We start from the raw sequence: 72,089 nt of genomic DNA on the forward strand, positions 1-72,089 counted from the left end.
ATGGTCCTGTGGGACGAGAAAGACTGGTGTAGGCTTGAGGAGTCGTCCCTATGTAAATGTGATGGTTTTTCCACCTAGGATAATGCGCACTCCTTGTTTTTTGTTCTTTTTATTGTGAACCTCGGATTCAATACCTAAAACCAATTCTAAAGGAGATGGGTTTTACGCAGTACAAGCCCGCACTGTTATATTTACAGATGATGGATTCTCCTGTAATTATATATTGTACTGCTAGTTTCCTGGCTGCATCTGTAAGAAGTAAGAGACTAAGGTCAAGATTGGATTCCCAATGATGAAAGATAATTAATTCCTGTCTACTGTACTGATGAGCGCAAACTGAAATGAATTTTGTGTAATTACTCTTTTTTAAACCGTTTTTTAAATCTACGTCATGTTTAATACTGTATTAATTGATTTTAATATGTTTTAATTGTCTCAAATATGTCTAGAATACTTTTATGATTTTAACTAATCGAATAAAGTGGTTTTGACTTGACTTGACTTGACTTACTTATTGTGACATGTAGACTGCATACTAGAGCACGACAGTAAAGATAAATATTTTAAACTTTTCTCGTGTCTCTGTCAGATCTTATTGTGGAAAAGTACGAGTGTGAGAGCAAAAGGGTGTGTCCTGTGACCGCTATTTCTGGGAGGGTCTGGAGTATTTTGTTCTGTGGTGTCTAATCACTTGTTCCTCTGTGAGTGAGTAGGGGGCAAGTGAGACACTATGTCTAGTCCGTCCAGGGCACATGGGCACTAAGGTGGGTGGATAACTCATTCCTTGCCTATTAATGTTCTAATGTCCCAAGCATAGTTCTTTGATTTTGCAGAAGCCTTGCAACACACTGTGCCTATAGACTCAAGCTGCATCCCAGTCACAAGGCCCAGGACATTTTCCTAGGACATTTTACCTTCTGGAGATGATCAAAACATACAGGTACGGTGAATATGTTAAGTAGGAAAGATAATTCCCTGTCCCTAGTCACTTGCTCCGTAGGTAGTAAACCTCTTATAGGTCTTGATATATTTAGATGAGATGGCCTCACCCACGTTATGTGGCATGGCTCACCACTGGCCACCCCATTCCAACCAGATTAAAGGGTACTACATGGGTGAGGCAACCCCAATCAATGAGAGAGAACTTGAGATGTATTAATCACCTGGATATGGCAGGGATCCAGACAGATTTAAAAATCACTTAAGATAGAGCACAGAGATATCCTTTATTTGGTGGTGCCTTAGAAATAGTAAAACATTGATCAAAGGATCAATCACTGGATGTTTCGGGATACAGTTTCCCCACCATCCTGAAAATGTGGTGACATATTTCTGCTCATGCAAATGCCAGGTACACAGTCTGGACATCTCTCAGGGTTAGCAGGGGATCCTTATCTCTATTATTGAGGGTGTGCTATTTCAGGGCAGACAGATATTTCCTAGCTTCCCTCATATTGTATTTTTACCCTATTTAGGGTTATAAATGTACTGTTACTAATGGGGGTCTCTAGTTGGAAGTGGCTAGCACCTGGACCAAGTAGGAACTCTTCCTACTAGTTATGGGGTGGGGGTTGCACAGCTAAAATAATCCCTGTTCACCCCCTTGGTAACACTGCACAAGCAATGAAATTTATCTCAGAGGAAATGTGTTGAGTATTTGTGCATAAACACACACAGTAACACAGTAAAAACACCACAAAATGACACCACACCGGGTTAGAAAAATAGAAAATATTTATTTTATCAAAGCAAGACCAAAATGACAAACATCCAACCTTCATACATCAACATTTCAATCTTAGCAAGATTGCTGTATAAATACAGATCCCATAAAACAATAGCTCCAACCAGGGCTATCTTGACTTTGTGACAGTTACAAATCCAACGTACGGTGCTGACCACGAGGTATACGGGCTGGCCACGGAGTCACTCACACCCCCGTAAAAAACAGCACTTTTTGTGATTATACAAACCGCATTGTTGCACGGTATCAGGGAGGGGATGCAGTTCCTGTGTTGTGGGGAATCGGTTTCTTACTGCCACATGGGAGGTGAGGTCTTGGTTCCTTACTGTTGCATGGAAGGTGAGGCGTCAGTTCCTTACTGTGCAGGGGAGGGGATGCAGCACCAGCAGCAGTGCGTTCCTTATGACGGTGTGGCATCAGGCAGCCATCCTCATCGGTTATTGACTCCCAAATGGGATGATGGAGGTGCTGCCTTGGGTCGGTATAGGGGCAGCACTTTGTGTGCTCCACGAGTGGTGTCCTCAACCCATGTGCAAGCTGCAGGATCAGTGGTGAAGTCAGTGTTGATGAGGAGATGGAGTTGGCCATCGTCAGGGCTATGGTGTCATCCTGGTCAGTGCTGTGCTCACCCAGTGAGCGGTGATCAGAGCATGGTGCACATAGCGGCATTGGAGAAGGCGTCAGCAATCTTTTTCTTGAGGGTTACAGCCCAGCAAACACTTTCTGTGGGCCAGAACTGGAGTCGGCACCACTTGGCAGGTCATAACTCCCGGTAGTAGAGGTCGGGGATGTTGCAGGTGAATTATTTGTGTCCCTGAGACCTTGGAACAGGAGGTAGTAGCACGCAAGACCTTGGAGAGACTTGGAAATCAGGATCAAACAGTAAAGTCCAGTTCCTTCACTGCCCATAGACAGAAGCAGCAATTGCAAATCAACCCAGCAAAGCAACACATAGCAAAGGGGCAATACTCCAGCTCTTCATGGCAGAGTCATCAGTCCAGAAGTGTTCTAAAAGTCAAGCGTTAGAGCCCCCCCCGTCCCCCCACTATTTATACTGCTTTCAGCCCTTGAAGTATGTAGGCTTCAAAGAAAGTATCTCTTGCCTAGTAGAACCTGTTCTGTCCTCCCTGGTCTAGTCACACTACAGTGGGGGAGACAGCATTGTGAATGGCAGACATATCCACATTCAGTTGTATGACACAACTCCTCCCATCACTCAAGCCTTCAAAGGCTCATCAGCTTGGAGATGGGCAATCAGGATATGCAGGGCACACCTCAACTCCCTTTGTGTGACTGTCTAGAGTGAATGCACAAACAATCCCGCTGTCAGTCTAAACCAGACATTTATTCCACAGGGAGGCAGAGGCACCAAATGGTAAAGCCAGAAAATGCCCACTTTCTAAAAGTCACAATTTAAAAGCCAACATCACTAAAACATGTATGTTTAAATGCTGGGCTCAGGGAACACAAACTCCAAATATCTAGTTGTTCCCAATTGAAATTTACACATGTAATCGGTTACCAGGCAGCTCCAATAATAACCTATGGGAGAGCGTGTCCTTATTATAGTGAAAATTTAAATTGGCAGTATTTCTCTATCACAACATGCAAAACATCCTAATACATGTCCTACCAGTCACATAAATTGCATCCTGCCCATGGGGTACCTTGGGCCTAGCGTAGGAGTGCCTTACATATAGTAAAAGGGAAAGTTAGGGCCTGTCAAGTGGGTTAGGGGCTGACAAGTGGGTGCCCTTGCCAGGTCAACATGGCAGTTTAAAACTGCTCTCACAGACACTACATTGGCAGGCTTGAGAAACGTTTACAGGGCTACTCATGTGGGTGGCACAACCAGTGCTGGAGGCCCACTAGTACATTTGATTTACAGGCCCTGGGCACCGACAGTGCACTTTATCAGGACTTACTAGTAATTTAAATGGGACAATCATGGAAAACCAATCATAATCACAATTTACACAGAGAGCATATGTACTTTAGCATTGATAAGCAGTGGTAAAGTACCCAGAGTACTTCATGCCAACAAAAACAGGTCAGAGAAAATTATAGGCAAAAGGAAAAATGTTTGGGAATAAACCTGCAACAAAGGCCAGGTCCAACATTACCCCTCGCCAGCCTAAAGCCAGGGGAGACCAATCAATATCTTGATGGACTTCCCTGATTGGGGCAATAGAACATGGACCCTAGGACGCTTCAGCAGGGGGATATTCAGTTCTACACCTTTCTGAACCCAGTTGGATCCCTCTGTCCATACTCTTAGGGCCCACTAAGCTTACTCATTTGGAAACCTTTTCCTCACCCGTGGATCCCATCTGTGTAGCACCTAACCTTACTTTGCTCACAGTGGACAGACAGTACCACCATGACCAACACAGTCCACCCTTGGGGTGTGACTCCTGTCCCGCCAATGGACAACGCTGTCCTCCAGGACAGCAAGTTACAGTGGCCACTGACAGCTGTCAGTGATGAGAGCCAGGCCTCAGACCTCTCAGGGCTCTCTAACCTCTGTGGCATCTGAGAGTGGGGGGCGGTAGCCCCTGGTGCTTGCCACCCTTTGACCACTCTCCCTCCCGCCAGTTCAGGGTTGGTCTCCAGAGACTGGCCCTCCAGCCCACGGTTGGTCTCCAGAAACTGGCCCTCCAGCCCAGGGTCCGTACACTGAGGTTGAACAAGAGACTGGGGTGGGCTCTCCCAGACCCTGTCCTCTTCCCTCGGGGCTGGTACCCTCCACTGTGTGTAGAGGTAATCCCAGACTCTGTAACTGCCAGGGCACCTGTGGCAGGTGTCCTGCACAAGTCTCCCACCAGTTCAGGGGTGCTATCCTGCCACTGGTCTCCCAGCCCGGGGTCTGTACCCTTGGGCTGGACAGGAGTCAGGAGTGAGGCTTCTATTCCCTGCCCCCTTCCTGGGACTCTGCACCCTCCCACCTGGAACGGTACCCTCAGAACGTAACACAGTAGGGGCACTGTTAGCAGTCGTCCCTCCCTCCAGGTCAGGAGGAACACCCTGAACCTGGTCCTCCAAACCAGGGTTCAATCCCTTAGGATGGACCTGTGACTGACAAGCCAGGACTACTGGGGGAGTAACCCTACCCACCCAAGGGAAACACATTCCTCATGTGTTGTGTGGGAGTCTGCCTGACTCAGGTCTCCAGCCTCTTGTCCATCTGACAGTGCATGAAGACCCCCCCAGGTCAGAAGTGGCCTCACCAGAGTCAGTCCTGGGTTGCTTTGATCTCAGAGCTTCAAACAAATAAGGGTTTGGCTTGAGCGCAGTAAGGCTACGCCTGTATGAGTATCTAAACAAAAACACTGCCAGTACTGCTCTTGGCGATTTATAAACGGTAAGAGAAGTCGAGTGGACCTTTCTCAACCTCTTAGACCAATTATTCAGTCAACAACTAATGTATATCAAAAGAGAAATATTTATTTTCTACTTCCAACAATTCAAAATTGATTCTAAGTGTTCTTGGGAAGTTTTTTTGCTTTTTATATACATGAAAACACATCAAAGAAACATCAAAAATGTATTTAACACAAAACTTTTCAAAATAGAAGGAGAGTGTGGGTGATGCGGAGTATTTACAGGACAAAACAAATATCAACTAATACTCTTTCACCATGAACAATCTCACCATTCATACTCCCAATCGTACTACAAGAAAACATTCAGACAAGTGAAGGGATATAGTGGGGTTATGTACAAGGGAAAAGAGTTTTTTTGTTATATACAATGTACACCAACAGAGAAAATCAGGAAAAACCTCATAAACATAAAAGATTCAAATACAGTGACAATGAATACGTGGTCGAATCACTTAACGGGCAAAACAATGCACAATCTAGATAAGTATCAATAAACCGGGTGACACGGAGTCACCGTGGGGAGAAGGGTAAATTTATCTAGAGGGGTCGACGCGTTTCGAATCCCATTAATTCTTGGGATTCTCCTCAGGACCAAGAGCAGAAAGGAATCTGTAAAACACAAAACAAAAACGAAAAACACTCAGTCAGCTATCTACATACTAAGGGAAACTCAACAAAGCGTCCGACCTTGCACACACACTAATAGTACCTGTTGCTTGATGGCGTCTTTGAAGGAGACTGTTGGAAGGAAAAAGGTACACCGTGAATGGCTAAGGTTTAAGGGCTGATGATTAAATGCATTCCGTGGGAGGAGAGCGTTGTTCAACTTACTAGGGCATATTTTGAAGTCTTCACCAGAGGTTCTTTTTCTTTGTTTTAGGGTCTGAATTCAATCAGGAATCGGCCGCGGAACCAGCAGTTAAGGGTCCATCTGTCGACAAAGAAAACCATATGGGTGAGCTTACAACATTTCGTCCTAGTTGTCGAGCTCTGTTGGTAAAGTTTGTTTGTTTCAGCGGTGTTCTTACCATCCGCCGTCTCTGTCCGTGAGCCTCGTTTGGCATTCAGATTTGGCGCCGTGCTGACTCGTCATGTCTCAGGCCTTTTACTATGGCGTCATCTAAGTGACTACGGATTCTGGGAGTTGTAGTCCATGTCATGTCGGTCTGGAAGATTGAACATTTCCGACATTTGTTGTATTTTGTCCGTTCATTCCGTTTGACAATTAGATGTTGCGTCGTGTTGACTCGTCCTGGCTTGGCCTTTACAAATGTATCAGTCCGGTGTCCACGGATTCTGGGATTTGTAGTCAGAATAATGTCGGTCTACAGATGATACAATTCTGACATTTCGTTTAATCCTTTTGTTGTGCTATTGAATTTAAGGATGAGCATTGCCTCCCGTTGTCTCAGTTTAACTTCAATATCTCCTCCTCTCTTGTCTGGGTCTATTTTTGAGATGACCGTCCATTTGAGATCGGTTTCAAGGTGTCCTTCTTCTAACCAGTGTTGGACTAGTGGGGCAGTTAGGGTTTTCGTCTTTATTCTCGATCTATGTTGTGAGATCCTTTGCCTTATCTCCTGGTTTGTCTTGCCAATATATAATTTTCCACAGGGGCACACGATTCCATAGACCACATTGCGGGTTTTACAATTCGAAAAATTCTCGTGTTTCCAGAAAATGTTATCATGTTCAAACAACGATCCTTCCAATGTCAAGGGACAATTGACACAAGTACCACATCTGTGGTGGCCTTTTACCGGTGGCAAACCTACATAGTCTCTTAGTGTAGGAGTGGGGATTTTTGGTACCATGGCCCGTACGAGGTGATTGGCGATGCTTTTATCTTTTTTAAAAGCAAACAGCGGTTTGTTCTTGAACTGAGGATCCAATTCTTCAAGGAGGTGCCAATTTTGGTGGATGGTTTTTTTCAACCAATTTGATGAGGGGCAGTAGGTAGAGACACAAACTACTCTGGACTGTTTTTCCCGTTTACTTCTTTTTAATAGTTCTTCCCGTGGTGCCCACCACGCTCTTTTCTGTGCTTGTCTTAACAATTTTGACGGGTAGCCTCTTTGTAGAAGTCTCACTCTTAGGGCATTTGCATGTTCCGTATATTCTTCCTTGAATGTGCAATTCCTCCTGATGCGGAGGAATTGACCCACTGGCAGATTCTGTTTTAGGCTTCGGGGATGATTACTTTTGAAGTCCAGGGCTTTGTTCCTATCTGATTTTTTTCGGTACAAAGTTGTAACTAGTTTGTTTTCTACACAGTACACCTCTACGTCTAGGAAGGAGATTTTGGTCCTAGAGAATTGAATGCTGAATTGAATGTCTTTTGTTCGGTTATTGAGCCAACCGTGGAAGTTGTTTAATTCTGTTTCATTCCCTGTCCATATGAGGAAGATGTCGTCTATAAATCGCGCCCATCCTCTGATTTGATCATTATAAGGGTTGTTGTTGTATATGTAGTACTCCTCATATTGGCTCATGTAGAGCACGGCTAGCTCTGGGGCAAAGGGGCACCCCATTGCTACTCCCTTGATTTGGAAATAAAAATCATCCTTGAACTTAAAATAGTTTCTGGTCAAAGCTATTTTGGCTAGCTCCAAGATGAACCTTGTCGGAATTTTCATTGGTCTTTCTCTTTTGTCCAAGTATATTTCAAGGACCTCTAAGGCTTGTTCTTGTGGAATCTGTGTGTACAATGACACTATATCCATACTGACGAGTAGATCTTGGTGCTCGGTGAATGGTATGGTATCCAATTTGGAGATAAAATCCGTAGTGTCCTGTAAATAGGACTTCACCTGTGTCATGAATGGTTTTAGGAAAAAATCTATAAATTTCGAAATTGGCTCCAATAGCGATTCGCAACCTGAAATGATCGGTCGTCCTGGCGGTGTCCTTTCATCCTTATGTACTTTTGGAAGCACGTAGAATAATGGTATTCGTGGGTGTTTGTTCTGCAAATACTCATATTCTTTCTTCCCTAGGAAACCTTCTGAGAATCCCTTGTCCAAGATTGAAAACAGTTCTTTTTGTAGTTCTTTTGTTGGGTCATGGTCGATTTTGCGGTAACATTCTTGATCTGACAGTTGGCGGGTGGCTTCTGCGATGTATTCATTAGTGCCCCACACAACTATAGATCCGCCTTTGTCGGCTTGTTTTATTATGATGTTATTGTCATTTTTTAGAGTGGTTAGTGCTTCTTTTTGGGCTTTTGTGATGTTCGGTTTGATGTAATTGCGTTTCCTTTTTTCTTCGAAAGAGATTGCCGAGAGAACAGTTTTTTCAAAAGTCACGACCTCCTTTGGTATTTTAAATGCTGGAGGGCAAAAGGTTGATTTCTTTCGTAATCCAGTTGTTTCACCACTTGATATTAATTCTTGACCTGAGAAGAAGGTAGTCAATCTGATCTTTCTACAAAATTCAATGAATTCTGTTTTTAATCTTACAAAATCCATAGCTCTGGTTGGGACAAAAGTGAGACATTATTCTGACTACAAATCCCAGAATCCGTGGACACCGGACTGATACATTTGTAAAGGCCCAGCCAGGACGAGTCAACACGACGCAACATCTAATTGTCAAACGGAATGAACGGACAAAATACAACAAATGTCGGAAATGTTCAATCTTCCAGACCGACATGACATGGACTACAACTCCCAGAATCCGTAGTCACTTAGATGACGCCATAGTAAAAGGCCTGAGACATGACGAGTCAGCACGGCGCCAAATCTGAATGCCAAACGAGGCTCACGGACAGAGACGGCGGATGGTAAGAACACCGCTGAAACAAACAAACTTTACCAACAGAGCTCGACAACTAGGACGAAATGTTGTAAGCTCACCCATATGGTTTTCTTTGTCGACAGATGGACCCTTAACTGCTGGTTCCGCGGCCGATTCCTGATTGAATTCAGACCCTAAAACAAAGAAAAAGAACCTCTGGTGAAGACTTCAAAATACGCCCTAGTAAGTTGAACAACGCTCTCCTCCCACGGAATGCATTTAATCATCAGCCCTTAAACCTTAGCCATTCACGGTGTACCTTTTTCCTTCCAACAGTCTCCTTCAAAGACGCCATCAAGCAACAGGTACTATTAGTGTGTGTGCAAGGTCGGACGCTTTGTTGAGTTTCCCTTAGTATGTAGATAGCTGACTGAGTGTTTTTCGTTTTTGTTTTGTGTTTTACAGATTCCTTTCTGCTCTTGGTCCTGAGGAGAATCCCAAGAATTAATGGGATTCGAAACGCGTCGACCCCTCTAGATAAATTTACCCTTCTCCCCACGGTGACTCCGTGTCACCCGGTTTATTGATACTTATCTAGATTGTGCATTGTTTTGCCCGTTAAGTGATTCGACCACGTATTCATTGTCACTGTATTTGAATCTTTTATGTTTATGAGGTTTTTCCTGATTTTCTCTGTTGGTGTACATTGTATATAACAAAAAAACTCTTTTCCCTTGTACATAACCCCACTATATCCCTTCACTTGTCTGAATGTTTTCTTGTAGTACGATTGGGAGTATGAATGGTGAGATTGTTCATGGTGAAAGAGTATTAGTTGATATTTGTTTTGTCCTGTAAATACTCCGCATCACCCACACTCTCCTTCTATTTTGAAAAGTTTTGTGTTAAATACATTTTTGATGTTTCTTTGATGTGTTTTCATGTATATAAAAAGCAAAAAAACTTCCCAAGAACACTTAGAATCAATTTTGAATTGTTGGAAGTAGAAAATAAATATTTCTCTTTTGATATACATTAGTTGTTGACTGAATAATTGGTCTAAGAGGTTGAGAAAGGTCCACTCGACTTCTCTTACCGTTTATAAATCGCCAAGAGCAGTACTGGCAGTGTTTTTGTTTAGATATTGATCTCAGAGCTGGCAACTCCTGACCCATTGGGAGCTGTCTCCCCCTCACCTCTTTCTCCGTACTTCTGCATCCTCCCACCCGAAGTGGTGCTGCCAAACAGCAAACTGATGGGACTCTCATCACAGCGCCCCCCCCCCCCCCTAGCTCGCCTGACACTATGGGGTTAACCTCAGGGGATGGCCTCCTGGTACAGACTAGGCCCCTCTCCTGGCGCTGACTTGTGCAACCAACCAGGCTCTGGGACTGAGTTTTTGGCACCCTGGTACTCAGCCGACCACCACTGCCTCCTCTCTGAGACAGAACATTGGACCCCTCATCCATTCCACTAGACTGGGACCTTTCTGGGTCACTACGACTCTCGCTCTCACTCTGATGGGGAAAACCTCAGGCACTCCCTTCAGGAGAACCCACAAATGCCTTTTCAGACTTTCTAGTACTCACCCAGAAGTTTGCCTTCAGTGCAATGTCCCTGCGGTCAGAGAACATACACTACACTGGGTTTTGACATAGCTCTGGAAAACAGGGCCTGGACATATGCTCTCCAGCAAACAAATTGTCTAACCCCTCACAAGCGTTAACCATATTAACAGAACCATCAGTGCCTTGAGAAAATAATCTACCATATACTCCCTGTACTGGTCAGACAGTTCCTCACTGTCCCTGAAAATCAGCCCACACTCTTCTGGGGTGTCTACATACTTCCCACACCAGGGCTTTCGTACAATGGGGGAACCTCTCCCCCGTCATTCTCTTCCAGAGCCAGTAGAGTATCCTCCCCACTACTAGGAATATGATTCCCCATGTCAGTTCTCCAACCCACCTCAGGGACCCGGTGCACCTCTGGAGTTACCTCAAAAACCTGAACCCCCAGGTGTGTCATCCTTCTCCTTCAGGTTGAGCACCAAGCCTCTGGGTATGTGCACTTCTCCCTCAGCACTAGACATTACACTTTTGCTGCCACCATACTAGCTGGACTCAGCTCTCATGGCTTCCAAGTCCAGCTCTCTCACGCTCAGTTCATGAGCCAAAAGCAATTTCTTCTCTTCCAAAGCAAGGGACCTTTCCTCTAAAGCAAGGGCCTTCTCCTTCTCTTTCTCTGCTGTTTGTGCTTCATTTCAAGCTTTTTGTGCTCAAATTTTAGCTTCGCAAGCTCTCTCACAGGCTCACTCTCCTGTTGCCTGTCCTCCATCTCCTCTGGGGACAGATTCTGGGATGACACACTGCTGCCAACCATGGAAAATGCTCCTGTAGGCGGATCCAGAGCTCCAAAATCCCCTTGATGGCTCTGAATCTCCAGATCCACATTCCTATCCTCAGCCCTTCAAGCTTTTGTTTTAGCAGTGAGTGGTAACAGTGTAAATGATCACACTTTTTTTCCCAAAGATAAGCCACAGAAGAAAATGTATGTTTATCAAGAGAGACAGCTCAGGAGAGAAGTTGCTGTCTTCCATTGTAATACAAGGACTATGTTTCTATGTTTTATCAAAGATGTTTTTTCATTTCTGACTATGCACGTTTTTTTTGTATCTTCATTAATATGTTATTGTTTTCTTGTTTCACTTTATTTTGGGGGTTCTTCGGGATGGAAGAAGATGCGCTATGTCTGGCGCACCCTCTTGTGTCTTGAGCATTCGAGAACCTGATGGTGTGGAGGGGTTCTGTAATGCCCATCGTGAGAGTGGCAGTTGGTGTGAGGATTTTGGCTGTGGTGGCTGTTACTGTTTGCTGTTGTTGCCCCTTACCCAGCTAATATAAAATAGACTTGTTCACAGCACTTACCACTGCTTTCAACATCGTTATTTCTCCCTTGCGACAGTTATAAATTTGTCAAGGATACATGCCTGGTCTGATACCTACTTATACCCTCATGTTAACTGACCTCGCTTCTGGAGATGCACTGGTCTCTTCTGATTAAAAAAGAACCAAAACCGTTTGCATATGGCTGGTCTCTGTATAGAGTTGCCCAGAGGGCAAAAAAGAATCAAGTGGAATACAAGCCAAGTGGCTGGGATTAATTCAAGATTCTCACTTATCACCATTTTGTTTTTCTCACTGTGGCTTCCACATGCTGGTATTATAAGCAATGTTGTTCACTTAATCAGACTGATGTGTTAAAAAAATCTAAAAAACAAAGATAGAGTTTTCAATTGCCCAAATGCAAATATTTGAGGGTAGTAGAAGGACGCTGAATTGACTAGTCTACCCTACTTGTCCGTGGTCAGCAACCTTAATTGGCACTAATAAACTTTTTCTTGTTTATGGTTGCTTTTTGTTGAGTTTTAAGTTGGCCAGTTCATCTATTAGAGTTTGTGTCACCTCATCAGCAAAGGAAAGGCCACATTTCAGATTGGCAAGATTTCTAGTTCCAAGCTAATACATTCCTTTTTGTCTCAGATGATGCTGCTGAGCTTTTTTATCCTTGGTAAACACTGGATGTAACCAAGGCCCATCCAGTAAGGAGTCATCTCCCACTGGGCTCCCTCGGAGCGACTAAGCAGCAAATTGTCTTCAGATTACAACATTGTAATATTAGTGTTGGTGATATTAATATTATGATGGTTTGACTATGTCCCATTTCTCATAGAGGCTCTACAATGCCCCAGAAGGTCATTCTGCCTCTTTGTCTTGCTACATAGCAAGATATCAGTGTTGGTTAGTCTTTGAGGACCATGAGTCCAAGCAAGCACGCTTGATGCCAAGCTCGCCACCCAGTCTCAAAAATGATGAATCTTGTAAGATTCACAGACAAAAAGCAGTTGATGTAGTGAACATAGATTCACAGGAAAGGTGTACGCAGATAAAGAGCTGGCTTCCCTGTGGATAGGGCTAGTTAATAATCATAGATCCAGGAGGGCACAAAACAGACAACTGCAAAGGGAAACAAACGGTCCAATGATCCTGGTTCTGGATATGAATTCCTTAACTTCTGGAGGAACTTAGCTTGAAGCTCTGGGCCTTTCCAGCCTCGTACTAACAAGTGGTGGTAAGGGTGTAAGCCGATCTGTTTTAGCCAATAGGATGATTCCTTTTTTTGACACAGCACAGTAGTCCAGTAGACAGTAGCCTCGTATTAACAAGTGGTGGAAAGGGTGTAAGCCGATCTGTTTTAGCTAATAGGATGATTCCTTTTTTTGACACAGCACAGTAGTCCAGTAGACAGTAGCCTCGTATTAACAAGTGGTGGAAAGGGTGTAAGCCGATCTGTTTTAGCCAATAGGATGATTCCTTTTTTTGACACAGCACAGAAGTCCAAGTTGGTTTGAAATAATATTTACCTACATCTGGCCCCAAGTCTCTGGGTATGTGCACTTCTTCCTCAGCACTAGACATTACACTTTTGCTGCCACCTACTAGCTGGACTCAGCTCTCATAGCTTCCAAGTCCAGCTCTCTCACGCTCAATTCATGAGCCAAAAGCAATTCCTTCTCTTCCAAAGCAAGGGACCTTTCCTCTAAAGCAAGGGCCTTCTCCTTCTCTTTCTCTTGCTGTTTGTGCTTCATTTCAAACTTTTTGCGCTCAAATTTGAGCTTCTCAAGCTCTATCACAGGCTCACTCTCCTGTCGCCTGTCCCCCATCTCCTCTGGAGACAGACTCTGGGATAACACACTGCTGCCAACCATGGAAAATGCTCCTGTAGGCTTATCCAGAGCTTCAAAATCCCCTTGATGGCTCTGAATCTCCAGATCCACATTCCTATCCTCAGCCCTTCAAGCTTTTGTTTTGGCAGCGAGTGGTAACATATTTTAGCCAATAGGATGATTCCTTTTTTTGACACAGCACAGTAGTCCAGTAGCCAGTAGACTCGTATTAACAAGTGGTGGAAAGGGTGTAAGCCGATCTGTTTTAGCCAATAGGATGATTCCTTTTTTTGACACAGCACAGTGGTCCAAGTTGGTTTGAATAAAGATAGTAATTTTATTTTCATACACCGTTTTATGAATATGTTTCACTCTTTTTAGCTTGTTTTGTGAAAAGGTTTTTGAGAAAAGGGAACAGCCGACACATGTTTTGCCCGAAGTGGCTAATTGAGCTAGGGCTTTCTCAAGGCTTGTCATTATGTTCAAGAATCATACAGTCTGGGGAAAGTTGTATACATTTCAATTAGCTTCAAGGTCATGTAATAACAGCCAAAATTCAAGGTATGCTGGTTAGGTCCCTGAATGAATCCGTTCTGTAGAGCGCTTCTGGGTTGTGGTTAATAATCATAGATCCAGTAGGGCACAAAACAGACAAGTGTCACAGCGAAGTTGGTGGATTCACTCTATTCTACTGACAGAAAAATATCTAGTGAACATTTTCTTACACCTGCATTAGTCTCGGAGGGGCATGTGTAGATTTTGCCTTTTTAATGGGGTGTTTCTGAATTAGTCTCTCATTTTTTCACTTATCCTGACTCATGATAGACGTTGGGAGGAAGCGAAGCTAAGCATCTAACACTGATACTGATAAAAATATAGCACAAGAGCCTTGTTCTGGGAATCTAAAGGTAGTCGCCTACTGTACACATTCAGAACAAAGGGGCTGATTAGGATGGCGGAGAGACCGCCATCAACGGGCTGTCGGTGGCGGTCTCCCCGCCATCCTAAGCAGGTTTTCAGCCCACCAGATTTTGATGGCGGGCGGTGTGCAAGCAGACGGAAAGCCTGACCGCCACACATCCGACGGGCTCCTTCAGCCCGCCGGTGCGGCGGAGGGCCTCACTATACCTAAAATGGTGACGGTGCCTACCAGGCACCGTAATTGGGTTTGGAATGCTCTGTCCCCACCAGCCTTTCCATGCTGGTTCACCCGCCATGAAAAGGCTGGCGGGGGACTTTGGGGGCCTGTAGCAGGCAGGTCCCCCTTCAATCCTGGCCCTTTTCTTTGGGTGTGGGGGGCATCATAGTATCCACGTACAAAGTGACAGGCTCCGTATAGTGGCTATCACGTAGGACAGGGATATGTAAACCATCCCTTTTTAACATTGCAGCGGGTGATGCAGCCAGCAGCACCTGCCGCAATGTTAAAGGTGGTTGATGCGACCGCCACGGTTGCAGTCGCATCCTAATTCCTATTGTGAGACTGCCACCTTGTTGACGGGCGGTCCCAAAAATTGGAGACTTCAGTCTAGACGCCATCGTAATCGGGCCCAAAAGTTGGATTCTGGGATTGTTACAGCAAATGTGCACATGCAGTACATTCGCAGGTGGCATTTGAGAAGCAATAAGAGACACAAATCTAAAAGAAAGCCAAGTGTTTCTGGAACTCGTATTAACCACTTATTTAAGCAGATCTCTTCCACTGAGAGAAATGTTCTTTGAAATGTATATTTAAATGTGTATTTTTAGCATTTCCTTGTAGGTAGGTGGAAATGCTGATTTATTTGCTAAATTATTTCCTTGCGGTAAATGGCGCTGAACAAGCAGTGACTAATTAAACCGTGGCTGGCATTGCTGTGCTGACTAACCTAATGGAGGATTCTGTCCTGGAAGTGAGTGCCCGTGCGTCGGTGCCTCTGCCAGTGAGATGGCACATCCGATGATTCGCAACCAGGACATGTGCTCTTGAGACGTTCTATAAACAGAGAGGTAGGCAGAGCAGATACCTTGTGTATCATGGTGACTGTGCCTCTGTTGCCACTGACAACTATATACAAAACGTGAAATACGTGAGCCCTGGAAGCCCTTAACGTCACTTCCCACCCATATCTTCGAATCCCACGTCAGTCTCGAACTCTGGCCTTCTCTGTCAGACTCTCCGGACACTCAAAACCGCTGCTTTGCCCCCCCCCCCCCCTCTTCCCCTCGCCCCTGCCGCGGGTTCAAATATCTTTCATTTAAGCTTTTTATAATCGGAGGTCGGACAGACGGTTTTATAATTGTGCTATATTTTGTCATTTCTCGGGTTTGGCAGGCTATTGCTTTATTGTGTTGGCAAAACATGTTTTGTTTATTTCCTATTTCTATTTCAGTTGAATTCTTTTGGCAGTGTTCACACAGACAAAGGTGTCATAGCACAGCTCATGCTCGGATGTCTTGGCACAGAAAATGGTATGATTTCACAAATTTCACCAAAAGCACAAACGGTAGACTCTATGATGTTCAGTGAAACACACATAAGACACTCCTACCTATAGTAGATGAAGTTCATTTGCCCCCTTATAATCTGCTGTCGACAAGGTTAAAGGTTGATAGCACCTGATTAGAGCTCAGAGTCCTTTTTACTGGCATTTTACTTCTCCCATAAATGAAATCCTTACTTTTCCAGTGTATGTGTGCTGTGAGCTTTGTGTCACCTTAAGCATTTTTGTGAATGGGATGCTGCTATTTCTTCCCATCTGGCTCTCTTCCCCTCATCCTACTTCCTCTCCACCTTATCTACCTGTCTCACTGATGTGCCCATCTATCTCCTCGTCACTCTAATATTTCTCTAACCTCCCCCTTCTCTCTTTCCACCTTATCCTACTTTCACTCTCTTCTGACCTTGCCATCCTCGCCCTGTGTGTTAACTGACTCTCATTCCACTTCGTCCTTCTATTTATACCTTACCTTTCTCTCTTCACCTCACAGATCTCTCTCACCTTCTGTCTCACTCACCCTTCTCTCTCTCCCTCACCCTTATCTCTGTTCGTCACCCTTCATTCACTTTTGCTCACCCACTTGTGTTTTTGACTCGCCCTCCTTCTCTCCCAATCACCATCCCACTTACTTCTCACTATCCTCTTACTGCCTCAACCTTCTCCACATTATCCTGTCTCTGCTTCCCCTCTCCTTCTCTTCACCTCACTCTTCTCTCTCCACCTCATCCTGGACGCTCGACCTCACTCTCTTCTGTCAACCTCACCATCACTGCTGCTGCCCATGGGGTAATACGTTTGTGTATGTTACTCATCACCCTCCCTGTCCATCAAACTTTCCTCTTTCTTGTATTACCACTATCACCTATTCTCTTCACACTCCTTTTCTGGTCCCTCTCCCTTCACTCATCATTTGCTCTTGACCCTCTTATGTGACTGACTTCCTCTCTCATCATCCCCATCCTTCACGAGCATCATCCCCTGCCTTCAACCTTCTGTATTCCTCTTCCTCTGCTCACCTCTTATAGCCCAGGACTCAGTACATGCTTACCCACTCACCTACTTGCTTCACTCATTTTGCTCATCTATACCCGTCTCCATCCATCCTACTTCCTCTGACTCCTTTTTCATCCTCATTCATTCACTGTTACATAATCTTCTTCACCTACTCTACTTTATGATGGAGATATGGATTTTAGTTGAAAATGTCACCAAAAAGCACAGATTACCAATGGTAATCAATGGTTGGGTTACACTGGGACCTAGATGCAATTTGAATCCAACCAGAGTGGAGCTTGTGTCAGACATATCAATTGGACTGGTCCTGGTGAAGGTCTGGAAGTCAAAACGTTCAAAACATTTCTAAATTCCACTTCATAAATAGACTTTGTCACTTTTTTGGAAGAAAAAGCCTCTGTGTGTGGGAGTGGGTGAAACAGTAGCTTCTGCCATGAAACCGTATCCTGGATAACTGAAGCAGGTTGGCCCTGTTGATGTTCTTAAGCATTTAAGAGTTCTTGCTGAAAATGTTCTAAGTCCCAACTCAGAATGTGAGTTGTTTTTTCTGAGGTGCTGAGATCTCTTTGAGGGATGAAACTGAAATTCAGCCAGAAACATGGAAATGGCGATTGGATGCTTACCTCGGTGGGTATCGCTGAAACTCAGGAGGAAACTTTTAAAAGTTTATAAACTCCTCTGGTGCCCAAACAACTACAGAAATACACATTTAAGGCCCTCAGGACCTCAGGGGAAGGCACTTAGAAACTTTTATGGAGTCAGGCAGAGACCAGCTACAAAGTTCAGTCCCGGTCCAGTTGCCATTGGTCATTTGGGCAATTCAAGGAAAGGCCTCTTGTAGCTTGTTGTGCCCCTGTAATCACACAGAAGGTCAGCCAACTGACCCTTGGAGTCTACTTCTTTGTCCTGCGTACAAGAGAGAGCAGCCTTAGTCCTTCAGAGATCACAGACAGAAGCTCCGGTCCTCTTCTGATCTTTTACAGGTCAAGACAGTGTTCTGAGGAGGGTGCCTGGGGATGTCACATTTATGATTGATACTAACTAGTTGGTGGGGGTGACTCCTGAGTGGGATAAAAGTTGCCAGAACCTGCCCTACCTATTGTTTTCCGTAGGCCCTGCTTGCCTTACTATATACTGGCCCATATGGTGGAAGGCCAAAGTCTTCAGCCACATTAAACTTGGCCTCTGATAGCTCAGGGTGTGTAGGGAAGTGCGCTATAGAAATGAATTGTGTCCTCCCACATCTAATACTAAAATCTAGTTTGAACAGATCCTGGACCCACAACAAAGTGAGAAAGAAGTCTAGTAGGACAAAACAGGATCCTTCAGCAACCAGATAGAGGATACATAGGAATTGTGATATGATCCTGTTCGACTGCTTTCAAGGGAGCGTCATGTTTACAGGTGCCTCTGATAGGTCTTTCAGGCAGGTTTTGACATTTTTGTACCAACAGAAGGAGCAGCAGCCCTCAGCCTGAATGTCCAGCTGGGCTGAGAGGAATCATAACTGCCCATTTAGGCCAACCTCAGAGTGGTCTGTTGTGCGGCTCCTGAAAGTTATTTCACATCTCATTAATAAGTGGTAATTATCGGCTGGGCAGGTGCTGGAGAGCTAATGCAAATTAGCCTCCAGGAAATACAGAAAGGGTATCTGTAACTTTCTAAAAGTTACTTTTCCTTAATACTTATTAAAAATCCAACTGCACATTTTAATTTGATTTTTAATAAGTATTAAACATAGTGGTTTAATTGTTTTCCTTACTGGTCCCAAACCCAATATAGTAGTGTTAATATTTTAATCTGTCCTCTGGGTTTCTGTATAGGACAGCCAGGGCACCACAGTGGAAATAGCTTTTTGAGGGCTTGTCACTGTATAGGTGTGGAGACATTAATCTTCTATGTGTCCTGCTTTCAAAATACCATGCATACATTCATGCAGGCTACAAGGCTTACATAGGGGTGATTTTGTATACCTAAAACAGAGACTATTTTAACAGGTTGTACTGTATGTTTTACGCTGCAGCAGGTTACAATGGAAGGTCTGAAACCATGTTTTGCAGGCCCACTTTGTGGATTGCACAGTAGGTGCTACAATCCATAAGTGACATTCTAGGCCATAGGTGCATTTCCTAGACCTTATAGTAAGGACGTATATGCAAGTTAAATGAGTCAATATGCCAACTTAACCATGTTTAAAATGAGAGCACGCGTAACTTACTCCTGCTTAGCAGGATTAGGCTATACAGAGTTCAAAAACCAGCAAAATAGTTTCCAGCAAAAAGTCAACCAAATCTGGGTGACCATGCAGAAAAGGAAGATTTCCTGCACTCGCTCACTCTTTTTTCAGAAATGGAAGACCAAGTAGCAAGATTTGAATGTGGGTAGCCACAGATTGCAGGAACATCTCCACAGCAAATGTAATAGCATGTAATATTATCTCATCAGTTTAGGGCCAGAGGCGTAACATTAGCACTAAAAAAGAGTCACTGCAACGAATTATGCGGCAGGGTTGACTAAATTATGCAGTGTAATATGAGGTAGTATTACTTTATTATTTTGTCATTTTTTACACATTAACACTTCCGGAAACAAGTTTCATCTCATTAGTACCAGTTTAAAACACACCTATTGGAATTAGCAGCTTAAAGAGGCCCAATAAACCTTTGTGAAGGGCCTTCCTTCCACTGCAGCAACATGTCACTGCGTTTTAGTAACTTTTGATCCATTTAATATGGCTCTCTGATAAAATCTGCAAATTATGCTTCAGATCTTGGATTCTGTGGCAAATGTGACAAATCCATAATTATTAATAAAATGCTGTGTCTGCAGAATTGCATAATTGCAGTGCCCTGACTATAATCTATTTCTGTCTATTCATGTCACAATCTGAGAGATTTTGTTGGGAGAGAATAAATGCACAGTCACCAATGCCCCAACATGTGATGTCTCTTATTTAAATTCCTTTTAATTATATTATCGAGCTCTACCTTCTGAGTGTACCGCAGGAGCATGAGAGTAGGCAGGGCAGCAACAGCACATGTTGCCAGGGCTAGCATGGATTTATTGTTATTGTTTTCTTTATACAATAGGCACTTGCACTGCTTTTTACCATCTGTGTTGCATTACTGAAACTTGACAAGTCTTTTAATTTAAGAAGAGTCAAAACTTTGCAATTATCAGTGCTTTTATTGCTTAATATAGTGCCATAATCAGTGCCACTAGAATTATGCTATTCTGAGAATGCAGCATATTCCACATAATTATGAATTTGCACATTTGCCACATAATCCACTATCTGCTGCATATTTATGCACATTTTACCAAAACAAAATATCAATTGGATCAAAATTACTAAAATGCAGCAGGATATGTTGCTTGTGGAAGGCCCTTCGGAAATGTAGACTAGTCACCACTCAGTTGCCGATCGCTGTATTTCCATGTTAAAATGGTACTAAAGAGGTGTCAACTTTTCCAGGATAGTTTTAATGTGTAAAAATAGTGGAGTAACACTATCTCAAAATAGGCCACATTGTGTTTATTAATTTGACTTTTTTTGCCACATAATTTAGTCCAGTGACCCTGGCCCTAAATTAGGAATAGCAAAACGGCACAAAGAAAATATAACAAACGACTGCTTCGATATATAGCCTGATTGTTATCCCACTTCACTTATCTTGTTCGCAATGGCAAAATCCTTCACACTCTTTCTGCCATAAAATGTTTTAATCTCTTAATTTCCATGTGACAGGAGCTTGCAGTCGTAATATAGTGAGGGCATGCATGCACAATAATAGTACTGCCCATTATATTGAAACTGACCGCCCAACCGCATGTGGACTTGCACTCCAAGCAGTGTAAGCCTTGTCTTTGCACTGCTGCTGGTGAAGGGGATCTCGTAGAAGGCTACTGGGGAGTCTATGTCTCTAGCACCAGCACAGAGCAGTGGCGGCCTGTGGAGGGGGTTCCGTGGGGCGGAGGGGCAGTGTGGGGGGTAGTAAGCTATTTTATTTATTTATTTGTTTACATTACTCTGGTCGACCATGAGCCAGAGTTTACTACCTCCCACCCTGCCCCTCACACACACGCCCCACCGCCCCGCGGAACTCCCTCCATGGGCCGCTACTGGCACAGAGAGCTTCCTCTCCCTTAGGGGGCAGGATAGCACATGCAGCAACGACTCGTCAGAGGCTGATTCGTAGCTAGGAAAGGGCACAGGCATGGTCAGGTATGTCTGAGCCACCGCTGGCAAAAAGTTTGAGTCGCCCCTGAAAGAGTTGTGCAAGTGGAGGAGATCTGAGCAAAATGACTACTACAACAAGTGTTGTTGGGCGTTTTTAGACGTACCCAGGACTTTGAGAGTGGACATTACTCTTCCTATCATTAGAAAGATGGTGAGCTCAGAGTTAAAACTGCCATTGCCACTCTGGCTGCTCGTGACCTTTTGGTGACCAGTGTATTTTCATTTACTTTTACATACATACACAGAGTGACTATGGATACATTTCCTTAGGTCCTGACAAATGCCCCGGAACCCCATAGGGGTCATATTTGGATGGAAATATGTTGGCCACTGAGACGGGTGAATATTTGCTGGAAAAAAACAGTCCTCTTTATAATCCTATCCCAGTGGACCATTAATAAAATAAATCTGGCCCCTTAGAGATAGTTTTATTCACCTTCACTTCCTATATTTTTCCACTCTGTCCCTCACTGACCCCAATCCATCGCACATCTCAAAACATCTCAGTTCTTCCCCGAAGGTGAGTTGTAGCCTATACCATTGACCATGCTTTCAGAGTTTGAGGAGGGAACCCAATTATGAAGCATGTCACCCTTGTGTGAGTGACGGTTCTTCCTTGACCGCGCCATCATATGTACATTAATTAATTTACACTACACTTTATGACCAGACGCACATGTTGTGATTTTCATGGTGACTAATGATTGATGTGTTTCTGGTTGGGTCCCTCCCAACTAGATCCCCTGTGTGAGTATTGCAGAATAATATTAGCCATTCCCCTTGTGCTCACCCCTATCCCCAGGAACTTAAAGTACACCCAGGCATTGGCATTACAGAATAAAATTCGCACAATTAGGTTCTGACTGCGAGCCTCCAGGATTTTTTTCATTCAGGAAAAGTTGATAGTTTACTGCTTGTGAGTGGGCCTTGGGTGGGCCACCAGGCAATCTTGGGAGAGCCTGGTCTTCCCGCCCTACTCTCTAGAACCAGGCCTGCTTCCAGATATTGTTTGTTTCTCTTCTCATGATGGTGCCATTATGTTATGAGCACCCTCTCCAACTTGCACAATGCCGCCCCTAAAGCCAACACCTAAATTCTTCAACAGAATTTTAAACAACTTAAAGAAAGGTGCCATTTGGCTTTGAGGGCAATCCTCTCCTGTGCATTTCACTCCAGCATATACTCTTTATTACTGGTGCCATTATTTTGTGGTTACCGTGTTGTGCAGTTTTTCTTTCGCTGCTACTACTGGAATTACTGATCATGCCAGAAATGTGATTGATTATGCCTTGGTAATGCCTGCACCCTATACCTGTACAATATTTTCTTATATTGTTATTTGTGACACGTCGATTTATGCATGTCCTCACAAAATATAAATACAACAATTGATGGACGGAATGTTGCACAATGGCAGACCATTCACCCCAGTCATAGATCTGGGTTTAATCCATTGTTATTTTGCTCACCAGACCACCCCAGTTCAGATTTGGCCATATGCAAATCAGTCTTGACCCTGTGCCTCATGGGAACAGTCCAGCCCGAACTTCCAAGCCATGTCTTTCCTGGACCGGAATCAAGCATCCTAGGACCGGTTTCTGCCTATCAGCCGTCATCAGCCAGGATAGCTTGATTCCAGTGGCCTGGAGAGCACGGGACTCACGTTTGAGCATAACCGTCCCACTCGGGTTGACAAATGCAAAAACAGCAATTGATGGACGGAATGTTGCACAATGGCAGAACATTCACCCCCAATCACAGATCTGGGTTTAATCCATCGGTATTTTGCTCACCAAACCACCCCAGTTGAGACATGGCCATATGCAAATCAGTCTTGACCCTGTGCCTCATGGGAACAGTCCAGCCCGAACTGCCAAGCCATGTCTTTCTTAGACCAGAATCAAGCATCCTAGGACTGGTTTCTGTCTATCAGCTGTCATCATACAGGATAGCTTGATTCCAGTGGCCTGGAGAGCACAGGACTCATGTCTGAGCATACCCGTCCCACTCAGGGTGACAAATGCAAACACAACATTTGATGGACGGAATGCTGCACAATGGCAGAACATTCACCCCCAGTCACAGATCTGGGTTTAATCCATTGTTATTTTGCTCACCAGACCCCCCCCCAGTTCAGACATGGCCATATGCAAATCAGTCTTGACCCTGTGCCTCATGGGAACAGTCCAGCCCGAAGTGCCATGTCATGTCTTTCCTGGACCGGAATCAAGCATCCTATGACCGGTTTCTGGCTATCAGCCGTCATCAGCCAGGATAGCTTGATTCCAGTAGCCTGGAGAGCACGGGATTCACGGCTGAGCATACCCGTCCCACTCGGGTGACAAATGCAAAAACAACAATTGATGGATGTAATGTTGCTCACCAGACCACCCCAGTTCAGACATGGCCATATGCAAATCAGTTTTGACCCTGTGCCTCATGGGAACAGTCCAGCCCGAACTGCCAAGCCATGTTTTTCCTGGACCAAAATCAAGCATCCTAGGATCGGTTTCACACCACTGGAGTCAAGCTATCCTGGCTGATGACAGCTGATAGCCAGAAACAGGTCCTAAGATGCTTGGTGCCGGTCCAGGGAATACATGGCTTGGCAGTTCGGGCTGGACTGTTCCCATGAGGTACATTGTCAAGGCTGATTTGCATATAGCCATGTCTGAACTGGGGTGGTGTGGAGTGCAAAAAAAGATGGATTTAGGCCCAGATCTCTGTACTGGGGTGAATGTATGACATTGTTCTGCATTCTGTCCATCAACTGTTGTTTTTGCATTTCTCTCAAAATATCTGTCAAATGTTTTCATGATTTGCATTTGTACTAAGACATTTCGTCATCAACTACCTTAGATTAATTTATTTGGGTGTTTCGACAAAATATCGAGTTGTAAATATTGGGACACACAAATATTTGAAAAATATTTTGTGACACAAAAATATTGTTGTAAAGAACACCTTTTTTCTAGGTAAGTAATATCATATTTAAGAATATCTGTGTTTTTAATTTTATTTTCAATAATATAGTTGTAAAAGTATAGTTTTTGTAATTATTTTAACGTGTTTAAGTTCATATATTCATCTTATGTGTTTCTTTTGTTTGTGTAATTGCTATTTTTTATAATATAGTTTGTAATTTTAAGGGATTTATAATTTTTAATGTAATTGTTAATAGTAATTAATGATGTTGTAGTAGGTTGTTGGGTTTTTAGGAGCATAGAGTGGGCAGGTAATGAACCAAAACAAATTCTTAATTTTTCAATAATTAAGTGACTGGTAATAATTATGTAAATTATGTAATGCTGATTTTGTTTAGTTATATTTTAGGTGTTGGTTGCTAGGTTTGTAGTGGCATAGGTTGGAAAGTTATTTAAAAAATAAGGAATTAACAAACATTATTATTTTATTAATAATTATTTAATTGATTAATAATTATGTAAATTGCATAATAATTATATATTTTTTAGGATTTAGGTGTTGGCTGCTGTGTCTGTAGGGCATTAGGTGAGACATTAAGTAAATAATAATTTTTTAACAATTACTGATTCATTGTTAACTATTTAAATAACTGATTATCACTTATGTGAATTGTGTTTTACTTATTATTTTGAGATACATTTTAGTTGCAGGATGCTGGGCATATAGGGGTGTAGAATGGGAGGTTAGTTAAGTAATAATTAATTAACAATTCATTACAAATTAATAATTCATTATTTAATTTATTTTAAATATGTAACAAATGAAATACCTATTCTTTAATTCATATTTTAGGTGTGGACTGCTTGATTTGTAGGGCTATAGGGTGGTAGGTTAATTAATGATTAATTGAATAAAAGTTATTTATAATTGATAATGATTTTTTTATTAGTAATTAGGTAATTTGATTAATTGTTTTTAGTTTTTTAAATTCACACATTTATTTATCTTATGTCCATTTTCTTTATTAAGAGTTTATTGTTTCTGTATTCATGGAGTTATTCATATATTTGATGTGCTTGAAGTGAAGTATTTTCCCTAAAGTTGCTTAGACTGCAGTAGGAATAATTATTATTATATTATATTTGGGTTTGTAAAGCGCACAGATACCCAGGGGTTTCCCGGCGCTGATAGAGGAACAGGAAGCAGGGAGACACAAGATGGAAGAAGATCAAGCAGAGAAAAGCCAGTTTTTCAGGCCTTTCCTGAATTTCAGGTGGCAAGTTTCAAAACGCAAAGAGATGGGGAGTGTGTTCCAGAGTGATGGCGCCAAATAGGAGAAGGAGCGACCACCAACTCTGGTGCGTTTGAAACGGGGCACGGAGAAGGTGCCAAGAGAGGAGGATCTAAGGGTGCGCACTGGACAGTACGGTTGAACCAGAGTGGAGAGATAGGAGGAGGAGTTGCCTGTTTTAATCCGATGCATATAACAAAGGGCTTTGAATTTTGCTCTTGATTCAATGCGCAGCCAATGAAGGCTGCGCAGGGACGCGCTGACAGAGGCAGTTCTAGGCAGATTACAGAGCAGACGAACTGCCATATTTTGCACCACCTGTAATTTACGTGTTACCTCCCTGCTAGCCCCAAGGAGGAGCACGTTACCGTAGGCCAACCTGGAGGTTATTAAAGCCTGGACCACCGTTTTTTGGGTGTCTGGCGGAAGCATCCATGCAATTTTTCTCAGCCACCGCAGGATATTAGTGCAGGTGGCTGAGACTTTCACAACATGCTGTTTCATGGACAGTTGGTTATCAAATGTAACTCCCAGGTTGCGAGCCTTGGTGGATGGAACCGGCAGGGGACCCATTTGCTGAGGCCAGTGCTTAGGGACCCAGAGAAAGGTGTCAGGACCGAATAGAAGAAGTTCGGTTTTATCGCCTTTTAGTTTTAATTTATTGGTCTGCATCCAATTGGCGATATTAGTGAGTCCAGATTGGAGAGATGAGTTGGGGTCGTGTTTATTAGAGGAGAGAGAAAAAATGATTTGGCTGTCGTCCGCATATGAAAATATAGAGAGACCAGATTGTTCTGCCAGAGCGGCGAGAGGACTGACATAGATATTAAAGAAAAGGGGACTTAAAATAGAACCTTGGGGTACACCATGTGGGGACGGGAGGGCAGTGGAAGCAGAAGTGGAGGAAAAGACCTGAAAAGTGCGTGCGGACAGAAAGCTAGCGATCCAGGCTAGTGCAGTGCCATGGATACCAGCGGCCTTTAGGGTGGAGAGGAGGATGTCATGGGAGACGGTATCGAACGCAGCGCTTAAGTCCAACAGGATAAGCGCCACCGTCTCCCCTCTATCCACCTGCTGTCTGATAGCATCTGTGACACCTAAAAGGGTAGATTCTGTAGAGAATCCAGCCCTAAAACCAGATTGGGATGGGTGAAGGAATTTCGTGTCCTCAATGTGTGAGGAGAGGCAGAGGTTGATGTGTTTTTCTAATACCTTGGACAGGCAAGGGAGAAGAGATATGGGTCGGAAATTAGAGGGGTTATTGGGATCGGCGTTAGTTTTTTTTAGAAGAGGAACCACCATGGCGTGTTTCCAAGCTGCAGGAACGGTGGCTTCCGACAGAGATGCATTCAGGAGGGCTAGGATAGGTGAGAGAACGGAAGTGTCAAGAGTGCTTGGAATTTGAGGGGGCATGGCATCAAGTGGGGAGCCAGATTTGATTTTAGCCATGAGTTTAAAAAAGAGTTCTAAAGAGATCGGATCCCATTTGTCAATGGAAGTGTGAGGGACAAGGGTAGTAGTAGTATCCTGAGGAAAAATAGTGTCAGGATCTGTACTGTGAGGGTTGTCCAGTGCTCGAAGGGAGGCATCAAAACCAGCATAAATGCGGTCTATTTTCTCGTAATAATATTAACATCTTCACAGGTCGCCAAAAATAGTTTCAGAAGGTTCAGTTGTTTATTTTATTGGACGTTTCAGGGTTATATATCATACAAATCATAAATTGCAATGTACATACAATCGATGCTTGTAAATACACATCATTCAGCATAGGAATGCATTATGACCCATGGTGGTGGTCATTCGGGACGATCTTAAAGACAATGGGGGAAACCACCAAGCAGCCTTTCTAGGCTGGGTTCCTGAGGGGCTACAATACAAATGAATTGGAGATGGAAAGGAAAGGAACGGAGTAGATAAGAGGAAGAAGGAGAAAAAGGAAAGAGAGAATGAAGGTTAGAGGTGAGATGTAAGAGGTAAGAAGCTAGATGTAAGATGTAAGAAGTTGGACGTTGGATGTCCACCACGATGCGGCTTAGCAGTCCCGGTTACGAGTGACTGGTTATTTAAGCTGTGCAAAAGTATAAGCGCCCCCCCGGGAGCTGTAGGAAGAAACGGGGAGCATGAAGTTTCACGGTGGTTTGTGGGTTTTGAAGTAGATATCTAGTGAGTTCCAAAGTTTCCTTTGTGAAGTTTGCCCCGGTGTGTTTTGTAAAGTGATGTTGTCAGCTCCTCTGAGGTTAATCACCCAGTTTAGCCAGCAGGCATAGCTTGCCTTTTTGGTGTCCTTCCAATTATTTAGAACGACTTTCACAGCTGCCGTAAAGAGGAGGTCAAGGAGTGCCCTGTCTATTTCTGGGAGTTGGGTCTCTTTAGTAAATCCGAAAATAAGATAGGGGAGTTCCTTGATAGGTGAGATATTAAATACTTTGTGGACGAAGTCAAATACCCTGTCCCAAAACAGTGAAACACAGTCGCATTGGAGTATAAGGTGTTCTAGATCTCCTTCTGCACGCTTACAGTTCCAGCAGAATGCGTCTGGGCTGAGTTTATGTGCATATAGGCGAGCCGGCGTCCAGAAGACTTTATGAATGAGCCAGAACTTGGCTTGTGATAATGTAGGGCTTATTTTATGGCTTGTGCAAGATCTCCACGCCGTGGACCACTCCAGCTCTGAGATGGAGAAGGAGGCGACTGACAACCAGAATTGCATTGTTTTGGTATTCAATGTTGATGATTGCGGGCTCAATAATTTTTATAACCTTGAGACCTGGTGGCCTATTTTATTTAGGGAGGAGAGGAGTGAGGGAAGAGCTGGGTGTTTGGATGTCAGTCCTGCTTTTGTAATGGCAGTTTTAACGTTGAGGAATATGTAGAAGTCGGAACTATCAATCCCAAAGCTCAAATGGATTTTCGTAAAGGGTAGAGGGTAGCCATTGTCATAGAGTTGGTGGGGGAAGAAGATTCCCTTCTTGATCCGGTCGGGTTAAATAGTGATTTATCTTTGCAGGTGATTGAGGAGTTTTTCCAGATCGCTTCCCACCTAGATTTCCTTATCGTTGAGTCTAACAGTTTATCTACTCTGAGTAGGGCTATTTTGGTGTTGGTAAATATGGGTTTAGAACATGGGATCTGATTCGCTTTCATTGAAAGGATCGAGATGGGAGGCATGCCTTCCAGAAGCGCTTTTTCGACACCCAACCACTCCGGCGAGTAGTCCATTGGGGGGGACAGCCAATAGGATCCTTGTTTCGCTAGAAAGGCAATTTGATATCTTTTAAAGTCAGGGAGGTTGACTCCGCCCATGGATTCAGTTGTTGAAAGATAAACTTGTGAGAAACCACTTTAATATCAAGAAAAATCCTTCTTGGTCAGAGAAAAATTGATGGGCTTTATTAAGTGTAATTCATGCAAAGCCTGCAAAATTGGCAAAAGTGTCAAAACATTCCAAGATGGGAAATCTATCATAATTGACAAAAGACTGGACTGTGAATCGCAATACGTAGTTTATGTCCTGGAATGTAAATGTTGCTTAAAGTACATTGGCAGCACTATTTCTCCATTATAAAAGGATTTTGGTACACATAAGATCTACGCAAAATAAAGACCCCTCATATGCCAGGCAAAACATTACAAGAATGAACATCAAGACAGTTTGGAAACAATGTATTATTATGAGAAAAATATGGTACAAAAGAGTTAAAGAGGAGGTAACCTCATGCTCAAATTGAGACAATTGGAGTCCGAATATATAGTTCCGCTACGAATAAGACAACCATACAGAATTAATAAGGATCAAGAGCTTCATGTCCATTTTTAAATTTTCAAGTAGAAACACTCAGGATGAATATCGGTGTCCATTCCTCAATATAGGAGCTAACCCTTAAGAAAACTTGTACTTATTGTAAGTATGCTTCTTGGATATTAAAACGGATTGAATGTTGTCAGATAATTATTTAAATTAGATGCATAGAAGAAATAATTGCAATTAGGATAGATCTCACCACAGAGGTGACAATAAGCCTCCAGTGAATTGTACTAGGGATAATGTTGACATAACCTAATATGATTTTATCACTGTCACAGTAACAAAATCAGTAATCATTAATTAATAGTGATGTCTGGTTCATAATGTATATGTGTGTTTAATATCATTTTTGGCTTTGATTAATAGAATTTCCTACATAATTGGAATTGAAAATTACTTGGCTTAGCCACTCAGGTGAGTAATCACCAGATTTTTTCAGCAATATGCTAATCAAGTGTTAGTAGGTCATTTCATCAGTTGATTGTCAATGTATTCAAAATTGATACATGCATCTTAGGAATCTGTAAAAGAAAGAGTTTAGATTGCATTATGGGAATTGTATTACATGTTTTATCTGTGCATTACATTTTTTGGACTTCATCTCCCAAAATGAAGCATTAAGAGCATGACTAGGAGAGTATAAATAGTAATGGAAACAAACTCTCATTAGCCGTGAATAAGACCAAAAGATTGAAACACCTTGGTGTAATGTTTACCCCTAGTTTAATAAATAGCTGTGTAATTAGACTCTCTGAGTAGAGCGTCATTTTGGACTGAAGTAAACCATTCAACTATTTCTTAAATATTATCTATGGTATTATGTAGGCTTTGTCTTTCAAATAATACTCCATGTATGTGATAGTTAATGTAGTCTCATTGCCTGTCAAGGGGCTTAGTTCACCTATACAGAGATAAAGAGTTATAGATCATTTGAATAAACAATTGTTTTTACAAGAAACCCACGAAAATGGCAATGAATCTCCTAGGCTTAAACGTAAGGTGGGTAATGTTTTTTCTCACTTTTTTAATACGAACAAAAATGGTGCTATTATTCTCTGTTCAAAATATTAAATAGAGTTCATATATCACAGGAAATTGATACAGAAGGAAGATGGATATTTGTATGGTTAGCAATTGATAAGATAGGTAACATAAATAATCCAACTCAAGCTGATCATACTTTTGAAATTGTAAACCCCCTGAATGAATGGGGTATAGTTATGAATACCGCATTTTCACTGGAGATTGCAACCAATTAATGGATTCATTTCTTAACATGACCTGTCTCTCTCTGCAAAGGCACGTATTGTCTTCACCCTTCCTATTTTTTGCTGAATTCGTTATTATTGCCCTTAGGACTCTGTGCGCTCCACCAGTGTTGGCCAGTGCAAAAGTTCTTGTGCTCTCTCCTTTCAGATTGTTTAACACCTGTTTGGCATATTTAATTTACTTATAAGTCCCTTGTAGTTTGGTAAGCCATATACCCTGGGCAAGTAAATTAAATGTTACTAGTGGGCCTTCAGCACTGCTTGTACCACCCACTTAAGTAGCGCCATAAAACATGCTCCCGGTCTGCTACTGCAGCCTGAATCCGGTTTTAAACTGTCAATTAGACTTGGCAATATAAACCCCTTGCCAAGCATTAAACTCCCCGTTTATTGCATATAAGTCATCCCTAAGGTAGGCCCCAGGTAACCCAAATTGGTGGCTGCATTACAATTAAATATTGGACATGTACTTTTAAGTTTTACATCTCCGTGCAGTGAAAATATTCTAAATTCTTTTTTCACTGCTGTGAGACTTACCAGCCCCATAGAATAACATTGGGTTGGCTTATTAAATGTAATAGGTTCTAATTTTTGGAAGTGCTAATTTTTGATTGGAACAGATCGGCATTTCATGTTTGGTACCTATGAAATTGTAATTTGAAAATGACACTTCAAGAAAGTTGGCTTTTTACTACTATTTGAAAATTGGTGCCTGCAGCCTGTCCTACGTCACATGACTGTGGGAATTTTGCAGTTAGACTTTGTGAATTCCTCCCAGGCAGTCACAAAAATATAGGGATTATTCGTGCCTCAATGGGCCATCTGCTTGCAGGATGGGAGGAGCGGAGCTGGGCACAGCCCCACTTGAAACTGAATAGGCTGTGCTCTGCCTACAAACTAAGTGCTTGCCATCCTTTTATTGTCCCTGCAGCGAACCTGGCGTCAGGGCAGGAGAGTCAGGAAATTCAAAGCACTTCAAAGAAAAACCTCTAGAAAATTCTGCTACTTCAAAGAAGGCGCCTGGAATAAAAAAGGACACTCAAACCCACTCTTCAGTTCATTTAATGTATCTGTGGAAGGACTCTCAGAGGTATTTCTAACGCTTAGACCTGCTATGTTTTCCTCAAGACTGCTTTGCTGCACTTGGAAGGAGTGCTTTGTAGCCTGGATCCTGCCTTGAACCCTCAGAGACCTGCTCTGCTGCTTGAACTCTGCTTCATTACTCAAGCTCAGAACCACCAAAGTGACTCATAGGGTAACATGCGGGCCTCCTGTTCAGAGCCACAGGTACATAACAAGCTCCAATACTCTTGAACCTGTCCTGGGCATAGCCTCAGTGGTTCATGACCCACCATTTGGTGCCTCTCCAGTCCTGTTGGTGGTGCTAATGGTGTCCAGATTCCAAAATCCAAAACATGGGATTTAACAATTTTTTGGCTAAAAAATGCTATGAGAATCAAGGGAAGACTGGGATGAAAATGCTCACCAATCCTGCCGAAATGCACTGCCGGTTGGCCTGACTTTACAGTAGCTCCTGCTACATTCTTCTCTTCTGCAGCAAATCCTGTTCAGCAGTCCCTCAGCGAATGGGTATCCAGCCTCCTGGAAATCTTATTGGCTACAGTCTCCAGATTCATCCCACTGAAGATTTTCGACTTTCCAAAAATGTCAAATTCCGAACATAAACATCTTCAAAAACTGCTTTGTCTAGCAGTCTTTTTCGACAACGTTCTGACACTGGCTGCAGTCTTGAGCGGCTGAACTTTACCAGGGTATGTGCTGAGCGGGCCCTATCTGCTATTTCTATCAGACCCCTCGCTCCATCGCAGTCAAACATATTTTTCGACTTTGACCCGGTCTCGCAGAACTAGATGCCAGTGGTTGGTGCTTTGATCTTTTAGGCACTTTTCTTTTTACTCCTGTGTTACTGATTGGATTTTTGTCGTTTTGGTGTCAAATAGTTTATTACATTTTACTGTGTTTTTCTAAATTAGTTTGGCCTTTTTATTGTGGTATATTTTCATGTTATTATTGTTTGTGTGCTGCATAAATAATTTGGTGATTTTGTTGTTGTTCACCCTGCAGGGAATGAGGTTGTTACTTGACCAGGGCTAAAACTCCAGCCAACCAACAACCCATTTTCTCACATTGATGCTCTGTGGTGTGGATCAGGACTTGTGTTTGTGCAGTCCCATACAGTGATTTGTGTTGCACAAAAATCCCAGATAAATAAATGGCACCAGAATTGACATATTTTAAAATACCTTTTAGTGTTCCCTTGTCTCCTTTTACTAAAATTAAGTGCCTTACCTTCCTTTTTACCATGGGGTAGATCTGTTCAACCTTGACACCCTCAGTGGGGCTATGCTGCGGAACCTTTTCAAGCAGAAGGAGCTGAAGGCAGACAAGAAGCCTTCAGAGAATTTGAGGAAGTGCAAAGGTGACAGTGTACCTCAAGAGGTGTTGATGATGATGATAGGGAGTCAGGGTGGCATTTGGAGGATAATGCAGAGATTGAGGATGCAGCCCTGGGTCCTGAGATGCAAGGAAAGCTGAGCTCAACCCCAGTGGATGCCCTGGATTGGGCAGGGAGCAGTGTGGCTGCCTGTGGCCTGTCCCCCAAATGGCTATAGGGCAGAAAGCTGGGGATGGAGCTCAAACTTCAGCTGGCCAACATGAAGCTAGAAGCAGAGGAAAGGAGGGATGACTCAGAAAGAGCATTAGCTGATAAGAAACTACGGCTTTCACATGAGAGGGGACTGAATAAGCTTGAGCTGAAAGCCAGATAGATCTCACAGTACAGCAATAATGGTGACACCTTACAGACAAAGGTAACCATGGCAAAATCAAATGCACATCTAATAGGTAAGTTTCCAGGTATATATTACAAGCAACAAATGGTAGTTTTGGTGCTATCAAGGTACTAAACTCCCCAACCACTTGGAGGGAAAAACCCTAGAGAGAAAAAAAGTCCAGGAATGAACCTAATACACAGAAAGAAGTACCAAAGCACACATAGATAGTCCAGACAGTAATGCTGAGTTGTAGCAAATAATACAATATAGTGCTGAGTTATAGGAAAAAATACAAATACAGTCCGAGATCTCTTTTCTTTTCAAAATGTGTGGTGTTTATTATCCAGTCTTGTTACACAAGTCAAGCAAAAGGGTAGCCGACACGTGTTTCATTCTATGGACTTTTTCATGGCTATATAATTCTTTCCAGGCAGCAAGAAAAGATGGTACTGATATTCTGGCTGCTGTAGGTCAGAATAGCTGCACACAGCACTCAGACCCACTCTTCAGTTAACTTTCTGGACCTGTGGAAGGTATCTCAGAGCACTGCCTGTAATGACAGCTGCGGTGTACTCAACAAGACTGATTTGCTGCACCTGGAAGGATTGCTTGATCACTTGAACCCAGGACTACCACAGTAACACCAAGGACTAGTTTGCTGACCTCCTGTTCAGAGCCACATGGACATAAAATGCTTCAAACATTTATAACCCACAGTTCACCCAGCCTGATTGAGTCTAACCCCCTGAGTGGTGCCCCTCCAGTTCAGAACAAGCATTTGCAATGCAATGGTCTCGGCATCATTAAAGGTAGAGCTATTGGCATTGCTCATGACATTTTTTTTCTTTAAATCAAAAATAAAACTCTGCCCTCACCACTCTGCACTCACCACTCTGCACTCACCACTCTGCACTCACCACCACTCTGCACTCACCACTCTGCACTCACCACTCTGCACTCACCACTCTGCACTCACCACTCTGCACTCACCACTCTGCACTCACCACCCTGCACTCTGCACTCACCACTCTGCACTCACCACTCTGCACTCACCACTCTGCACTCACCACTCTGCACTCACCACTCTGCACTCACCACTCTGCACTAACTCTGCACTCTGCACTCACCACTTGTCACTCACCACTCTGCACTAACTCTGCACTCTGCACTCACCACTCTGCACTCACCACTCTGCACTCACCACTCTGCACTCACCACTCTGCACTCACCACTCTGCACTCACCACCCTGCACTCTGCACTCACCACTCTGCACTCACCACTCTGCACTCACCACTCTGCACTCACCACTCTGCACTCACCACTCTGCACTCTGCACTCACCACTCTGCACTCACCACTCTGCACTCACCACTCTGCACTCTGCACTCACCACTCTGCACTCACCACTCTGCACTCACCACTCTGCACTCACCACTCTGCACTCACCACTCTGCACTAACTCTGCACTCACCACTCTGCACTCTGCACTCTGCACTAACTCTGCACTCTGCACTCACCACTCTGCACTCACCACTCTGCACTCACCACTCTGCACTCACCACTCTGCACTCACCACTCTGCACTCACCACTCTGCACTCACCACTCTGCACTAACTCTGCACTCTGCACTCACCACTCTGCACTCACCACTCTGCACTCTGCACTCACCACTCTGCACTAACTCTGCACTCTGCACTCTCCACTCTGCACTCACCACTCTGCACTCACCACTCTGCACTCACCACTCTGCACTCACCACTCTGCACTCACCACCCTGCACTCTGCACTCACCACTCTGCACTCACCACTCTGCACTCACCACTCTGCACTCACCACTCTGCACTCACCACTCTGCACTCACCACTCTGCACTCTGCACTCACCACTCTGCACTCACCACTCTGCACTCACCACTCTGCACTCACCACTCTGCACTCTGCACTCACCACTCTGCACTCACCACTCTGCACTCACCACTCTGCACTCACCACTCTGCATCACCACTCTGCACTCACCACTCTGCACTCACCACTCTGCACTCACCACTCACCACTCTGCACTCACCACTCTGCACTCACCACTCTGCACTCACCACTCTGCACTCTGCACTCACCACTCTGCACTCACCACTTTGCACTCACCACTCTGCACTAACTCTGCACTCTGCACTCACCACTCTGCACTCACCACTCTGCACTCACCACTCTGCACTCACCACTCTGCACTCACCACTCTGCACTCACCACTCTGCACTCACCACTCTGCACTCACCATCGTGTTAAGCATGCACTATAATTGACGCCAAAATAGTCACATTATCTCCTAATAAACAAAAAAGCCTTCAAGATGAAATAGCATCCTATGTAAGTGGCGTACAATACAAAGTACGACAAAGTGGGTGTAGATCTTGGTTTCAAAACATGAGCGAGTTAAGTGGGGTGTCTTAGAGCCGAGATTGTCAAATACTTTCCAGTAAAGAGATATATGTATTGATGTGAGTTCTACCGAGCGGTGGGGCGGTTGGGAGGTGCTTAATAGCTTAGTTTTAACCCAAAAATATATTTGCACAGAATGAAGCTAGAGATAGCTGAATGAGAGTAAGTTGTAAAGAAGCAGGCCACGTCCTGGTGGTTAAAGTAGGAATATAATAGCAGCTCGATTGGCTTCGAGGTGATTATTGATCATTAGTAATTGTGTAACTATGACAATAATAGTTATCCTAATTCCTGTGCTACCTCATTGACCGTGTTCATTTTTCCCCAGGCTTGCCCTATCACACTCTGCCCATCCTCCCCTTTAGGTCACAACATGCCTCGTCCACCCACTGCAGGACAATGTATTATCACCCGCAGCGTGAAACAGAGTCAGGTTCGAACTAAGTATCAAAGCAGCTGCAGAAAAATATTGGGTTAAAAACAGAAGTTATGATGTGTTCGCGCCAGGCAGCTGATAATGTGTCTTTGCTCTGATCACACCAGAACGGAAACCAATGTGCGCTCTGCCCACGGCTGCTGCGCAGAGGAAACCCTGGCTCATGCGCGGTCTTAATATAAAACAAGCCTACTCATTTCGCGGCCGCCCCGGAAGTCAGGCACGGTCGCCTGTGACAGGGGCGGGGCCACGTTCACACCGGAAGAGGAGGCAGGCGGAGTCGTAGCGTCTCGCGGCCCGGGGCTCCTGTGAGCGGTGTAGAGCCCCGGGGCCGCGCCAGCAGGAGGTTGGGCGCCGCGTGCTGAGGTAAGGTAAGTTCTGGAGCGCGATTGGTGCACTTGTGTGTGTGTATGCTCGTGTGTGCGTGTATGTGTGCGACGGTGACGGCGGGGGAGGGGGAGGGGGAGGGGGGGCCTCGGTGCACTTGTGTGTGTGCGCGCGTGTGTGTATGAGTCAGGGGTGGTGTCTCTGTATGTATGTATGTGCGTGCGTGCATGGGCGCTTGTGTGTGTGTATGTGCGCTTGTGTGTGTGTATGCGCATGCGTGTGTGGTGCTTGCGCTTCCCAGGAGACAGCGCCTGGCCACAGCGCGCGTTCCAGTTACAAATCGCCTGGAAGGATGCGCGTGGCCAGGACTGTCTCCTGGGACTGCTACTCGCTGACATAAGATCTCGGCGGAGACGCGCTTACGCGCGTCTTTTAGCCGAGACCTAAAAAGTGCAGTGAGAACCGCGGGAAGACCGGGACTAACCTGCTCATCGATCTGCCCGAGGTGTTTTGTTGGCCAACCTGACTTTGCTGTAGCTCCTGCTACATTCTTCTCATCAGCAGCAAATCCTGTTTGGCACTCCCTCGGTAAAGGGGTCTCAAATCCCCTGGATCTCTCATCGGCTACAGCCTTAAGCCTTAATTCACAGAAGATTTTTGACTTCTAAAAAAAGTGTGTTGGAAATTGCCCTTTTTGCAGGGTTATCCTGAAACTTTTGGCTTCTTCCTCCTATCTTTTCCTGATCTGTTTGTTTTGGTTTTAGGATTCTGGGCACTTTACGACTGCTAATCAGTGCTAAAGTGCATATGCTCTCTGCGTAATTGTGTTATGGATTGATGTTTCCATGATTGGATATTTGGTTTACTTGTTAGTCCCTAGTAAAGTGCACTGAGTGTGCCAGGGCCTGGGAACCAAATGCTACGCGTGGGCCTGCAGCACAGATTGTGCCACCCATGTGAGTAGCCCGGAAAAGGTACCTCAGACCTTCCATTGCAGAGTCTGCACGCAGTTTGTAACTGTCATGTCGAATTGGCCCATGCACACACTGGACAGTCCCTAACCTTCCCTTTTCTTACATGTCAGGCACCCATAAGGTAGGCCCAAAGGACCCCTGTGGGCAGGGTGCAGTGTAGGTGAAAGGTAGGACATGCCCTGGTGTGTGTGGCATGTCCTGATAATGAATTAAAGTCCATTTCGTTTTTCACTATTGCAAGGCTACCTGTTCTCATAGGCCAGAATGGGTAGTTTAATTCTAACATCTTATAATCCTAAACTGACCCAGGGAGCAAGGTAGCAACTCGAGTTTAGTATGTCTGAACTCAGAATGTTAAAATTCATCTTTTAGTGAAGATGATTTTTACATTCTATGTTTGAAAACACCACTTTTAGAAAGTAGGTATTTTCTTGGTTAGTCATCCTGTGTGCCTGTGCTGGAATGTGGATTGCCTGTCTGGGTTTTGGACGACAGATGGCTAGGAAGCAAGGGTGGCACCCGATAGTCTAAGTAGGTCAGTAAAGGGCTGAATAGACCTGGGCTGCGGTGAGGGAAGAGGGAGAAGATTTCCTTGCACCTCAAAGGGCCTTGGCGGCTCTGACAATGCCGTCTCCACCCCCTGCCAGGAAATCACACCAGAGAAGGCAGAACTGGTTTTGGCGGGGCACAGACGCCCTCTGCCTAGAGGATCAAAGGATTTTTGGATACAAATACTGGGGCCCGACCCCTGAACTTTAGAACTCTTTTGGATCAAGAGCTGCCAAGAAGAAGAGCTGGAGAAGCTGTGAGGAGGCACTACCACTCTGCTCTGTGCTTTGCTGTGTTGGCCGGCAGGTGGCTGCTTCTGTTTTGGGCAGTGAAAGGACTGGACTGAAATCAAGGGGCCTTCCACCTCCTCACACGACCCTTGTGTCTTCTTCCAAGGCCTATTAATCGCCTTCAGAAACTCTCGTTCTTTAGAAGCTCTCGTCCTCCGTGTCTGTTTCTGAACAGACACGGAGGACGAGAGTGGCCCGTAGCTCCAAACAAAGAGAAACAATTAAACTTAAGCAGTTTCTAAAGGTGATTAATAGGCCTTGGAAGAAGACACGAGGGTCGTGTGAGGAGGCGGAAGGCCCCTTGATTTCACCCTCCCCCTTTTGTATAAGATTTCCCCATGGAGCCCATGCGCCAGATGCCGGAGGAATGGTATACAAGATTAATCCTTGTTGTATTGACTAGAGGACATCTGAGTCAAAATCCTTATCAGCGCACGATTAGGACTATGGTGCCACCATATATGACAGGGTGGAAGCCCTGCAAAGGCTGCACACAGATCATCTCGTTAGTCCAGAGGAAGTCCCCAACAAGACGGTTATACTATCGCACATATTTCAGGGGTCGAAACGTCAACGCTTTATTGCCAAGTGTTGATGATCGCCCAGGATAACAAAGAAATAATTTGATTAATCGCTCACTGGGCTGATATTTCTAATTTTTAAAAAGTTTGCACTTTGTTTAGATATAATGTTTCTTTGTAAAACATGTCCATTTATTTTGTGTAATGTGTTGTGATATGTAAATATTTAAATGTTTGTGTTCACTTAAGTTCACGAGTCTTAAAATGTTAGTACAGAAGAATCGTTCTGTGTGTATGCAAATATATGTCTCTACTTCGGTTTAAACTCACCTTTTCAAAACACTAATATAAAAAAATATATCATGAAAAATAATACAAGAGTTTTGTGGTTCTTGGTTTGGACATAAGGTGTAATTTGCTCTTTCATTTGTTGATTGTTCTCATCCAGTTGGAGAGACATCATTGTATAAAGATATTTTTGATTTCCAAGAGTGGCAGAACCACTGTTCACTTATAGTATTAACCCCTAGGTTCTGCACTGTACTGGGCTACCCCATTGTTTTATATCGCTAGCTCACTTGTAAACACAGATTATACATTTGTTTGCCAAAACCACAACTCTTCATTTAGAATCCTGCCTTCCTAAATTAATTGGCTGAGAGCAATCTGTTTTTTTAGAGGTCGCCTTTCCCCTGATAACACAAGATTATTTTTTAATGTATTAAGTAAATTTCATCTTATAAATATGCTCTAGTAGCGGTCTCCCTTGATAGAATGAATAGGGGCTTTTTTTATTTGTCTTCCATGGTTTGCTTTTGACCCCAAGATTATTCATTTAATACCTTTCATATATTTGACACCAAAAGCTGCATTGTTTGTTAATGTCAAACTTTTTACATTGTTTCCATGACAAAGAAGTACGACTTGAACCACTTTTAATAAAAAGACATAAAAATTGAAAGATTCATTGTTAAACTATCAGTATACGCAGATGATATTTTATTTTTGGCAAATCCTTAACTTTCACTTCCTCACTTCCTTATGGAGGTTGAATTGTTTGATGCAGATTGTGACTACAAACTAACCTCTGAAAAATCATAGATACTGCTACTGTATACATGTTGTTTTCAACAAGTTTTTTATTTTTTTTATTTTTGCTTGGAACCAAAATAAATAGAAATAAATAGGCCTCACAACTTCCATTGAAGATACTCTGAAACTTAATTTTCATGCTACTAAAATCTTTAACATCTAGATGTAATCCCATTTTCCTTTCTTAGTGGGCTTGTCATGATTACACACAAATGATGATAATGCCATACATTCGATATACACTTGCTAAGATCCCAGTAACATTTCCAATGTCCTTAATTAATAGATTTGACTCTCTTCTCTCTCACTTTTTATGGAACTATGAAAGAGCTTTCATCTAAATTGGAAGTGCCTAAAGATGAAGGTGGAGTTAATTTCCCAAACATTATCTTATATCACATACCTTTTCTGCATGTAGTGTGTAGGAGGACTGTACGCAGCAGGGGGACTTACAAGACTATTGGAAAGTGTCCTTTACTTTACTCTACTCCACAGTTAATTCTGCCCCTCTCAAGAAAATCACTTGTTTACTCTAAACAGGATCTATTAGTCTCCTTAGCAATTGGCAAAGATTATTAATACAAGGGTCCCCAGGCGCAGAAGATGTGGAAGCCTGGACGCTGACAATCTTCGCATGTTCGCCTCCTGCCCTGCTGTATCTGACTTTTGGCTCCTGGTAGGTAAAACGCTAGCAAGTATCTTTGGTTGGGAGATTGAGGTAAGCCCAAAGCTGATTATATTTGAGTGTTGGGCAAAGCTGTGGTGAGGGACCAGGTTGTTGAGAACTCCAGGAAATTATGTTTCTGCCTACTCTTATTGGCAAGAAGAGAGATTTGTATGAGGTGGTCCTGCCCAGAGCCCCCTGAATAGTCAGATTGGTGGTAATCAGTGGTCTTCATGTAGGAAAATTAATTAAAGGAAAAGTGGGGGAGAGAGGTGATTCTCGGGGGGTATGGGAACCCATAAGTGGAATGTTGTATCCTAGCAGGGTTCTATGAGTATACCTCTTTGGCTAAATTCATCTCAGGGCCTTGGATTCTGTTGTGAGACCACTGACCTTGGATCATATCAGGTGAGCATTGCAGATAGCTATCTGCTTGCAGGTTAATTTGATGTTGTATGAGGACTCCAAAAAATGTATTCCTATACAGACAGTCCTCCTCTTGGATTCCTGACTGTGACAACTCTTTATCCCCATTATGGTAAGATAGGGAAAAATCTTTCATTATTCCTTTTTCCTTCACAGCATTTCTGCACCTTGCAAAAAAGCCTCCACATCTGTCTAATCTTATATTAAACAGATGTTGGTGCTATATCAACCACTTCTTTTAACTGATCAAATCGACAAACTTACCTTTATTAATTGCCTGATATGGTTCAACGCCTTTATTACAGTGATCCCATAAGTCACCATTCAGGCCTTCCAGGAAACCTACAGGAATTACTTTATTACATCAGCTTTTCTCACAAGATGCACCTATCCCTTGCTAAAGACATAAATGCAATATTTTGGCACGAGTGTTATCCAAAACTCTTGAAAACTGTACTCCCACTTCCTCCACAGTCACATGCAACACTTAATTATTACAGCTCCTTCCTATTACCCCACAGGCCTCCATAATCTAAAAATCATAAATAACATTCTCTTGTGATGAGAGTTCGAAGTCGAATGTTGAACTTATTTGAGAATCTGATGCTAATGTCTCATGGCCCCCTTCATTATAGATCCAGATTTGGAGGATGCTACACAAATATGTTCCCACCATTGCAACTACACAAAATCTTTTCTTTAAACAGTATTACTCACACCCAATTTATTGTGTAAATGTGTTCCCTCCCAACAACATAATTGTTGGCACTGTAATGCCCCTAATGCAAATTGAACACATATGCTGTTTTATTGTTTGAACACCTCGAGTTTTTGTCATAAAGCTTGGCATCAAATTAATTTTATCTTTCAAGTTAATATGCCATTTAATGTTACAATTAACTTTTAGGTAGCTTATCAGAACAATTTCATGCTTGTTCATTTAATGTTTGTATTGTTGATCTTTCAGCTGCTGTTGCATTCCAACAAATTACAAAACTGAAAGGATAATTCAAAAGTTACTTGTATGGCCTGGTGGTATGGAGTATGCTACAATCATCGATTCGGTGGAACACATATACCACCTTCGACTCCAACTATCAAACGAGAGTTGTTCTTGTTACCTGTAACTTACTTTCTTTCCAAATGACTCCATATTGCATTCAAAACAGGCTGGAGAGGTACCAAAGCCACCTTGATGAATATTTTATACATGTATCAACATTAGGAATAGCGATTACTTAATTGCGATTTTCAGCGAATCACTATCAGGTAAACACTATTCCTAATGTATGAAACTCCAAGAGTGTCATTTAGCGATTCAAAGGGGGTTGCAAATCTATCTACCTCATGAATATTAACGAGGTAAGTTGCTGTTTGCAAGCCGTTAGGAATCGCTAAAATCGAAGGGATGGTGGCCTGCTGGGGTCAGCCGACCACAATGTCCGTGATTGCTTTTAGATAAGGCAATGTTTTTTTCTAAATTCAGCCCGTCTTCCTTAAAGGATAATGGGTGGTGTGTAAAAAAGAAAAATGAAAAGTTTTCTTTTCATTTTTTACGAGCAGGCAGTAGTCCGTGGAACCATTGCCTGCTCTGAAAAAATATTTTCGCTAATGGTTTACCACCTACTTAAAGAATCAGAATTCATAGAAATGTATAGTCCTGTGCAATACTCATCCTGTACCTGCCGTTGGTCGGTGCCACTGTTCAGCGGAATAAGGATAGTAGCAAAATGATAGATGCATCAGCTAGATATTAAAAGTCCAAAGAATGTCCAATATGTAAATTTCAAATATTCTACTTATTTTTATCCTTCTTAATTAAAATTCAACAAAAACCAACTAATGTGTTTCGTTCCAACTATTTTTAGAACTTCGTCAGGGCTTAATGCAATAGCAAGTAAGAACATCTGTAGAGTATGTAGGATGTTAATACAGTTCTATCCAAGTAATGATCAATTGTAGTTCATAATGAACTATATCAATGTGTCCCAACATGCAGTCATTAAGATAATATAGTTAGCTGGTCTATACCTTAGTAAGTATGCAGTCCTCCATGTGATAGTGTCGGAGCAAGCCAGGAGTTAGTTGGTAAAATGAAAATGTTTTGTGACCGCCCTAAACACGGCACTAGGAAATCTCTGGTCCTCTGATCTTGGCTAAAACTGTACTGCCTGGTGTGCTACACTTGCTTCACAGGCATTACCATGCTGCCTTAACAACAATGTGTTTTCTAAGCAGGATCTTGTTCAGAATTCATTATTTTGTCTGATTTTATAACACGTCATTGTGTCATAATGGTGAATAAAAATATTTTTTGGTTAGGTAAGGGATATAGGCTATTGGATTGGGTCGTGCTTATGAGTATTGGGGTAGTAAAATGTTATAGGGTGGAGGAACAGGGCTAACACTGGGTTATAAGGGCTCAGGTATTAGCTGAGTTTAGTGGTAGTCGAAGTTTTTAAGCATTGGGAATCGTGGGAATTGTGTGGATTTTGGAATTGTAAGGGGAGTCTAAGGGGTCACCCCATAAGGAAAAGAAGAGTTTAGAGTGGTTAAACCAAAAAAGGAAAAGAATGGAACGTAGGGAGTTTATCACCAAAGAAAAAAAAAGAGAGGGGGCAATGTAACACCCCCAAAGGAAAAGTATGGGGAGTTGGGGGGTTGCCTAAAATGAAAAGATAATGATGGGAGTTGATTCTTATTGCATAAACATATATTAAATATTTTTAACATTATTATTTAGAAGAAAAAAAATCCAAGGGAATATTTTGCTGATTTTTTTCTTTTTACGTAAAATGTTTACTAAATTTGTTTTGAAGTAGGGTTTTCTGTTTTTTCAAAATATAAATTTCTTTGGATTTTTTTATTCGCATAATACTTTTGCAAAATATATTTCTTAAAACATTTTTTAGCATTCTTTCTCACTTTTTACCACAATTCCCCATTGTTTCATATGCAAGAAACTGTCCTTTTTCATTTTACTGGCCCCATTATTTTAACATTTTTCAGGTTACCACATTTGTTTCCTCAGTCAGTATATCCTCGCATTCAAGGCCTGGGGGCTGTTGCAGCATCAGACAGGTGGGAACTTTATTTTTTTTTTAACAAATTCTGCCTGAATTACGTTTATTTATTTTAAGTGGAGAGAGAGGACACTGTTGTTAGGAAATGCTGTTGCTTGTTTGTTTTAGAAGTACGTTTTTTCTCCCTTATAAAACATTGTTGGAAAATGTGCTTGTCAGAACAATTTTCTGTTCTACAGGTATATTTCTTTGAAATAATAGTAGTAGAATGTTTTACATTTACATTGCATACTTCTCTACTCAGCTTGTGATAATTTTCAGGTTTAAATTCTTTTTTTCTGAGAAGTTTGCAGATTGATTCATTTTCAAACTGGAATCTAGCTGCAATGAACTTGAGTGTAAGTGGGGCGAGTGTCTGATTTATTTCACCCCTACTTTTCTTTCCTATTTCTCACCGAGCATTTTTTTTAAAGTGTTTTTTAAGAACTACTTGGCATATCATCAAGCGGCTGAAGATATAATTATTGCCTCTTTAGCATCCGTTTTCGGGGAAAAAGCGGCAATAATTATATCGCATGATTTGCAAGAACACGCTAGCGCGTGTTTCCTTGCTTCAGCTCCCGTTTTGTTCACACCTTGCTTTGCATCTCTAATGAGATGCAAAGGAGGCGTGCCTAACAAACACCATGGGAAAATATCGCTACCCCAGCTTCGTGATATCATCAACGAGGGGTATCGATATTTTAAATCCTGTTAACTATGCCTTAACGCAGGAATTTAAGGTCTGTTAAATTCCTGACTAAGGCATAGCTAACATGGGATGGGGGATTATGGTGATACGACCATAGGGTCGTATCACCAAGGCTATCTCCGTTTTGGGTGCAACATCGCTGGTTTTCCAGCGATGTTGGCCCATTTCTCTGGAATATTATCGCCCTGGAGTAACGCTTTGTTAATAGCGCGTTACAAGGGCGATAAATTCCTGCGATGGACGGCGATAAATAAACAAGCACTAAGTGCGCTTTGCGTTTATTTATCGCCGTCCTAGTAAATATACCCCTACAATTGTTTTTTGGCTTCTGAAGGGTTTATAAAAAAATAATATTTTGAAATCCTGTATAGTTTTCTGGAATGTATGATGCCGTTAGATTGTTTTTTTGAGGGAAAGTGTAGAGGTTTTTATTATTTAACCAACTGATTTTTTTTTACATGGGCAAGTCAGAAGACTAAGGAAAATTAGTAAGGATATTTTTTTGTCTGTGAAGTGCAGTTTGATGTAAATAGTGAAGTCTGTCAGCAACATTGTACAGGTAGTCTGTTCTCCCCAACATGCCAAAATGCTGAACCTTTGAAAAGAGCTATTCATTCATATATTCTAATTTTTTTCTTATGCTCAATTATTATTGTTTTTCACAGTAAAAAGTACAGTGGAATATTTGTTGATAATATGTTATCTTTTTTGAAAAATATTTAACCACTTAAAACCAATGCAATGGAAATTCACACATTTTTGTGGTGTATTGCAAAAGATACATTACACCGCGATGGTTAGCCATGAGTGACAAAAACCTCAATGTAAAGAACCACAGTATAATCTACTATAATGTAATAGCTGGCATTTATTCTGCCCATTCTATGGAGAGGAGCAGAACCCTGAAATGGAGATAACATGACAATGCTTAGCTGACTTTAGTATATATGGAGGATTGCTTTGAAAGAGTGAGCCAACCATTCAAGCTAGACAACAAAACAAGATCATCTGTGTGAGCAAAAGATTGAGGATATGCAGGGAAGCAAATGTGGTAGGCTTGCATTAACTCCTATAGGTCCAGTCACATTTCTGAATTTCTGTGGTTCCAAATATATTTCCAGCCTCAGAGGCACATAACGTTGTCTTCTACCTAGGTTTTATCATAGTATCCCAGTACCTACTGCCCTGATCACAGAACCTTCCTTTTAAACTGTCTTCATATACTTTCTTTTGGATATTTTACAGTTTAAAGGCAGTGTAAGTAAATTCAAGTTCTAAAATCACAGTTACTCACTCTTAAGATGTGACTTAGGGATTCCAGCATGTAGGCTTCCCAGGTTCTATTTACACTACCTTTACAATGAATAACCAGTTTCTTAATACAGGTTCTTGAACTTTGACCCTTAAAAGTGTCGGATGCAAGTAAACATCTAGCACCAGCAGCCCTCCTGCGTTGAAATGTGATTCTGTGGCAAGTTTGTAGCACTTTTTCTCAACCTTGAACTGTGCCCGTTCCCCAGACATCAGCCAGACCATATGTGCACACTATAATTAACAGGGCATGATAACTTTGGGGTACTAGACTACTGACACCCTAAAACATCATCCGTTGCTTGGGAGGCACCTTTATTCATTTGAGATAGTGAGATTTTTGTTGGATTCTCTGCTCTGCTGTCCTGGTTTGAATTTAGGGCCACTGTGAAACAAATGTAGAAGGTCGGCCATTTACAGGATTTTTGAAACATCTTGTCTTGTTCCTCTGTCCCTATTATTTAACTTTGATAAAATCCGTCCTTCATATACTCTTTCACAAATTCTTCTGATGACATCTGAAGCTCTCCTCAAAGAACAACGTTGAACATTGTATCACTTTTCTTCAATTGGAGTCCGACATTAGCCCCAGAAGGTGCTAGAACCTTCTGTTTGCTTGTGTGGTTCTTTAAGCCAATATTATTTTCCAACAGAGCCTTAACTGCTAATTCTAGCAACCCTTGGAGAAATAAAAAAAGAGAAACAACTTATCCAGCCAACCACTGCTCCCGCCCTCAACAATTCCCATGACCAACCCTCCTCCCATCCAAAAAAAGCACTTAGCCTCTAGCCACCCTCCCTCACCACCCCTTGTGCCTTTACTCTCTCTCCCAGCCAACACAACTCTTTGTTCTTAAAGTGAGATTGAGAGCCAGCACCTTGCAGATAGTGGTTCAGTGGGAGCTTCTCTCAGTGCAGCATGCCTTTCCGGGTCTGTTTGGGTCTGCACTAACCCACACTGACAAAGGATATGGAGGTGGTTAGAACAGGAGCACTACCCATGATACCACCCTCACTCTGATCACTGCAAAACCAAGGGAGGTGGTGGCTCAGCACCTTCCACAACACCAGCATTGTAGCTTTGAGTTTACTCAGAGCAGTGACAAAACAAAACTCATTTTCTTCACTGATTTGACAGAAAACTGAATAAACCAGATGTACTATTCCCATTCGCAACTCAGGGATGTGCAAATTGCACACTGGCTTGCAAACAGGAATGCAACATGTTATGCAACATAGTACTACTTTGTTACAGCTCATTTTGTCCATTCGTAGGGAGTGGGGATCCAAAAAGAAGCTGCCTAATGAACAAACAAAAATAGGTACAGAAGGTATAATACAGAAGCAAATTCTCAAGCTCCATGATGAATCAATGAAGCTCTTAAACACCAAGACTCCTTTGTTTTGTGAGGCCAGAGACCAACCCTAGCACTTTCGACCCCTGAGACAAACTTCAGTGGTGGGTTTATAAACATGTCCATTGCTTATAAGGAATCAATTGCATAATTCTGTATTTCTTTTCCCACCAGATAATAATTTTAGCTATTGAATTATAAGGCAGAAATAAAAAGGTGGCCAGAACGCACTCTAGGTTTGGTAACTTGTTATCAGAACATGGGAATCACAAGTTAACAGGATGAAACCGTGAGATACAGTGCATCGTCAAACATACTGCCAGAGGGCACCGCCATCTGTGTTCACGTGGACAGAAGTATACAATATCAAATTTTACAGTAACTTAGGATCAGACATAGGATAATCGAAAGACTATTTTGTATTTCAATGCATAGCAAGCACACAAGGAAATAGGGACGTTTAAGTCTTCAAGTATGTCCTCCTATCATTTCCCTATAAACATGAAGCATGACCACTCCAGGCTGTAGTGTGGAGATTGGTTGTATGTTCTACAACTGTTTGAAAGATTTTCTTGTTTAAGGTGGAAAGCTCTCACCACCCAAGAGTAGAATGATTCATCGTAGGGCTCCTCCTCACACTAGTACGCAGAAAGATATCAGCGCATGCTACAGCCCTACTTAGTGGGGTGCACTAGTGAGATGTATTTAGGAGGTATATTCTTATTATTTTATATACATTTTTTCATCACACTGAGATAAGCAGAGAGGCAGAGGTTCAGAGAATGCTACAGTATCTCTTTGATGAGGGCATTTTTTTAGGCAGAAACATGTTGATCACTCTCTCCGAGTGAAGTCTATTCTCATTCCCTTTTAATCCTACCTGCTGGGGACAGTAATAAAGTTAAAGTCTACCTTATGGCAGTTTTTATCTTCTTTTTCCAATGATCATCTCTGTTTTGAACAACTTTTCATTCTTCACCACCACCGATTTTCCACAAGAATATACCTCCAATCACATCTACTGAAGTACTGTGCTCTAATTAGGGTTATAACCAATGCTAAAATCCTCTTGCATGAGCTAAAGTTCTATGACAAATCAGGCCTTCCTGTGATGGATGAGGACTTTTGACCTTTCAGGATTTCTTTCACAGTTGGACATAGAGCTAGTATAAAAATGATTTGCAAAATAATCCACCACTGATTGAAATGTGTTTATTTTTGTTACATGTGATCATGAGTAAATGTAAATGTACAGGAATTTATATAGCGCAAATCACCGAGCGGTTTCTAAGCGCTTGCTTAGGGCACCCGTCCTGGTATTCCCCTGTGAGATAACCCCAGCAGGGTATCCGCAAGGTGAAAGCCAGGCATCCCGCCGCGAGGGGCCGTTGTGGAGATTAAGCAAGCTATTGCGCAGAGTGTGAACCCATGAATTGAGTAGGCACCAGAGCGAGAACTGTCGAGTCCATGGACATTTTTGGACTCAAGGCCCCCCGAGCCGGGAATTGAACCCTGGTCCCGGGCTGACCTCTGCTTCCAGGTCTGCCTCCTCTAACCAGTGAGCCACACTTCTCCACTGAGTGATTACAGAAATGTCATGGCGTGCCAACTGATGACCTTTTTATCACAGGCATCTACTGTGCAAAGAATCACTTTTTAGATCTCTCCTACAGACAGATATTTTCCAAATACTATTACTGTAGCAATATTCACAGCCGGCTTTGGGGCAGCCGGTTGCTTACCATTTGATTGCTTTCTTTTGAATCTCACTTGCTTGCTACTTATTAGACGGGTTTCCTTCATCCTCTTGGGTTTGTCCCTCCTCTGGAGCATAGCTTCTTTTCCATTCTTCTGATTGCATAACTTGTGTTCTACCAGTGCTCACATTCAGACACCTACATTTTTTCTTTTTTTTTTTAGCACTTTTGTGGGAGTGTATGTTTTCTTACTGTCTCCCTCTTGTGCTGCTTACGCTCTCAAATCTTACTCACCTACCCTCTCCCTATTGGCATCTGCTATCTTGGAGCAGCAAATGAATGGTTACAAAGCATGGCTTCTCTGTCATGAGATATAAGAGTGCCTTACTGGGAACACGTGCATGTCTATATCTCACCATGTTGTGATTTTTTGTTTTTGTCGGACCTGTTCTGCATCAGCAAACATACTTTTCAGCTGATGCGTAACAACATCTGTAGAAACTATTGGAAGAGCCAAAAGGTCGTCTAACACGACTGAAGGAAAGACCTATTGGCTTTATCAATGTTCATTGTAATGAGGGGAATATGTTCCATACATGTACCCAATGCTGACAATCTGTGTCGGTGTAAAAGCTACCAGGTTGCTTTTAACGCATTCTCACCCATATGGCTGACCCATTTTAATGTTTAGTTTTTTTTTTTTATAATACTGACATAAAAGAATCGTTGGCCTTTTTAAAAGGGTGATAACTTATTTTTCTGCTGCTCTATATTGCATGGGAAATATGCTTCCGCCTTCTCACACACTTTGACAATCATCCTTTGTGTTTACTTCTTCTTGTAGTTCGTCTCTCTGCTGAGAGCGCTGCCCATGGTTTTCCATTAACACTGGCTCACCTCCAGAATAAATACAGAAAACGGAAGTGGCACAATGACTGAGTCAGGCGAGTTCTAATGGAGACTTTCTGAAATTACTAGCTGGGCAGGTATTTCAAAATGGTGCTGAATACGTGAGCTGTTCCCGGCTTTGAAAATAAACTTAGTGACTCATTCTGCCCCCTTGGTCACACTACCCACACACATATACAAAAATCAGTAAACATCAACGCTGCCGCTTTCAATCAGCAGGGACCCCTAAAATGGCAAGCAACAACCGCCTGGGCTAAAAGAACCTGTCCGCTGGGAAAAAAATGGGCTCCAACAAAGCAAATGGGCTGAACAAGCAGCTGTTCTCTATTTCTATTGCGTCTCCTATGAGGAGGCGCTGTTGCTTCTAAGCTGGTTGATTGCAACTTAGAGAAAGGTCAGAAGCTACACAGAGCCTCTCTCAAAGCTGCCCGCCCTTCATTTCAGTAGGGCTTCCCTTCATAATTATTACCTGTTCTTCTACATCAGCAAGAAGTTCTTTTCTGGACTACAAATGTGCATGAAAGGACCTTGCAGGTGCCATCTGTAACTTTCTCCCACTTCCAGAACACTGATGTGGCGCCCTCTCAAGTTAAACAGAACTTTCACTTTTATCAATATTCATAGGGCCCAATATACAATGCTTGGGTCACAAACCAGTCACTATAATTTTAACAGCCACCGGTTTCAGCGGCAGACCCTGATGCAGAGGTCTGGCCCGGGACCAGGGTTCAATTCCCCGCCTCGGCGGGTCTTGGGCTCAAAAATTCCACGGACCTGATAATTCTCGTCTCGGTGCCTATTCCAATCATGGAGTCCCACTCTGCAACTCTGGGCAATAGCTTGCTTAATCTCCACAACGGACCCCACAACGCTAAGGATGCCTGGCCTCCACCTTGGGGGTGCCCAGGAGTGGACGCCTCACAGGGAAAGCCAGGATGGGTTCCACAGCGGTATTCGTACAAGCACCTTGAGACCCTTACGGGTGAGTAGTGTGCTATACAAGTATCAATTTTACATTTACTTCAATATTGAGCTTCGAGGGAAGTCAAAGTACGTCACAGAGAGAGATCAATCATCAGGCATGATTACAGTTGGGAAGCCAACTGAACAGGCGGACAATTCAGCCTTGCAAGGTTCATGGAAGAGTAGATCGGTATTTGCATTCACATTCGCATTCACAGTATGAACACAATATTTTTGTAATCCTGACTTGTCTCCTAAAGGTTCATGGTCCGCAAAAAAGAATTTGGCATGCTGCAAAATGCTTTGGGGTGAACATGCTCCCCGCAGCAGGCCTGTGGACAGCTGCCACTTGCAATTGGATACAACCCACTTTTGGGAGTTGCCTACTGATCGCATTTGCAAACCATTGATGTATATATGGCATTGTAAAATAGAAGAAAGAAGCCACCCCTTTCATGCCCCGTTGCCTTCGGACTCGCTGAGAGTTACAAATGCAAAGTGTGCTTTTGTGTTGGAAAGAAACTTCCAACCAGGATAGTTCACCTTGTACATTGAAGCTTGTCTTTTTTTAGCTTGCAAAGTCTATGATGTTGCGAATCACAGGCTTTGCGACCGCAAAAATGGTTTGGACATCAGGCTCATAGGGCCTGATGTACGACCGTTTTTTGCAGTTGGTAAAGGGTAATTGGCCCGTTTGAGACTGCAAAAAAGGAGGTAGTATGTACAAACGCTATTTTGCAAGTTGGTGACTTGCAAAATAGTCTTTGCGAGTCGATATTATGAAGGGGCGTGCCAAGGGTATCCCTTCCTATTAGAAAGTCAGAATGGTAATTACCGTTGTTTTGCAACTGTATTTGCGATCGCGAAACACTCACAGTTTACCACCTACTTCAAGTAGGTGGTAACCTACTTGCAAAAGCCTTCCCTTTTGTGAATGAATGTGCAAATATTTTTTAAGAGCACTGCCTACTCTTAAAAAATGAAACAGAAACGTTTCATTTTTCTTTTTTTAAATGCACCCCGTTTTCTTTTAAGGTTGTATTTAAAAACACAAAACAGCTTTATTGAAAAATCAGTCACAGACACGGTGGTCTGCTGACCCCAGCAGGCGCTGTGAGTGCTGATCATTCCCAATGGGTCGCAAGTTGAGACCTTCCTTATGAATATTGATGAGGCAGGTCATTTGCAACCCCATTAGGAATCGCAAGAAAGACACTGTTGTACATTCCATTTTGTGAGTTGCATATTGCGAGTCGCAAAACATCGCAATTTGTGATTTGCAAAATGGAATGGTCGTAAATCTGGCCCATAGTTTTTTTTTTACTGATAATAGCTTACCTGCTAGTAAACATATTAGTTAAAAATCCGTTTGAGTTATTCTTAACATTTTTTGTTTATCAGAAGTTTTTCAAATTTATGAACTTCAATCGAACTCTGAAATAGGAAGTGACAACGGAGGAAGACAATAAATAAAGTCTTCACGTTCACTAAAGTAACACTGGTATAATGTTAATAAATACATCATTTTTTTGTATGCAAAAGAAAATGTAACCTAGTAGAACCCGATTTGTCTTCGTCTGATGTCAGTTCCTGATTTGTTAAAGCAGCTGAGACAAGCAATGGCAAAGCCAATAGGTCTTACAATGGGGCTTTGCGGGGGGTGGCCGACCGGAGGGAGGCTCGCCCCCCTGGGGGAATTTGGGGCCCCGGGAGGAAGGGTGGGGGGAAGGATTAGGCCGGGGGACAGGAAGCGAGATTGGGCTGGTTGGGCTGGTCAGGGGATTTGGGCTTCCTTGGGCTCTTTTTGGGCTGGGGACTTTAAGAACGGCCATTTTGGGTCACTGTGCACCATTTCGTGGGACAGTGACCCAGCAGCCGAGTGGCATGAAAATTGTTGTGAATAATTAGTATAATTGTTGTTAGCCAGGTACTTGTGGAGTTTTTGTGGCAGCATAGGAGATTGGCGCGGTAGTAGCGAGCGTCGGGATTTTACAGGAACTGGTGTGCACAGTGTCGAGCGGAAGAACGGAGGTTTTGGTGGCAGCGGTGCGGACGGTTGGAGAGGCTTTCACTGGTTGTGGCATGGTGGCGGAGGCGCTGGCGGACCCCCGTGTGAGAGAGGCTATACGCCTCTTGGGGGAAGCGGGCAGGATGGATTTGATCCGAGGAGATGTGCGGGTAAGGCCCCCGCGGCGCGCGGTCGATGGCGCCGTGGTGGCGGTGGCGGCTTGCGAGCCGCCGCGCTCTCGTGCGAGGAGGTGGAGGGGGCGGGGGCGAGTAAGGAGCGGCGCACGGTGGCGGCCAGCAGGTGGCTGGGGCGCCGAAGCGGGGAGGGGGATCGGGGAAGAAGCGCAGTGGTTCGAAGAAGGCGCCGCTGCAGTTTGTGGATGGGGCGGGGGGCAGGGCGGGGAGAGTCGGGGAGGCGGGCGGGATGCCAGCAGGAGGCGCAGTGGGGGAGAAAGGGACTGCCAAGGGGAAGAGGGTTGGGGGGGTGCCCAGAAGTCGAGGCGGAGTTCCAGGCTGGGGGGGTTGGCAGGCGGAGAAGGGGGCCAAGTGCCGGTCAAGCAGGAAGGGGAGGTGCCCGGGGAAGGAAGGGGTAACGCAGGTTTGCCTATATGCAAGGATGTGGGGAGTGGAGGGGTGGGGGGATGGCCCAGGGTGCGGATGGGGAGGGGGGACCAGGGGGTCAACGGGGAGGAGAAGGGGGCTCGCCGTTGGTGGTTGAAGAATCAGAGGATGAGGAGGCGGCGGGGGGGAGAGCGTGCTGGATTGGGGAGGCGCGGGGTTTGGGGTTGGGGTGGGGGGATGACCGGCACGGCGGGGAGGGCATTTAGTGGCGTGGGGGAGAGGCACGCCAGGAGTTTGGGGGGGCGAAGGGGGTGAATTGTCCTCGGCATGCTGGACTTCCCTGCTTTTTACGTGGCAGGAGCAGTTGGCAAGGGGCTCGGGTGAGCAGCATGCTGCTCCAACCGGCCGAGAGGATGGGCCGGCTCTGCCTAGTACGGGCGGTCGCGCTCCAACGAGGGACCATGTACGTGATGAAAGCGGATGGCAGGGCCATAGGTCTCCAACGCCCCCCTCCCGATGGGTCGAGCTGGCCGCCGGGGGACGGGGATGGAGTAAAAATTTGGCAGGCTACACGGATTACCAAGCGGAGTGTGGGAGGAGGGGGAGCATGGATTTGGGGGCGCTGATGAAGGCGTGCAGGGACAAGGCAGGATTGAGCAGGGTGAACATAGGAGGGTTCCAGGCACGGCGGTGGGTGGATGGAGATGGAGGTGGAGAGATGGAGTCGGAGTAGGAAGGGGAGCTTCGGGGGGGGGAGGGGGAAACAAGTAATGCTGTTGGCAGTGTTTTACAGGTACGCCCCCGGCAGACGGTGCCGTGAGTGACGGCCCCCCCCAGCGGAACTGGTTAGGCGGCGGGATCCGGTGCGGACGCCAGCTTGACGCCAGGTAAGGCCGGTGCACGGTTGGGGAGTGGCTTGGGCAGACCTCATGGAGGCCAGGCATCTGGGGGTGTGGATGGCGGATGCCAGGTGTCTGTGGGAACGGATGCTGAGGGAGGGGATGTGGTGCGATTGGTGAAGGGCAGGTATGTGATGGATGCCAGGGTGTGTACGGAGACGGCAGGCTACGCAGCATCAGTGAGCATGGGGACGGGAGAGGCGGCAAAGTCCGGAGGGCCGGCGGCGTCCAGCGTCGGGGTGAAGGAGAGTTGTGAGGTGCCGGTCAGAAAGCTGCCTTATATGGGGCTAGCGAAGCCGCTGGGGGTGCATCTGTCACTGGCAACTAAAGAGAAGATCTGGAAAGGGGAGTATGTGGAGATTTTGAAGTTGCTTCACAGGGAATTGATGGCCAAAGAGGGTTCGAAGGAGCAGTAGTTAGCCAAGCGACCTAAGGTGCCATTTACCATTGAGAATTGGTCGGCTGCCTTCCTAATATACGCCAGTGTGTACTGCGGAAAGTACCCCGACAGGTCGGTCGCGCTGTTCAAATATATGTATGTGGTGCGGCGGGCGCAAGTGACTTACGGAGGTTATGCTTGGTCGCATTACGATGAAGAGTTTCGGGCGCGCATGGCGTCGGATCCGGAGGCTCAGTGGGGAGAGTTGGATGCGGACTTGTACCAGCAGATGATGAGTGGGGCAAAGTTTGGCCGCACCATCTACACGGCCAGTGGTTTGCAGCTGGCGCCGCCCCCCTTTACAGCCCGCTCCATCCGTGGGGGGGTGGGGTCGGCGGACGCCGGGAGTACACACAGCGTCGGGGCCTGTTGGGACTTCAGCAGGGGTTCCTGTCTCAGGCAGGTGTGCCGTTTTCCGCATGAATGCTCTAAGTGCGGGAGAAGACACCCGGTGGTGCACTCCTGGGGGCTCGGGGGAGTCCCCCCACAGGGTTAGCAGCCGGCAGCAGTGCCAGGTGGGGGGAGAGGGGGGGAGTGCCCTGGGAAAAGGCTTGTACACCGGTTAGGCTCGACAGACTCAAACCTCTTTTGGCGAATTATCCGCAGGTGGACGATGCGGCCGTGCTGCGTCGGGGTTTCAGGGAGGGTTTTCGGTTGGACTATGAGGGTCGGCGTATCGCTCGGTGGGCAGAGAACCTGAAGACCGTGAACGCGCACAGAGGTATCGTCCGGGAGAAGCTTCTCAAGGAGGTGAAGGAAGGGAGGATGGTGGGGCCTTTTCAGGAGTCGCCATTGCCGGACTTGACCATTTCACCGATTGGGCTGGTCCCGAAAAAGGAGCCAGGTCAATTTCGGCTAATTCAGCATCTATCATGCCAGAGGGCACGTCAGTGAACGACTATATCTCAGCGGAGTTGGTGTTGGTGTCGTACTTGTCCGTGGACGTCACGAGGAGGTTGGTGACGACGGCAGGTTGGGGTGCACTCATGGCAAAATACGATGTGAAATCGGCGTTTCGGTTGTTGCCGGTACATCCGGCGGATCATCAGTTGCTGGGGATCCAGTTTGACGGCTTCATTTTCGTCGATAGAGCGCTTCCCATGGGGTGCTCCGTGTCGTGTGCATTGTTTGAGAGATTCAGCTCCTTCTTGCAGTGGGCTTTTTCCTGGCGCACAGGCTCTGAGGCGATGACGCATTACCTGGATGACTTCTTCCTGGTGGGTCGGCCAAGTTCGACGGTCTGCCAGCAGCGAATGGACAGTTTTACGGACTTGATGGGTTACCTTGGGGTTCCTTTGGCGCCAGAGAAGACTCAGGGTCCCAGCACGGTGCTGTTGTTCCTCAGGATAGAGCTCGACTCAGCCGCCATGGAAGCACGCCTACCGGAGGAAAAGCGAGTGGTGATGGTGGACCTGGTGAAGGGCATGCTGGCCAGGCGGAAGGTGACGGTGCGAGAGGTGCAGGTGTTGCTGGGACATTTGAACTTTGCGTGCCGCGTGGTGCGGGCGGGCGGACCTTTTGTCGTCGACTGGGGTTGGCTTTGTCCGGGTTGCCGTTGCCGCATCACCATGTATGCCTATCGGCGGGTTCGAGAGAGGACCTGAGCATGTGGCTGGCTTTTCTGGGGCGTTTCAATGGAGTGCTCATGGCACCCCCGGAGGACTGGGAGTGGGACGTTACAATGTCATCGGACGCGGCGGGAGTCGCAGGTTTCGGCCTGTAGTGGGCAGGCAGATGGTGGGCGGATCAATGGCCGGATCATTGGCAGGCGGGGGGCAGGAGCATTTCGTTCCTGGAGCTGTTCCCGTTGGTGGTGGCTGTGACAGTGTGGGCGCAGGATTTGACGCACAAGCTTGTTTTGTTCAAGGTGGACAATATGTCGGTGGTGCAGGTGGTGAATCGGCAGTCCACAAGGGAGCCTCAGGTACTGAAGTTGATGCGCGTTTTCGTCTTGAGTTGTTTGGAACATGATATTTTGTTCCAGGCTCAACATTTTCCGGGAGTGGACAATGACATTGCGGATGCTTTGTCTCGATCACAGTGGCAGAGGTTCCATGGGCTAGCCACGGAGGCGTCTGCGGTCAAGAAACAGGTGCCGGAGGAGCTTTGGTTGGTGGGAGAGCGCGGGTCGTTCAGTTGGTGAAGGCGTCCCTGGCAGCGTCCACGTGGAGGACTTATGACCAGGCTTGGCTGGAGTTTCTACGTTTTGGAGCGGTAATGCAGCACGGCAAGTGGCGTCTGGAGGAGCAGGTGGTGCGGTTCATGCTTGGTTTGATGGACAAAGGACTGGCGAGGGTGACTATTGCGGGTAAATTGGCGGGGTGGCCTTCATGGGCAAGCTCTGGTGGGGTTATGCACCTTCGGCGGGATAGTTGGCTGGGCGTCTTCTGGATGGTTGGGAGAGGGAGAAGGGGGGCACGGGTGCGGCAGAGACGGCCAATTACGGAGGCGATGTTTGAAGGTTTGGTGCGACGCTTACCGGGGGTGTGCAGGGACCAGACGGAGATGGTGTTGTTTTCCACGCTGATGTCGTGGATGTTTTTTGGAGCCTTCCCGGTGTCAGAGTTGGTGGGGTTGAAAGGTCGTCCGGGTTTGACATGGGGGAAGGTGGAGTTGCATGGCCGGGAGGTTGCGGTGCGGCTGTGACGGTCAAAGACAGATCAGCGTGGGGAGGGTACTTGGGTGGTGTTGGGTCCCGGGGGATCGGAGGCGGTGTGTCTGGCGGAATGGGGAAGAAGGCTGGCGGACGGACAGGTGCAGGATGGTGCGGAGGTCTTTGGCAGGAGAGAGGTCGGTCGGGTGACGGCTGCTCAGTTGCTGTGGGTCCTGCGGCACGCCTTACGGTCTATGGGTGAGGACCCGACGGAATTCGGGACACATTCTTTTGGGGGGGCGACGGATGCAGCGCAAAAGGGTTGGGGGAAGGAGGAGATTAAGAGGCTGGGACGCTGGAAATCGGATTGCTATAAGACATACGTCAGGATGCGGGGGGTAGGTGTGGAGTAGACTTGACATGTTGGGCCCGTTGCTTACATATGTATCTTTGCAGGTGCGGTGGCGGGGCCTACTGCGACAGCGATGAACATATACGTGGTGGGCCATTCCTTTGTTGAGAGAGCAGAGAGGGCAGAATGGGAGAAACACAGGAACCTCAATTTGGAATTGGAAGAGCAGTTGTTTAGGTGTCATTGGAGGGGAAAAGGGGGCATGCGTTGGCATGAGTTGGTGCCGCTTTTGAACAATGTTGTGCGCGGGGGGGGTGTCTGTCCGGATGTGGTAGTCATCCATTTGGGTGAAAATGATTTGGTGCAGTGGAAGGGACTGGTGAAACAAATGAAGAGGGATTTGCTGGAGATTAGGAGAAAGTGGGCGGGGTGTTATGTCATTTGGCCTGAATTCATCCCCAGGAGGTGCTGGAGAGGGGCGGAGAGGCCAGGAGCCATTGACAGGACTCGGAGGAAAAGTAACAGGGAGATGCAGGCCTTTTGTGAGAAGGAAGGTATGGGTAGAATGGAGCACCCGGAGCTGAGGTATGGGGCGATATACTTTTTCATGGAAGATGGAGTGCATTTATCAAGATATGGGATGGAGCTCTATATTGTGCAGCTGAAGGAGGCAGTAGATCGGGTCGTGGGGGTGCGCAGGTATCCAAAGGTGCAGGGGCCGTAGGGGGGGTCGAAAGCCGTATGGTACTTTCGAGTGGCGCTTTTTCCTGGTTAAAGGGGGGGTAGGATAGGAGGAATGAGTTTTCCTGGATAGAAGGGGAGGGAGTGTACATATGGCAGGTGTTTAAACAGTTGAGGCAGGCATTTGGGTACTTGGTACTTATGTTTATGTTGTTGGCAGGGGAACTGTTTAGGGGTGGGGGTGGGGGTTTTGGTCAGGTATGTGTATATTTAGTTAGGCCTAGTTTTGTACAGCAAAGGCCAAGGATGTGGTATGTTTTTCAGGATGCACCTGTTTCCCAATAAAGCGGCATTTATCACACCTTATATTGTCTCCGGTCGGTCTTTCCCCTCCCCGTCTCCCGATGGGCCCCAATGGAGCTTTGCGGGGGGGGGACAACCAGAGGGAGGCTCGCCCCCCCGGGGGAATTTGGGGCCCCGGGAGGAAGGGTGGGGGAAGGATTAGGCCGGGGGACAGGAAGCGAGATTGGGCTGGTTGGGCTGGTCAGGGGGATTTGGGCTGCCTTGGGCTCTTTTTGAGCTGGGGACTTTAAGAAGGGCCATTTTGAGTCACTGTGCACCATTTCGTGGGACAGTGACTCAGCAGCCGAGTGGCAGGAAAATTGTTGTCCCGCCCGCCCTCCCTTTAAGACATGTTGTGGGAGGGTTTGGAAAGGGGGGTCTGTTCATGGGTCCTGAGGGTTTTTTGGTGGTTGAAGGGGTTTTGTTGGGAGCAGGTGCTTTCTTTGGTTTAGGTTGGCTGGATTTGATGTCGCTGGGAGCTGGTGCTGGAAAGTTGTTAATAGAGTGGCGCTTTTTCCTATTTAAAGTGGGGGTAGGATAGGAGGAATGAGCTTTCCTGGATAGAAGGGGAGGGAGTGTACATATGGCAGGTGTTTAAACAGTTGAGGCAGGCGTTTGGGTACTTGGTACTTATGTTCATGTTGTTGGCGGGGGAACTGTTTAGGGGTGGGGGTGGGGGTTTTGGACTGGTATGTGTATATTTAGTTAGGGCTAGTTTTGTACGGCAAAGGACAAGGATCTGGTATGTTTTTTCAGGATGCACCTGTTTCCCAATAAAGCGGCCTTTATCACACCTTATATTGTCTCCGGTCGGTCTTTCCCCTCCCCGTCTCCCGATGGGCCCCAGTGGCTACGTTTTTCTTTATTCCCTGTTACGAGTTGGCTTGGTTAATTAAATACAAATGGTAACAGAAAACCTTTCGGTGTGGGAGTGGTGGGGTGTCGGGTAGCAGCGCTCCATGCACCAGCACTCTTTCTTTTAAAAATTGTTCACTGAAACCCATCCCTGGTTTTGTCCCTGATGGTCCAAGGAATTATTTTTACAACCAACTGCAGGGTTGACAGTTTCACTCCGATGGGGAGCGATGTTATGGTGTACAAGCACTGTACACCGAGACATTGGCCCAGCACACGGACACACCCAGCCTGCATCTGGTGTTTCATTGAAGCAGAAAAAAATAGATTTCTTGTGCATGAGCAGGACCTGCTACCTACAAATGTGCAAGTGTAGGCACCTGTGCACCTAGCCTGCCACTTGCCTGTGTTTTCCAATTCCAGCATGTTTCAGCCTGATCCAGTGATAAGTTCATGTAAGTAATATTCATCGCTGCCTCGTTCTTCCATTGCTGGGTCTAAACCAAGCATCTGCCCCTCTGCTCTCCTGCACCTGTTGTTTCCTCAGCTGCTAGCTTCCCTTCAGGGCGCCCCTGGCAGCCTGTCCTGCTAAGCGTGCACTTCTGTGCTTGCCTGCCCGCCCATTCCTGGGCAGGCCCAGCCGGCCTCTACCCCTGGTCCCGCCTCCTGCCCACTGCACCACTGGTGCTCCCTCTTGCCATTAACCCATGGCACATGCCTCCCCCGGCCCATCGAAGTCTCTTTCTCCTGCTGGAACTGCTGCTTCACCCACGCCTCTCCGATCAGCTACACCGCGTCACACACACATCCACCAACAAGGCCGATACCAACACCTCTGGAAAGATCAACTGCCTGATGACCAATGCACGCTAGTCCGGTAAACATAGCATGGAAATCCTGGACACCATCACAACCCACACCCTGGACGTAGTTTTCATCACAGAAACTCGGCTGAATTTCGCATCCGCTCCGGTCATCAACACAGCCACTCCCAAAAGATACAAAATTGCATACTAAGACTGATCCAACATATACTAACAGAGGCACATTATGGTTTCAGAAGGTGTACTGGGACGGTAGAGCAATGTTTTTAATCTAGAGTTGTTAATTGGGAAGTATACAATAGCCAAGTCGGGGATGCTCCATTTGTGATTTGTAGACCTCACCAGCGCCTTTGACTTAGTTAATCATCAAAAACTATGGCAAATTATAAAAGGGCTTGGTCCTCCCACATAAATAATTCTATTTTTATCACAAATGTATGCATATTTCACCTCAAGGGTACGGTATGGAAAATTAGGGGATGCACGCCTGATTTTGTGGTAATGCGTGGTATCAGGCAGGGATGCATATTAGCTCCCCTTTTATTTTCATTGTACAGAAATATTGGGGACTTGTTTTACAAAAATTGGTTGTAGATGCCCTGAAAGTTGGAACACGCCCCACCCCTGTCTCATCATACGCAGACGATGTTGTCCTAATGTCTAGAACTGCAAATGGCTTGCAATGTCTAATAGAAGATTTTGCCCAATATATGAACGATATAGACTTGCAGTTGACTTTAAAGAAAACATTTGTAATGCCATGCGGAAACAAGAGACTAAATTGTAGACAGCATCATGTGGAAGCGGTTTTTATAAATAGAGTACCAAAGTTCTCATACTTGGGATGCTATTTTGTAACAATGGCACATGGAAATCACATATTGAATTATGTAAAATCAATTTTTTTTAAACGAACAAGGGAATTTTTAGACTAGCGACAAAATTAGAAAATAAACCAATACGAGAAATTTTAACCTTGTATAGGCGCGAGTGTGTCTCAGCAGTTAGTTATGGAGCCGCAATATGGGGAGAGCAAACACAACAATCCTACATATTAATGAAAATAGGTTTTTAAAAAGATTATTAGCAGTCCCTAGTGCAACTGCAAACATTATTGTTCATAAAGAACTGTCTGTCCTGTATATAAGCAATACCATAAATATGGCTGGTCTTACCCTTTGGCAGGGCTTATTGACTAAGGAAGAAACACAATTTTCGAAGGATTTAATAACAGACTGCCTAGCTCTAGACCATAGTTTGAAAATACCATGGCTGGGGTACATTTTTAACCTTTGATGAAATGTAAAGTAAACACTGATAACCCCCTATGTATACAGAAATATAGTAAAAGCTACCTGAAATTAAGATATATAACCGCAGTGGAATATGAAAGGGACAGGGAGGCTATTAAAAAACAGAGCGTGGCTGCTTATTGTGAATGTCCATACATGAGGGGTACCCAGGTATACCTAATTTTGGTACGGAATACTCAGCATAGATTATTTTTAACAGTATACTGTGGTTTACAATATTTTTATAAATTTCAATGCCACATTTCAACCACAATATTATTGCGATCTATACTTCTATTCTGGATTTTTTTTAACTTGATGTATATTAATAGGCTGAAACTTTGGAATAAATATTTGTGTTATTTGAATTATATGTACAGGGGGCACTATATTTTTGTTGCCATTACTTGAACCTCGATATTTTGGTAGGTTGATGTTTTTGTTATTGATAATCCAAACTGCTATCATCCTTTGAAGAGCGCGGGACGGGGTTCCTTCATTATAGAATCCCCACAGAATCTGTGCTCTTATGCACTACCTAGGTGGACAGATGATTCATTGAATTGTTGACCCTTGAAAAACACCCATCCTTCAAGCACAGGGGGTGAAACATGCATTAAGTGCATTTATTTGGAAATTGCTGTTTATTTCCATTACACTTGAAGGTATATTATGAGTAACTCATTTTCAAGACCAACTAAGGGCCAAATTGGAATTATTTTTATCATAACGTAAGTATACGAACCTAGTCGCAAGCCTCATCCTTGCTCTTAAGGGACACACATTACACCATTGTGATAAATGTTACTTTCAACTAACAATGGAACCAAGATGATTATCCTGTGTAAACAAATCTGCCCAAAAACCAGGGGGCATATTATCAAGGACGGGCGATACATTATCGCCGCTTTTATCGGCAGGAAACTGCTGATAAAGCAGCGATAATGGCCTTGATAATATGCTCTATGAATTCCAATCGAAGCCCATGTTAGATGTGTTCACTTCCAACATGAGCTTCGATTGGAATTCATAGAGCATATTATCAAGGCCATTATCGCTGCTTTATCGGCAGTTTCCTGCCGATAAAAGCGGCGATAATGTATCGCCCGTCCTTGATAATATGCCCCCTGAACCCTATAATCAAAGATACCTGCAGTCCTTAGGACTGAGTCACAAAAGTAACATAGACTTTTGTGTACCTTTACGTTTGTTTTGCATTCACAGACTCTGCAGGCAAAGCAGAGAACTTCAGACTTACAAAGATAGAACAGGCCTTTCTTTTTCTGTGCGAAGTTCTCTGTCCCGACTGCAGAGTCTCTGCAGTTGTATACTTACTATTAACTTGTAGTCTGTGAATACAAAAAGAAAACATAAACTTAAACAAAAGTGTAAGTTTACATTTGTGAGTCAGGCCAAAATATAAAACTTGTTTGTGAAGTTCTCAGCCTAGACATGTTATGCTGAAAGAGCTTTGAGGTACAGTTCATCTCTCCTGCCATGAGTGAATACATTTGCTCTGAGTGAGCATTGATTCTTGACTTTGATGTGGTGCTATATGAAAAGAGATTCAGAAAATAAAATCAAAGCTGCCCTACTAACACCAGCAAAGCCTGGAGATCCAGGTTTAGCACCCAAATCATGCTTCTTTGGGCTTGTTATACTCTCACATTCGCTAATTAAAGATTTCTATGCTATCTTGTGTCGGTGAAGTTGGAAAGATAAACATACATCTGAAAGTGTATATGCCACATTGTTGCCCTCTGCTGCATAACTTGATCACTGCATCACCTCTACTACATCATGTGGCTTTATGGTGTTTGAACAAAATATTGAGTCAAAAATAGTGTGTCGACAAAATATCATGTCAAGAATATAGAGCCCAAGAATATTGTGACAGTAAAATTCTTTGAGTAAGCAAAGACTTATTATACATATAACTCCACATATATGTACCTTGTGTGTATATATTTATTTATTTATTTGTCGGATTTATAATGCGCATAGCTGCCCCAGTGACGGGGCATCCCAGCGCAGACTCCAAGACATGAACCAGAGAGCAGAGGGGTTTAAGCTGGAAAAAGCCAGGTCTTTATGGCCTTCCGGAACGCAAGGTGGTTCTGGATCACTCTGATGGAAACCGGAAGCGAGTTCCGAAGTTGTGCAGCCAGACTGCGGAAGGAGTGGCCACCCGCTCTGGCTTTCAGGACACGCGGAGTGCAAACCAGAGCTGAGGCGGCAGATCTCAAAGGGAGCCGTGGCACGTAGAACTCTAACAACCCCGCCAACCCCACGGGTGCCTGAAGCGACAAGATCTTATGAGCCAAACTAGGGGCCAGATGTAGGTCGCCAAATACCGGACGGTAACAGCCGATTTCGTCCGTTACCGACCGGTATTTGGGATTTGACATGTAGGGGGCCTCATATTTACAGAATCGGTATATTTACCGATTCGGTAAATTTACAGAATCGGTAAAATACCGAATCGGTAAATATACAGATTCTGTAAATCCATATGTAGGTGGCACTGTAATCAGTGCCACAGGCCCTTACCGAATCGTTATTTACCATGGAATACTATTCCATGGTAAATAACGAATTCCAGTGTACATGCACATCTGTGCATGTACACCTGTGCCATGTGGCACACAGACATGCCCTAAGGGAATGTATGTGTGCCACATGGCTTACAAGCCAGAAACAATGGTGAAACACAGTGTCAAAGTGACACCCTGTCCCCCTTGTAAAATTGGTAAATTTACCGATTCGGTAATTACCGAATCGGTATTTGCTATGGAATCCTATGGGCTTCCCATAGGATTCCATAGCTATGTATATCGATCCCAAGGCTAAACTCCAAATTATGGGGCATGAATCAGGCAGTATTAACATCTCAAGAGGAACGAGGCAGGGTTGTCCTTGCTCCCCGATTTTATTTGCCCTTTACATTAACCCTTTGATATTAAAACTCCTCAACAGCACCAGAATCAAACCAGTGGTGACAGGACTATATGAAACAAAAGTGTTAGCCTACGCCGACGATGTAGCAATTTTAACACCCGAACCCGATCTAGCTTTAGCTGAGATTGAGGCAATTACACATCAATTCGGATCTCACTCAGGCTACTCTCTTAACAAAGGCAAAACTGTCATACTATGTACAAATAATATTCATTGCATAGACGTCAGGAGAACAGAAAAAGCGACTTATCTAGGGGTTTGTATATCGGCTGAGATTCATGATATAACCAAAATTAACTACGAACCACTTATCAATTCTATTAAACAAGATCTAATGAGAGTAAACAGCCTTCATCTATCTATTATAGGGAGAGGGAATTATGTTAAAATGACCATTTTCCCCAAGATATTATATCTATTCCGGTCAATCCCCTTATTAGTTGAAGACAACTTCATTAAAATCCTCGATGCCCAGATCTCTAAATTTATTTGGCAATACGGCAAAATTAGGAGATCGCTTAAATTCTTATCCTTGCCAATTGATAGAGGGGGACTCGCTATTCCGCAACTATGTTTATATTTCTGGGCAGCCTTTCTACAACAATTTACCCCGCTGGTCAATCCTGTATTTAACGGGGAGGAGTCAGGAATACCGTCAGTTTATGAATTAGATCTTGGCCATAAAGCTAGAGGATTACTTTTAAGACAACTAGAGCCCAGTTATTTTAAAAAAGTTAAGTTTAAAATTGTCACTGGGGCGTGGAAAGCTTGGGCACGGATAACTAAACATATGCAAATTCCCAAACTTAACCGCTATACTCCACTCTGGCACTCATCTCTGCTTCCTCTAAATGTTAATGATATGATCTCCGCTAGCTGGGAAAGACGGGGTATTATCTCCCTTGTTGACTTCCTCGGCACAGATATGAAAGCTAGTTTCATTACCCTTCAGAACCAGTTTAGTGTACCTGCCACGGATTTTTTAAAGTTTTATCAAATAAGAAACATCTTAAACACTAAGTTACCCCACATAAGCTGGAACAAAATACCTCTTATTGAAGACATCATTAGGCCCTCTGCTAGAATTGGCACTATCTATACCTCCCTGCATCAAAAAACTCCAGATGACTTGGAATCTACTGAAGTATCATGGGCAAATAGGCTTGATAATCCAGACATAGACATCGACAAGGTTCTGGCACTGTCATCACAATTATTGCTCTCCACTAGTCTAAAAGCACAACTCTATAAAACAATGTACAATCTATATTACACCCCAGCAAAACTGTACTCATGGGGGAAAAGCAACAACGATCACTGCCCTAGGTGCCAGTGTGGATCGGCCACACTACTACATATGTTTTATGACTGCGACAAGCTTACACTTTATAAAAAAATGATATGGGAATTTTGGGAGGAGGTCTTTGGGTGAGTTTTGCCTGAATCATCCACCATCTGCATGCTCGGGTATGATTGTACTTTAAATTGAATCCTAGTGAGGAAGCAATGCTCTTTATTGGAGCTGCTGTCTACCGAATTATACTTGCCGCTCGCTGGAAAGATAGCGACCCCCCGAGTGTCCAAATGTGGCTAGCTCGCTTCTTGGGTGTCTATAACCAGGAGATAGCTATCTATGCCACTAGGGGCTTGAAGTCTATGAGACGAGGGGAGAAAATCTGGTCCCCTATAACAATTTAGTCTGCCACAGCCACCTCAAACTGAAGGGGTAAAACTCTAGTTAGCAGAGTGTATGTTTGACCTTATTCGACCTCTTTCATGCCTCTTGCATTCTGGAATGCATATATTATTGCAGCCTTTTTTATTTCTTTTCTGTTTTCCTTTTCCACCTGCTGTACCTCCAAGCATTTGACAGTGTTGCAATACTGTGTTTCTGCATTTTTCTTTCATATTTTTTTTCTTTTTTTTTGGACTCTTACTATTTTGCTTTATATGATGTTGCAATTGTGTATTTCTAAGGTATATGCCTTTTCTCTTTTATCTTGGAGTTGTTTACAAAATAAAAAAATAAAATAAAAAAAAGGAATCCTATGGGCTTCAAGGCCCATAGGAATAAATGGCAAATACAGATTCGGTAATTACCGAATCGGTAATTACCTAATCTTACCGATTCGGTATTTTTACCGAATATTTTTCCTACATAGCAATTCCCGAATAGTAAATACCGAATCGGTCAAATTCGGTATTTACCATTCGGTAATTTGATATTGCCTACATCTGGGCCAAAGTGTCTTAAATTGAATGAGCTTCTCCACCGGCAACCAGTGGAGTTTACGAAGTACGTGGGAGGCAGAGCAAGAGTTAGGGAGGGCCATCAGCATGTGGGTGGCTGCATTCTGTGCTCTTTGAAGTCGCTTAACACTGTCCTTGTTGCACCCAAGTATAGGCAGTTACCATAATCCAGTCCCGACAAAATTGAAGGCTGAAGAATAATTTGGCAAACCTTTGGAGGGAAAAAACCCAACAGTGGCTTCAGGCCACGCAGAAGCCCAAAACAAGCCCCGGCCACTACCTTGGATTGGGTGTCAAATGTCAGGCCACTATCAAACCAAATTCCTAGGTTTTTCACTGTCTCCTTGGGCAAGGGGGCAGGTTTCATGTGGTCCGGCCAACACTGCTCGGACCACAACCCCAGATCCTTCCCAAACAGCAGGATCTCGGACTTACTGGCGTTGAGCTGCAAACAATTCACCGCCATCCAGTCTGCAATCACAGAGAGGTCCTCTTTGAACTTGATCAAATTGGTGCACAGTTTTTTGGAGAATGCAATCACCAACTGGGTGTCGTCGGCATACGATACAAGTGACAGGCTCCTTCCCTTCGCCAGCACAGCCAAAGGCTGGACGTAGATGTTGAACAGTAGGGAACTTAACACTGACCCCTGCGGTACACCCTGGTGCAAGGCAAGCTCTTGGGAATGGAAAGGAGGCACGTGGACTTGAAAGGACCTCCCCTCCAGAAAAGACTGGAGCCACTTCAGGGCTGCGTCCCTAATGCCTATTTCCTGCAGGCGTCTTAAAAGTATCGCATGGGAGACAGGATCAAAAAGGCACTTAGGTCCAAAAGGACCAAGGCCGCTGAGTCACCGACATCCAAGTTTGCCCGAATGGCCTCCGTAACTACCAGCAGAGCAGACTCAGTGCTATGGAAGGCACGGAAACCATGCTGAGATGGATCGAAAACTGCATTCTGCTCGGAAAACGTGGAGAGGATGGAATTCACATACGAATCTGTTACCTTTGCCAAAAACGGCAATTGGGAAATCGGGCGATAATTGGCACGCTCCGCAGGGTTCATGGACGTTTTTTTGAGCAGTGGAATGACCTTAGCATGTTTCCAGGCCCTCGGTGCAGACGCTGAGGCCAAATAAAGATTGACCAGGTTGAAATTCAGTGGAGAGAGGGGAGAGTAAAACTGGCGGAAGTGAGCAGGAGTCAGCGGATCCGCTGGCTAACCCGATTTGATCTTTGAACAGAGTGCCTTGAACTCCATCTGCGACAACGGAGGAAAAGAAGACAAGATATTTACCCCCATGGACCACGAGGCCCCCAAAGCCCCCATCACTGGGGTGGGTAAACCCAGGTAAATCTTATCTACTTTGTTCACAAAGTACAAGGCCAACTCGTTGCACTGCTGATCAGAGGAGATAAATGAAGTCCCCGTAGTGCCTCCGCTCTTCATACTCTTCAGCACAGAGAAGATAGTCTTGGTGGGGTTGGTACTGGCCAGGATTTTATTGGCCACAAACTCCGCTCTAGCTCACTGAATCAGCTTGTGATACTGTTTAATAGTGGATCGATATTCACTTTTAGCAGCTTGGTCATAGGAGCACCTCCAAGCATGCTCCAACTGCTTGCAGCCCTTTTTGGGTGTGACTAGTGAGTCACTAAACCAAGGGTTCGATGGCCTGCGGGATGTACCTCCCAGCCTCGCCGGGATACAACTGTCTAGGCCCAGCGTTACCCACTCATTAAAGCAGGAGTTTGCTGCCTTCATATCCGGCGGCAACTGGGGCCTATGACTAGACCGCCATGCAGAGAAACAGCCAGAGTCTAGCTTATTTCAAGGGCGCTTTGGGACAGGAGTTGGGCGGGCCTGATTGTCTTTTTCTGGTAGTCGCAGTGCAAAGGAGACCAAGAAATGGTCCGTCCATGCCTGCGGAACGGGCGGTAGAATCGTGAGAGAGCTTAAGTTTGAAAAAATAGGGTCCAACATGTGGCCAGCCACATGGGTACTCGCCTAAACCTGTTGGATCATCTGATAGGCCTACAAGTCCGCTAGGAAACTGGAGATCTCAACCTTCCCACCGTTTTCAAGGTGGAGGTTGAGGTCCCCGAGAATGATGAAATTGGCTGCCCTGCATGCATATTGCGCGACTTTGTTCAGCAGATCTTCTCTGAAAGGACCAGATGGGCCCGGAGGGCGGTAAATAAGGAGGCCAGTCATGGTGAAACTGTTATTCAGTGTGATTTTGAACAAAGCACTTTCACAGCCAGCAATGTTCTCCTTGCTAAGGGAACAGTTATAAACATCCTTAGCACTGATTGCGATGCCACCACCTCTGCCAACCCCTCTGCAAATGCTATGCAGCCAATATCCAGGAGGAAGGGCCAGCCATGGTTCAGCCACCGAGTCCGGCGTAAGCCAGGTCTCGGTTAGGAATAAAACATCTGGGGCCTCCTCTGTTAAAAGATCGAGAACCTCTCCATGATATTTCACAAGAGACCTACAATTAAGACTCAGAAACTTAAGGTCAATACCGTCTCCTTGGCGGGGATTCGTGTTGTTAGATGCAAGATGGCAAGCACAGTACTTACAGTTAAAAGCATTCTCATACGGGGCCCAGACAGGGGAGGGACAATTAATTTCCAATGCCAGTAGCTCATCACGCGTAAACATAATACGAGCGGCAGTAAAATGAGCAGGGGTCCTGGCGACTAGCGACGGCCCGGTGCCAACGGGCGCAGACGAGCTTGCCCTTGGCACGCCTTTGGCGGCCGCGGCAGTGGTGTCAATTCAATCATCAGTGAGGAAAACAACTGTCCCGCTGACCTGTGCACCACCCAAGATGACGTCTCGCTCCGACCATCCTGTGCGAGGTGCCCCTATCCCCCCGTTCTGCCATCACAGAGCCCCTTACAGCCCTCCCCACTACAGCCTGGAAACGGCAGCCGAGGGTACTAGCTCAGGTAAGAGCAGTGCAACAGAAATACAAAAGTTAAAACCGAGTGCGATGTTACGCTATAACAGGCTAAAAAGAAGTACAATAGATTAGCAGGATAAAACAGTGTCTAGCTCCCGGCTCACGCCTCCGGAGTACAGTGTTATGCTATAGCAGGCTAAAATGTAGCACAATTATTGGCAAGATAAAACAGCGACTAGCTCCCGGCTCACGCCTCATATATATATATATATATACATTTTCACTGAAAGAACCATAGGTTTCAAGGACGTTATAGTTAGTTCGACATTTCACTCATACAAAACGATAGAAATTCCCCTGTTATAGTTAGTTGAGCTAACTATAACTCGCACGCCCGCAATGCACTGCTGATGACATCACATATTACATCACTTGTGACATGGTCAGTGACATCACTGATGACATCCCTAATGGCATCTCAAATTACATCACTGATGACATCACTGATGACATCATCAACGTGATAATCTGATGCACATACTGATGCCCTAATATAAAGTTTGATACATCCACTCTAAAATACAGACTATTTTTGAAACCATACACACAACAATGACAGATACTACATACCACCCATTATTTCCTACGTCTACACACACATCCAGTCACTTATACATGCAGTTACTCATCCATACAGTACTATAATATGCACTCATACACCTATACATACTGTCCCACTCCGCCACTCATCCATAGAGTTACTCACACACTTAGTCAGTCATGCAAAGGATCAATCACATACCCATTTACTCATGTATGCAGTTATATACACCAACTCCCTTATTTATACACACACCACATCGCTTATTTATGCAGATACTAACACATACTTACCGTCTTATACAATCACTGATACAAGCAGACACTCATTTATACCCCCACTTTTCAAATAACTTACTCTCATATATAGTAATTAATAAACTCCAACACTCACATATACTGCCTTAAAACATGTGTAGTCACTCACACATATACCACTGAAACATTCATTCAGTCACCAACACACCCATCCACATACTAACTCACCCATACAGCCCTTACCAGATGCACTTTTGAATCCATAAAACCAGTAAATAATCCACTCAGAGATCTATGCACTGAGTCACACTCCCCCCCACCCACCCACACAGACACTCAGGCATCCATACAGATACTCAGACAACAAAACAATATAGCTCATGTAGCTACTCACCAAACCATGCGTCTGATGAAAACTGCCGAAAGGAGCCTGCTTGTACCCCTGATTAAAGACTTGCCACCTTCAGTTTTTGTCTCGAGTGCTGCTCAAGTGTGGGTAGGCAACTAATGCCTCGGAACATTGACCGGCCCATTTGGGGGTGTGATTTGGCTATTAAGGATGGAGACTGGTGCACGCATCCACCAATGCGTCTGCCTCTGAGGAAGAGAGATACACTCTCAAAACACGTCAGGCGATTCGTGTTTATGGCTGTCTGATGAAAACTGCCAACAGGAGCCTGCTTGTTTTCTGATTAAAGGCTTGCCACCTTCAGTTTGTGTCTAGCCGTCGAGCTTGCACCACCCCACCAAGATTAGGGGGCCATACGGCAGTACTTGTCGAGCTGCCCAGTGAAGCACAAACTGAGGATTGAAAGCGGACGATGTTGGTGGTGGCCCATCCGTGGGCTTGAAAAGGACAGAAATGAGTGCAACATCTGTGGTTTAATGTACCGGGACCAATGTCTATAGTGCCTCGGGACATTTGACAGGCCCATTTCGGGGCATGATTTGGCTATTAAGGATGGAGACCGGCACAAGCATCCACCAATGCGACTGTCTCTGAGGAAGAGAGATACACTCTCGAAACGCGTCAGGCAGTTCACTTTCATGGCTGTCTGATGAAAACTGCCAACAGGAGCCTGCTTGTACCCCTGATTGAAGGCTTGCCACCTTCAGTTTTTGTCTTGAGTGCT

This window comes from Lissotriton vulgaris, chromosome 1_1 (genome assembly GCF_964263255.1).
Source record: "Lissotriton vulgaris chromosome 1_1, aLisVul1.2, whole genome shotgun sequence".
Taxonomy (NCBI): Eukaryota; Metazoa; Chordata; class Amphibia; order Caudata; family Salamandridae; genus Lissotriton; species Lissotriton vulgaris.